This window comes from Mirounga angustirostris, unplaced genomic scaffold (assembly GCF_029215605.1).
Source record: "Mirounga angustirostris isolate CCGP_5_RB_7025 unplaced genomic scaffold, mMirAng1.0.hap1 SCAF_17, whole genome shotgun sequence".
Lineage (NCBI taxonomy): Eukaryota > Metazoa > Chordata > Mammalia > Carnivora > Phocidae > Mirounga > Mirounga angustirostris.
Genome location: NW_026991725.1, coordinates 21,820,827 through 21,890,233, shown reverse-complemented (window position 1 = coordinate 21,890,233; position 69,407 = coordinate 21,820,827). Strand labels below are relative to the sequence as shown.

The 69,407-nt window shown below is 53.5% G+C and overlaps 2 protein-coding genes across 2 annotated transcripts in view; one reads left to right on the top strand and one right to left on the bottom strand.

Moving 5' to 3' along the window:
• Positions 1-2,894, bottom strand: part of DLX3 (distal-less homeobox 3) — a 5,206-nt gene extending 2,312 nt beyond the window's left edge. The window contains exons 1-2 of the mRNA XM_045888093.3: positions 2,367-2,894; positions 1,131-1,321 (exon numbers count right to left, since the gene is read on the bottom strand). Coding sequence (XP_045744049.1) covers positions 1,131-1,321; positions 2,367-2,691 — 516 coding nt within the window. The 5' untranslated portion in view covers positions 2,692-2,894. The remainder of the gene's footprint in view (positions 1-1,130; positions 1,322-2,366) is intronic.
• Positions 2,895-38,518: 35,624 nt separating this feature from the next.
• Positions 38,519-67,682, top strand: ITGA3 (integrin subunit alpha 3). Its single transcript, XM_045889108.3, has 26 exons — positions 38,519-39,199; positions 46,656-46,783; positions 47,099-47,178; positions 48,907-49,156; positions 50,625-50,711; positions 51,097-51,304; positions 51,744-51,940; positions 53,592-53,680; positions 53,808-53,944; positions 54,108-54,194; positions 55,355-55,422; positions 55,494-55,630; positions 56,262-56,411; positions 56,510-56,607; positions 56,975-57,122; positions 57,385-57,453; positions 58,291-58,370; positions 58,481-58,558; positions 59,074-59,176; positions 59,320-59,502; positions 59,697-59,816; positions 60,605-60,718; positions 61,674-61,772; positions 64,931-65,056; positions 65,452-65,595; positions 66,357-67,682. The coding sequence occupies exons 1-25, from the start codon at positions 38,994-38,996 to the stop codon at positions 65,560-65,562; spliced, it is 3,153 nt and encodes a 1,050-aa protein (XP_045745064.1). The 5' UTR covers positions 38,519-38,993; the 3' UTR covers positions 65,563-65,595; positions 66,357-67,682.
• The last annotated feature ends 1,725 nt before the right edge of the window (positions 67,683-69,407 follow it).

Below are 69,407 nucleotides of genomic sequence, written 5' to 3'. Positions count from 1 at the left end.
CAGAGGCGCATAGATCCACAGAGACAAACACACACCCACATAAGCATCTCCATGTGCAGGAATGTGCCCATTCACAGCATCACACTCAGACACCAGATTATGAAGATACACACACGCACCGAGGCACCCAGGTAAATGCCCCATGAACGTGAGCACCCGTGAGCGCTCTGGAGCTGGCTCCTGGGGGTGACCTGCGGACTCAGGAGCAGGTGAGCCATGATTCCCCAAATTTCCCTTGGGTATCTCCCCCTCCCCCTGCTGCTCCCCACCCCATGACTGGTACAAACAATGAATCAGCTCCTCACTGGGTGACCCAGATTCCCAGCGGACTGGGCCCCACGCAGCAACCCAGGCCCGCCTGTCAACACCTGGAGGGAGCCAGGCATCCACCAGCCACTCCTCGCCTGAGCAGGGACAGGCTGCTGGGGGCTCTAGGAACTGGCTGGGGGGAGGGGTGGAGCTCACCTTTGAGTTCCTCTCCCCCTTTGTGGGGGAATCTCCCTTCCTGGCCTGGGGCAGAGGAAGGGGTGAAGCATTCGGGCGCTGAGCATGAATGTGGAGTTTTGGTAGAAGTGTACATTTTTGTACACGAGCTCACCAGTGTGCACGGCCACGTACACGTGTCCCTCCATCTATAAACACAATGACCCTTGAAAGGTCACCCTCCTTATGCGACCATTCCCACATGTACACAAACCCATTAGCATGTGTGCAAATATACACGCACGCACACGTGTATGTACACACACGCCTGGCCTAGTGGCGGGGGAGAGCGATGTGGACTCCTGTTAAGTGAGGGACAAGCGCTGCGGAGAAGCACAGGAGCTAGGGAGTCTGGAGTAAGGGGAGGATACCTCTCCTTGTGGCAGACACACACAGTTGCACAGGTTCACAAATATGCACGCCTGTACACGTTTTAATGCAGAAACTTCCGACAGCAGTTGAGACTTGGCATGGGGGAGGGGTGGCCTTCCCTCTACAGGCAAAGGGTTTCTAGGGCCTGCAGGGGATTTCGAAGGTGAGCCAGGTTCGGCGGCGCCTGGGGAGCCCCCGGGTCCCGCGCGCCGCGCCCCCCCGCCCCCGCCCGCTCTCGCCCCGAGCCCCAGCGGCCGTCGCCGCCCCGCACTGACCTGTGTCTGCGTGAGGCCCAGCTGCGCGGCCAGCTCAGCGCGCTCGGGCAGCGCCAGATACTGGGCCTTCTGGAAGCGGCGCTGCAGGGCGGCCAGCTGGTAGCTGGAGTAGATGGTGCGCGGCTTTCGGACCTTCTTGGGCTTCCCGTTCACCATGCGCACCTCGGCTTCCGGCTCCTCCTTCACGGATACTGCGGGCAACGCACCGGGCCGGGGGGGGGGGCGGGGGGGGCGGCTCAGCCTGGGCCTGCGCCCCCTGCGCCCTCTGGGGCCCCGCGGGCCGCCCCAGCCTCCCGGCCGCCCGGCTGCGCGCTCCGCCGCCCGCGACCGAGCCGGACGGGGACCCGGACCCGGCGGCCGCCCACGACGCGCCCCCCCTCCGCCCCCCGCCCCAGCCCGCAGCTCGGCGCCCGGCCCCCAGAGCGCCGTCCCCGGCGCCCGCCACCCGGGCGAGGACCGCCGAGGCTTCTCTCCGACGCCTTCCCGGCTCGCCTCCCAGCCTCGCGGCTCCCCGCCACCCGCCTGCAGGCCGCCCCCCTCTCGCCCCACCTTGCCCTCGGTCACCTCTCTCGCTCTTTCCCTCCGTTCTCCCCTCCTTCCTTTTTCTTTTTTTTTAACTTTTTAAATTTTGGAATCGTTTTAGATTCTCAGAAAAGTTGCAAGCATAGTACAGACTCCCCCTTCCTTCCTTCCTTTCTCCTTCCTTCTCTTTTTTTCTTGGCCTTTCCTCTGTTCCTTTCTCTCACTCTGTCTCCCCACATTTCTCTTTTGCTCCTTCTCCACCTTTCTCTTTTTTTCACTTTTCCACTTCTCAGTCTCTGCTTTCCCGGTGTGTGTGTGTGTCTGTCTGTGTATCTGTGTGTCTGTCTTTTTCCATGTCCCCCTTACCATTCCCCCCTCTCCCCGACCCATATCCAAAGGGTTCCTGGAGCTCCCAGTCCCCGCTGCCTAACTGCAAGCCCCTGCCACCTGATGTGCCCGCGAAAGCACCTCGATTCGGAGGTCCCCTGACACCCCTCTTCTCCTTCCTCCCCTAGCTGGCCCCATCTTCACCGAGACCTGGGGCGCACAGCGAAGGGACTGAAAGGTCATCTGTCCCCTCTCCGGCTCAGCTAGCCCACCCTGTCTAACTTTAGACAGCACCTTTTTTTTTTTTTTTTTGCCCTCGACGCTTCCCTAGATTTGGGCTTCAGTTCCCCGCCTTTCTCTCCCTAGGGGAACCCTCGAAGCTCTCACCTGGATCCTGGGCGGGCAGCGGCTGCTCCCGGTACGCCCCGTACTGCCGGTAGGAGGTTCCGTAGGTATATTCCGACTTGGGCGAGTAAGCGCCCGTGCCCGCAAGCCCGTTGAGATTGAACTGGTGATGGTAGGTATAGGGGTTCACGGTCTGGCCGTAGGGCTGGCCCGAGTAGTAGTCGTGCTGGGGAGCGCTGTAGTAGCCCAGATCGGTGACAGAAGACTCGGGCAGGGTGGGCGAGTCCTTGGAGCCCGCATGGCAGCCCAGCGAGCTGGAGATGTCGGTGAGGATGCTGCTGAGCTTGCGGTCGAAGGAGCCACTCATCCTGGCGGGCGCCGCGCGTCCCGGGGCTGGCCTGGGCCGCCGAGCCGGAGCGGGCAGGAGCGCGGAGGAGGCGCAGGAGACGAGGCGGGGGCGTGCGTCCGGAGGCCGAGGGGAGGGCCCGCAGGGTCTCGGGGGAGGGGAGGCCGAGGGGCGCCTAGACCATCGCCGGCCTTCCGGCGGTCGCTGCGCGCCTCTCGTCGCGTCCCAAGCCACAGTCAAATGCCGCCAGCTCCGCCCGGCCAGCCGGTTATAGACTCAATAGTGGAGTCGCGGAGGGAGGCTCCAGCGCTCTGATTGGCTGCAAGTCTTGCCTTCGAGGCAAAACATGCTCTTGCGCTCTTTCGTTCTCTCTCTCTCTTTCTCTTCTCTCTCCCCCCAATCTTTGTTGTTACCCAAAACACACACACACACACGCACACACACACCCCGCTTGTTACTCCTCCTGTGGCTCCCACCACCAGTTCAGATAACCCCCAGTGTCTCGGAAGGAAGGAATGGGGGGAGGGTTCTCTGCCCGGCCACCAGGATTTGTCAGTCAGTCTGTCTCCCTGGCTGAGGCTGGGAGGTGGGCTCAGGTGCGATGGGGAAGCAGGGGAGTTTGCCCATTGGGTGTTTGTGAAGGGAGGTGGTCCAAGGTGGTGTGTGTGGGCATACACTATGCAAATGACAGGCAGACAAATGTGCCCAGAGTGGGAAGGACCCAGGGCTTGTGAAAATATTTTAATTTCTTTTACAATCAGAGGAAAAGGGAAAGACATTTGATTGAAGAAAATGTTTGGTTATATGATATTGATATTATTTACTGCAATGCAGTCATAAAATGTAATCTTGAATGTCTTTACAGAGAAAGGGGCCCATCAGGACAAAGTGCCTTGGGACTGTGAAAGCAGAAGGGGGCCAAGAGGGTCCTGTTGGAGAGGTGGGGTGGGGGGGTGGGGGGCAGGTGTGTGTGGATTTAGGGGCTTATGCAGATGGTGGAGGAGCATAACCTGTCCCGTGATGCAGTTTCAGAGATTGCCCAGGCTTGCTGGAGGGAGCAGGGTACCTGGGGTCCCCATGAGGCTGGGTGGGACACAGCCTGGCTCTCTGTGTGCCTCAGTAAGTTTGGGGGCAGACTCTGTGCACTGGGGACAACACTGGGGGAATGCGGGCATTTTTAGAGATCAGGTATATGGGACGGGTGTACTTGGGGTGTGTGGTGTAAGGGTTTCACGTGGTCCACAGTATACAGAGATGGACAAAAGTGCAGGAGTTGTGTGTGTGTGTGTGTGTGTGCACGCGGGGGCACGGGCATGGGCGCATAAGCAGTGTGAGTGGAGGGCCATGGGAGGGGGTGTCTGTGTGTGAATGGGTAGTTGCATGCAGATGTGTATAAAACTCTTAGCACCTTCCCAGTCTCCAGGAGCTGGGAACCATGATGCTCCACTGAGTGCTGTCCCTCTGAGAAGGCCCTGAAGAAGCCCCCCTTCCTGCGGACTGGCGGCTTCTAAGTCCTATGAGGCCTGCAAAGTCATCCAAGTTGTTCTGAACGCCTACAGCATTTCTCCAGTCCACCCCAGTTCTGCTCTCCGCCTTCCTTTTGGGGGAGGGGGAGCTCCTCTAAATCTCAGTCCCTGGCCGCGTAAGACCTTCACACAGGGCAGCCCTGTCAATTCTCCCGTCTCCTTCGGCTGCCCGGCAGGGCTAAGGCGACCCAGGACACGCAGTGCCAGCGCGCCACCTTGTGGCCATTTCTGGGCTCTGCCGCCTCCCCAAGTCTCGCCAAGCCCGGGGGAGGGGTTTCCCGCGTAAGACTCCTCCGCCAGGCAGAGAAGTGTGCAGGGGGTTCTGTGACTCTTTCCCAAGTTAGACTCCGCAGGCAGGCTGCCAGGGGCTCCCAGGGCTTTGGGAGCTGCAATTGGCGGAGGCAGAGGGTCCTGGTCCCCGGGCCGAGGTGGCCGCCAGGTCTGAGCGGCTCCGGGGAGGCCGCAGCGTGGGAAAGGTGGGGGCGGGGGCCGGGCGAGGGGAGCGCTATCTGTCTGTCTATCTCCGCGTCCCCCCAGCGCCTATCGCCCGCCGCTCTGAGCCCGTGGCGGGGCGAGTTGCCACCTGCTCGGGATGCCCTCTGTTCTGTTGCCAAGAGGGCGCCTAGAAAGCCCTAGGCGTTGGGGGCAGCGAGGGCACTGGCCCGGCCGGCTCCCCTCCCAGGATGGGAGCGGGGGAGGCCGGCAGGGCCTGCTTAGGAGCCCCCAGCTCCCCACAGAGAAGGAACAGCATATGGCAAGCCCCCTTCTCCGGGGTTCATTCATTCATTCACCACCGAGGCAAGGAGGGCCAGGTGATTCAGAAATGGCAGGGAGTCCATCTACCTTCCTCATGAGGTCCTCGCAGAAGCCTCCCTCCTTTCTCTCCTTGCCCCCGCCCCAACCTGCAGCTCCTGAGTTCAGTGACTGAGCACTGGACTGGGAGTCCGGAATCTTGGAATCCTGAAAAGGTGGTGTTGGTGGGGCACTCCATTAGCATAGTTTCTGTGCTCCATTCTGCTCTGCACGTCTGAAAGAAATGGACAAAACTGCACACTGAAGACTTAAGTGAGCAATTCAACAATTGTTGGGTAATGTGAGGTTCGCATCTGGTCCTCCATTGCACTCGGTGTTCCAAGACTCCGGGGACTGTATCTTGCACTTCACTACTACCTTCCAGGTACCTTAGAGCAGGTCCCGACACACACAACCTCAGTCTTCAACAGATGCTTGTTGAATGAATAACTGAGACTCTCTAGTCCTGGAGAGGGACTGAATCATCTTGGCTGATGTGCTTGCAGAATGAGAGAAAGGGGAGCCATGGAGCCAGCACCGCATCAAGCGACCTCCTCCCAGGGTGGAAGCAGCAGTAGCTTCCCGGATGGGACCGTGTGTGGCCTCAAAGGGACCCATCAGGCCAGCAGGACTGGAGCCACCCGCTGTGGCATGGGCACTCGTGGCGAGGTTGCCGGAAGATGGGGGGCCAGTGCCACCTCCTGCACCTCATCTGGGCCAGCAAGATGAGCAGGTGCCAGCCCGGCCAGAGTCCCGCCCCTGGTGGAAGGATGCTGCAGAGCAGTCTGTTAGGGGCCTCTGGGAGGCTGGCAGGACAGGGGAGCAGGGCTGGTCAATGCCCAGGTCCAAGTCCATCGTCCACCCTCTCCCTGCGCATGAGAAAAGGTAGACTGTTGAAGCAGGCTCTGAGCATGGCCACGGCAACTGGGCTCACCGAGCTCACAGAGAGCCAGGTGCAAGGGGAGGGACTCAGGAAGAAGGTTGGAGGCAGAGGGTGAGCGGACCAGCCCTCGCTCTCTCTTTTGCCTGGGGAGCTGACGCCATCTAGTGGTCGGTGTTAGGAGGCCAGAGTCCCGCTGCACTGGGGAGAGACCGTGGAAGGCAGCTCCAGGCAAAGCCCCCACCATCATACCCAGAAGGAGTATTCTCTTCACTGATTTTAGGAGCCCCATCAGCACTAAATATCCACTTTTCATCGTCACATTGCCTTACTCTGCAGCTGCCACCTCCCCCTCCCGCCCATCCTCGTCCAGCCAGTGGCTCCTTCTCTTAGGTTTGTCATTTGCAAATTAAAAAGTGGACTATTATGGGGCGCCTGGGTGGCTCAGTTGGTTGAGGGTCCGACTCCTGATTTCAGCTCAGGTCATGATCCTGGGGTCTTGAGATCGAACCCCACGTCCAGCTCCAAACTCACGGGGAGTCGGCTTCCTCTCTCCTTTTCCCTCTGCCCTTCCCCCTGCACCTGCACTCTCTCTCTCTCAAATAGATACATAAATAAATCTTTTTCAAAAAGTGGATGGTTAGATGGCCTCTGAGGTCCCTTCAAACTCTGATTCTAAATTCTCGGACTCTTGTCACTCAAGGGGAAACTCGCCTTTACCTTCTCACCAACTCCCCTGGACATATACCCCAGACCTCCAGCCCTTGGCAAACTGGATGTCTCCTGGAGTCCTTCATCCATCCAATAAATCCCTCCTGAGCCTCCACCATACTTGGTGCTGGGGATGGAGTGATGACCAAGACATACACAATGCCCTTTCCATGGAGCCCAAGGTCCAGCAGGGGGCGTGGACACAAAAGCAGCCAGCTTCTCTGTCATGTGACATGTACTGGGACAGGTGCGGCATACTCTGCTGTGACATGGTGACATGGAGACAGGAGGCTATCTGGACTGAGACCTGGAGGATGTGTGAGATTCAGCCAGAAAGAGCAAGGATAAGGGGAAGGAGGGAGTTCTGGAAAAAGTCTTTGCAAAGGCTCATGGGACTGCCTGGGACACAGCATTGGGGGATGGATGGCTAAAGGTAAAGGTGGAGTGGAGCCGGAGACCCAGAGCACAGAGCCCTTTGAACCCCAGAGCAGAAGAATGGGCTTTACCTAGTGGCTACAGGGAACCACTGGAAGATTTTAATCAGGGGAGAGACATGATTGGATGTTGGTTCTAGAAGGGTCCTTCTGGCTGCTGTGTGGGGATGAATCAGAGGGGACAAGATTAGAAGCTGGGGGAACAGCCAGGAGGCTACCGAAGGAGTCCAAGCAAGAGGGCAGTTGGGTCCAGGGTAAGGAGAAGGTGGTGAGGTGGGGAGAAGCAGATGGGTTTGAGAGACAGCGAGGAGGCGGAGCAGTAGTGTTTGGGAATGGACAGGAGCTGCGTGACCAGGAGAGGGGACAGTGGGGAATAGCCCCCATGCTTCTGACTTGGGCAACTAAAGTTGAGACCATTCTCAGAGAGAGAGGGGGGCTGTTTGATGAGCAAGAGGATGCCCCTGTTTTGTTTTGCTTTTTAAAGCTTTTATGCAGAAAAGTGCACCCGTCATAAATAACGAATTTGTGCAAACCAAACACAGCTGCGTAACTGGCAGCCAGGGCAGGAAGCAACAGTACCAGCACCAGAAGCCCCTCAGGCTCCCTTCCAGTTATGACCCCCAAAGGTAAAGTCCCAGCTCCTGGTACTACAGGTCAGGTTTGCAAGATTTTTGACTTTTGAAATAAATGGAAGTATACAGCATATACTCTTTTATGTCTGACTTCTTTTGTTGACCATTATGTTTGTGTGAGTTTGATATTATTGTATATATTTGTAGATCATTCATCTTCATTGTTGTATGCAGGTTCCCATCATGTGAATATACCACCATTTATTTATCTGTTCTACTCTTGGTGGACATTCCTGTTTGGGGTTATCATGAGCAGCGCTCTGAGCATTCTTTTGACACACATATGTACATACTGCAGTTGGGTACCTAAGAGTGGACTTGTGGGCCACAGGATGTATGTTCAGCTTTAGAAGATACTGCTGGGGGGCGCCTGGGTGGCTCAGTTAAGGGTCTGCCTTCAGCTCAGGTCATGATCCTAGGGTCCTGGGATCAAGTCACGCATTGGGATCCTTGTTGAGCAGGGAGTCTGCCTCTCCCTCTCTTCCCGGCTTGCTATCTCTGTCTCTCTCTCAAATAAATAAATAACATCTTTTTTTAAAAATTTTTAAAAAAAGAAGAAGATACTGCCGGGGCCCCTGGGTGGCTCAGTCAGTTGGGTGTCCAACTCTTTATTTCAGCTCAGGTCGTGATCTCAGGTTTCAGGGTCGAGCCCCACGTTAGGCTCTGTGCTCAGCGCAGAGTCTGCTTGAGATTCCTTCTCTCCCTCTCTCCTGTCCTTCCCCTGGCTTGCGCTCGTGCCCTCTCTCTTTCTCTGAAATAAATAAATAAAATCTTAAGAACAAAAAAAGAAGATACTACTAAATCCTTCTCCCAAGTGGTTAGGCGCTTAGCTCAGTTCTGACCACGTTGAGTCTGACAGTGTTGCCGGAGCTGTCCAGCAGACAGTTGGCTCCATGGGTCTGAAAAATCAATAAAGAGTCTGGGGTGGGAGATGCAAACTGGGGGTTTGGGGCATCTTGTGGGAAGTGAAGCCACAGGCATGGATGAGATGGTTCTGGAGGGGAGAGAAGAGAGCCAAGGAGGGTTTTAGGGCAACACCTGTGTGAGAGTGGCCAGATCGGTGTGAGGTGGTACAGAGGGAAGTGGCCCTGAGTGTGTGGGTGGTGGTGGTGGTGGTGAGAGTTTTAAGGAGGAGGGAGTGGTCAGCATGGTCAAATCTGGCTGCGGACGTGCGCTTCAGGCAGGATGAGGACTGAGACGTGCCCTTTGGATGACATTTCAAGGGGGCAGTCAGTGATGCCAGGAAGAGCGGGTCCGTGGAGGGGAAGCGGGAAGGCTGTTTACAGTTAGCTGAGGGGCAAGTAGGAGGGCAAGTAGGAAATGGAGAGAACAAGTGCAGGCAACTCTGTTGTGAAGCTTGGCCATGAAAGGCAGGAGGGAGTGGAAAGCGCAGTAGCTGGAGGGTATTTGGCATATTGGGAGGGGTGTGTGTGTGTGTGTGTGTGTGTGTGTGTGTGTGTGTTTTAAATGGAAGCAAGCTTGTTTAGATGTCATTTACAGCAGCCAGTAGAGAGGGGTTAATCAAGAGATCCATCCCTGAGTAGGTGGGAGGGGAAGGATCTGGAGCCCCACCCAAGGGGTTAGACTCACAGCAGATTCTCCCTCCCATTGAGTCAAGAGGGAGCAATGATAAAGTGATGATAAAGGCTGGCTTTCAGGAGCACTCACTGTGTGACAGGCACTGTTCAAGCATTCTACACCTGAGTTGATTTACTGCCCCACCACTCTATGAGGTGGGCACTCTCATTTCTACATTTTGACAGAGCGGGAAACTGAGGCACAGAGAGGCTAAGTAAGTGATGCATTCAAGATTTGAACCCAGGCAGTCTGATTTTTAACCCCTATAGGATGCACTACGTTTGCAGGTTTTGAGTCAGAAGTAAATGAAAAAAAATGTTTTTAAGTAATCTCTACACCCAATGTGGGACTCAAACAATCCCAAGATCAAGAGTCAGATGCTCTACTGAGCCAGCCAAGCACCCCTCAGAAGATAATTTGATTGCATTGGGTACAGGACACATGGGTGTTTGCTATGTCATTCTCCATACCTTTCTGGATATTTGAAACATTTCAGAGTAAAAAGAATGGTTCGAGGTATTTGGGGGTTCCTGCATGGGTATGTATGCAAGGTAGGTGTGAAGTTAACAGCTGAGGAGAGGGGAGGTGGTGGGACCAGAGGCTTAAAGAAAGTGCAGAAAGGTGAGCAAGTCTGAAGTGTAGCATTTGCCATGGGACCAGGAAAAGGACTGATTAGGGACATAGAAGAACTTTGGGTTGTCACAGCCCTCTCTGTGGTGGGAGACCCTGAGGTTGTAGTGACCCAGGGTGCATGGTGGGAGTCATCCTAGGTGGCGGGCTGCTCTCCAATGGGGCTTCGTGGCTGGCTGTGAAAAGACAGTTGGGTTGACCAGGATGGAGGTTTGTTGGACAGGCAAGGGAGAAGCAGACATGTGGTTGCCCAATGGGCGCCTGGGTGGCTCATTTGGTTAAGCGACTGCCTTCGGCTCAGGTCATGATCCTGGAGTCCCGGGATCGAGTCCCGCATCGGGCTCCCTTCTCGGCAGGGAGTCTGCTTCTCCCTCTGACCCTTCTGACCCTCCTCCCTCTCATGCTCTCTGTCTCTCATTCTCTCTCTCTCAAATAAATAAATAAAAAATCTTAAAATACATTTAAAAAAGAAAAGAAAAGAAAAGAAAAGTGGTTGCCCAAGTGGTTTCTAAGGGAGTCCAAGTTGAGAAAAGAAGGAAGTGAAGAATGGGGTGATTTGTGGAGAAGTGGAAGAAAGGTCCAAGCTGGAAGTCCCCATGTGATCAGAGGGAGGCAGCAAGGGCATGACGGAGGGAGTACTCTTGGGTTCAAAGAGCAGGAGGTTGGAATTTATTCAAACTGCAGAAAACAAAAGAAGTAGAGAAAATCTTGAATGAACAAGGGGGAAATACCACCTTATTTATAGAAGAACAAATATATGAATTATAGGGGCACCTGTTGGTAGAGCATGCAACTCTTGATCTCAAGGTCATGAGTTCAGGCCCTATGTCGGGTGTAGAGCTTACTTAAAAAAATAAATGACATTTAAAAAAAGTTAAAAAAATATATATATACGAATTATATTGGATGTCTCAGAAACCACGCAAGCAGAAAGAGAGTGGAGTGACATCTTTAGTGTTGAAAGAAAAAAAACCTCATAGCATTCTGTATCTAGTGAAAATATCCTTCGAAAGTGAACATAAATAAATATTTTCTCAGTCAAACAACAACTGAGGGAATTTCTTGCCAGCAGACCTGCTTTGGAAGAAATGTTAAAAGAAGTTCTTCAGGGAGAAGGAAAATGGTAAAAGTAAAAACAGCAGTTCTATGTAAAGAAAGGAAGAGCGTAAGAAAAGGAATAAATGAAGATAAAATAAAGTATTTTATTTTTCTTATTCTTAGTTTATCTAAGAGAAACATGTATAATAATAGCAATAATGTATTGGGTAATTACAGCTTATGGATAAGTGAAATGAATTACAGCAAAGGTATAAGGGACACGAGGGAGAAATACAGAATATTCTGTTATAAGGTACCTGACTTGCCACGAAGCAGGATAGTATCATTTGAAAATGGACTTGGATCAGGTTAAGTGTATATCACAAACTCTAGGGCAACAACTAAAAAGATTTTTTAAAGAAGTATAATTGGTATTTTAGAGAGGAGAGAAAATGGAATAATACAGAATGCTCAACTAAAGCCAGAGAATGTAGAAAAAGAGGGGACAGATTTCAAGTGCAATAAATAGAAAATAGCCACCAATATGGCAGATATTAATCCAACTATATCAATAATCATTTAAATGTGAATGATATAAATACATCTATTAAAAGACAGAGACTGACAGAGTGAATAAAAAACAAAACCAAACCCAACCACGTGTTGTTTATGAGAAACCCACTTAAAAATAAAGATACAGTTGATTAAACATACAAGAATCAAGAAAGATATACCATGCTAACAATGATCAAAAGAAAGCTGGAGTAGCTATATTAGTTTCAGACTAAGCAAACTTCAGAACAAGGAAAATAATCAGGGGTAAAGAGGGGCATTATATTATGATAAAGGGGTTAATCCTCCAAGAAGACCTAACAATCTTTGATGTATATCACCTAACAGAAGTGTCAAAATATGCGAGGCAAAAAAATAATTGAATGACAAGAAGAAAAAGACAAGGGCACCTGGGTGGCTCAGTTGTTAATCATCTGCCTTCTGCTCAGATCATGATCCCAGGGTCCTGGGATTGAGCCCTGCATCGGGCTCCCCACTCAGCGGGAATCCAGCTTCTCCCTCTCCCTGCGTATGTTCTCTCTCTCGCTATGTCTCTCTCTGTCAAATAAATAAAATCTTTAAAAAAAAGAAGAAGAAGAAAAAGACAAATTGCTATTATAGGTAGAGACTTCAACACACCTTCATTAGTGATTGAGTTTGAATTATGAACGGGGTTGAATAACAGCAAAGAGGCCAGTGTGGTTGGAGAGAGAGTGAGAGAGAGTGCCAGAAGATGAAGGCAGAGAGGTGATGTGACAGGGATGGAGGGATTTGGTAGGGTCTCACAAATGTGGTAAGGACTTTGATTTTTACTCTAAGTGAGATGAGGTGCTATTGCAGAATTGTGAGCAGAGGGGTGACATAGTCTGACTTTTTTTTTTTTTAATTGGAATGTATCTCAGTGTGGATTCAAATTTATCCTACTTGGAATTCTTTGAGATTCTTGGATGTGTGGATTCATGTATTTCATCAAATTTGGGCCATTTTTGGCCATTGTTTGTTCAAATATTCTTTCTGTCCCCCTTCTCCATCTGGGACTTCCTTAATGAATATGTTAGTATATTGATGGTGTCCCACAGTTCTCTTAGACTCTGTACTGTTTTCTTATTCTTTTTTCTTTCTGTCCATCAGGCTGGATGATTTCAATTGACTTTCTTTCCATCACCAACTCTTCTCCTTGTTCAAATCTACTGTTGAATCCCTCTAGGGAATTTTTCATTTCAGGTATTGTACTTTTAAGCTCGAGAATTTCTATTTGGTTTCATTTTATAATTTCTATCTCTTCACTGATATTCTCTATTTTTTCAGACACCATTCTCTTTGTTTCCTTTTGTTATTTGTCCATGCTTTTCTTTAGCTCTTTGGGCATATTTTAAAAACAGTCAAGGTCTTTGTCTAGTAAGGCCCATGTCTTTGTTTGTTTTTGTTTTCAGTAAGCCCAATACCTGTGCTTCCTTCCTGTTAGCTTTTTTCCCCTGCGAATGGACCATATTTCATTTCTGTATAGGCCTTGTAATTTTGTTGTTGGAACTAGGTACTCTGATTTTATAATGTGGTACCTCTGGAAATCAGATTTCTCTTTCTTTCCAGGATTTGTTGTTGTTTTTTGCTGTGGGATGCAGTCATCCATTTGTTTAGGGACTTTTCCAAACTCTTTTTGCAAGGACTATATTCCTTGTCATGTATGATCAATGAAGTGTCGACTCTGATATTTTAGCAAATGCCATTCAGTGTATAAACTTCTTACCAAAAAATAGGAAAGATCTCACCTGCGATATGTCCTGCACATCCTGTGCACAATGCTGTTAAAAGGGGAAATGATGTACTTACTTGCAATACTGAGGCTTTCATAACATTTTTATTTTTTATTATTTTTTAAAGATTTATTTATTTATTTATTTGACACACACACACACACACACAGCACAATCAGGCAGAGTAGCAGGCAGAGGGAGAGAGAGAAGCAGACTCCCCACTGAGCAGAGAGCCAGACATGGGGCTTGGTCCCAGGACCCTGGGATCATGACCTGAGCCAAAGGCAGACACTTAACCAACTGAGCCACCCAGGTGCCCCCATACCAAACATTTTTAGTCATGTTTCAGTTTCTTCAAAATGTGCAGAAGCACTTAGTGAGATTACTGACCTTATACACGTAGAAGGAGATCGTCCTTAGACACGTGCTTACAAGATGATTATCAGTACTGCTGTCCATGGCAGAGATGTTAGAACGTCGGCCTGTAAAGTCATTTTTAAAGGGTGAGAGAAGAGGAATGCCCTTCTGTAATTTGGAGGCATATGAAAGGCAAAAATGAAGAAAGGAGGGGCACCTAGGTGGCTCAGTTGTTTAAGCGTTTGACTTTGGCTCAGGTCATGATCTCAGGGTCCTGGGGTCAGATCTGGAGCTGGCTCCACACTCAGAGAGGAGTCTGCTTCTCTCTCTCCCTCTGCCCCTCCCCCATCTCTCTCTCTCTCTCTCTCTCAAATAAATAAAATCTTTAAAAAAAATGAAAGGGATCACAGTAAAATGAAAATGTATATGCTATTTCTCCAAAATTGATGATCTTTGGAGAGGCCATAAGGAGCCTACAGAAGGATGAACAGACTGCATTTGAGTTGTTCAATATCACGTGTACGTTGTGACAAAAACTCATACAGGAAAAAAAAGACTCATATTTAGGAAATAAGACTGCTTCAGCAAAACAAAAACAAACACAAACAACAACAAAAGCCCTAAGACTTTCTTAATTTTTTTAATAAGAACTATAACTTATTTGAAATCTGCATTAGTCTGGGTTCTCCAGAGAAAAGAACCAACATGATATCTGTCTGTCTTTCTCTCTCTCTCTCTCTCTCTCTATCATCCATCATCTAACTGTTATAAGGAATTGGCTCAAGTAGTTATGGCAGATGGAGTCTCAAGATCTGCAGTTAGCAAGCTGAAGATCAACGAGAGCTTGAGGGTTCAGCCTGAGTTCTAAGGCCTGAGACCCAGGAGCATGGGATGATATAGGTTCCAGTGTGAAGGCAGGTAAAGATTGGTGTCCCAACATGAAGATAGCCAGAAGAGAGAGCCTCTTCTCTCTTCCTCAGCCTTTTATTCTATGCAGGACTTCAACAGATTGGATGCAGGGACCCTCCCTCCACTGCCCCCCTCCGCAAACCACCACACCAGAATAATGTTTAACCAAACACCTGGGCACCCCATGACCCGATTCAGCTGACATAAAATTAACCATCATACAATCCAACTTGGATTTCACAGTTCAGATCACCTCTGTGGGTTTTTTTAAAAGATTTATTTATTTATTTGAGAGAGAGCACACAAGAGAGAGAGGGAGAGAGAGTGGGGAAGGACAGAGGGAAAGAATCTCAAGCAGACTCCCCACCGATTGGGAGCCCCACGGGGGGCTCAATCTCATAATCCTGAGATCATGACCTGAGCCCAAATCAAGTCAGACGCTTAACTGACTGACCCACCCAAGTGCCCCCACATCACCTCTGTGTTGTTTTTTTTTTAAAGATTTTATTTATTTGATAGAGATACAGCGAGAGAGGGAACACAAGCAGGGGGGGTGGCAGAGGGAGAAGCAGGTTTCCCGCTGAGCAAAGAGCCCAAGGTGGGGCTCGATCCCAGGACCCTGGGATCATGACCTGAACAGAAGGCAGACACTTAATGGCTGAGCCACCCAGGCACCCCTCACCTCTGTGTTTTAAAACCATTTTCCCTAAGAAAGAAGTCAACCTTCTAAAGACATCTGAGTATTTAAAAATGATGGACGTTTTAGACATGGCTAGTCTGTATGATAAATTCATAGACACAAAGGACCAGTTGTTAAACAGCTGGTCTACAAAAACAAGCCTGTAGATACAAAGTAGATGGAAATTTTTGAGGAGCCATATGGATTTCCACAAGTCTAGAAACCTGCTGTTACAAGTAAGTAAAATCCTAAGTATTCCATGCTCACGTCTTTTTGTTGAGGGCGGACTTAATTGGAAATTATCACACTGGACGGACATAAGGAATCAATATAATGTGGGCTTGATATGTGCAGGGCTGTAGGTCCAAGTGAATTTTACATTTGACTATGTGAAGTTTCAGCACTACATAAAAGAAAAGGAGGCCGTCCTAAATAAAGGTTGCAGGAAGTTCAGAGAAGTATTATTGGAATAGAAAACTGAGAGTCACATTATCCTACGATGTCATGGGTCAGACAGAAACATGCCATTGTTTTATTATTATTATTAAGTATGAGCAAGATCTGCTTAATTTGTCCTATTACATTTATGTTCTCATTTTTAAAGTCTTACACTTATGTATCTTAAGAATATGCAATCAGTGGTGCCTGGCGGGCTCAGTTGGAAGAGCATGCAACTCTTGATCTCAGGGTTGTGAGTTCGAGGCCCACATTGGGTGTAGAGATTACTTAAATAAATGAATAAACCTAAATTTTTTAAAAAAGAATGCATAATCATATAGCCCACAGAATTTAAATGCCCGGCAAAGAGTTCTAAAGAGTTCAAATAATTTTTCTATATCAGGTAAAAAGAGATGTCCTAAAAATATTGTTGTATTTTTCTCACACATATTATTTAATTGGTCCAATTCTCATTTGGCATTAATTGCCTCTTTTAACTAGTCCTATTATTTCATTTAAATAACAGCATTTATGGACCAGGAAAGAAAATAATAAGAGAATAACATAATTTCAAATAAATAACTATTTTCATACTTTTATGTTAAAGTCATAAAACATGCTTAGATCATATATTATCAAGTTGTTGTTGTTGTTTTTTCCGGTATGGCTGCATCCCTCTAAAAAGATTGGTCCTCTAAAAAGCTAGTCACTATGGCTGAGGGACTTCACTGCCTTCTGGAAGCCTGGAGCTTCACAGAGCTCAAATGAGATCTACTCCTCTCTCCATCTGCTCTCTGTGTGACTCCAGTCCTAGCCAGGAAAGCACTTCCTCAGACACAGTCCTGGAATTGGGTCTCAGTGGATGCCCTGAGTTCACACGCCTGTCTCTGAACCACTTACCATGTAGTGACAGAGCCTGGGTTATCAGCTCTCCCCAGAGCCGGAGGGAACCTGGAGGGAGCCCGCTCCCTCAAAGACAACTTGAGGGTGGAGAAGAGGCAAAGGGAAAGGGGGAACCCAGAACTCTTCCCAGAAGAGGGGATAGATGCTGTGCAGGCAAATGCATACTTAGCCATCCATTACTCTGTCAGTGGCCAGCCAAAGTGCTTTCTGCTAAATCGCTTTGGACCAGCTCCCTGGAGCCAAACAAACATGCATCCATTTTATCACTTATCATATTATATTGAGATGATCTGTCACTGTGTCTTTCTTACTGATTAGACAGCGAGTTTCTCAAGGACAGGGGCCATGTCTGATTCCTGCTCTGTCCCCTGCACCTTGCACTCAGCCAGGCACATCATGGATGCTCTGGGATCCCATTCTTGCCTCTGTTCTCAGCCCTCAGTTCACTTGTTCCTTGCACAATCTCTTCCGCTTATATGGCTTTCGACGACAGCTCCCGCCCAGGTCTTCCCCTTGGGTCCAGAGCTGGGTTTCCTACTGCCTTCTGGACGCTCTAACTTGGACATCCCACGGGCAGCTCAAACTACGTTGGAAGTGGAACCTCCCGTCTTTATCCCCTAAACATTAACATTCTCCTCCTCCACTGCTGCCTTTCTCAGGGACCATTGGTCACTCAACTTATTTTGCTCTCACCTGCCACCATCAGTTTACCCCCACGTGTTGTTTTTGTTTTTGTTTTAGGTTTTTTATATATATATATATATATTTATTTATTTATTTATTTATTTATTTATTTATTTATTTGACACAGAGAGACACAGCGAGAGAGGGAACACAAGCAGAGGGAGTGGGAGAGGGAGAAGCAGGCTCCTGGCTGAGCAGGGAGCCCGATGCGGGACTCGATCCCAGGACCCTGGGATCATGACCCGAGCCGAAGGCAGACGCTTAACGACTGAGCCACCCAGGTGCTCTTTGTTTTAGTTTTAAGAGAATTTATTTATTTATTGACAGAGAGAGAGAGAACACAAGCAGGGGGAGGGCAGGCAGAGGGAGAAGCAGGCTCCCCACTGAGCAGGGAGCCCGATGCGGGACTCGATCCCAGGACCCCGGGATCATGACCTGAGCCGAAGGCAGATGCTTAACCAACTGAGCCACCCAGGACTCTCTCCCCCCACCCCCACCCAACACATGTGTTTTTGATCCTGTCTCCCAGATACCTCTGGATGTCCCCGCTTGCCTCATCCCACTGCCCAGCCTCAGCACCCCTCCCCCGATGGTACAGTAGGCATCCTGCTCCAGGCCTCCCTCAACCTGTCCCTCGGTGCTTCCTGTCACCTGTCACCTTCACCTTCCAGCCACACCAGCAGCACCTGCAGGCTCTGGCCCAGCTGCTCTGCTCATTCTCTGCAGCTCCAGCCCTGCCAAGGGCCTTCCTTGGTGTCTGCCTTCTTCTTCAGGTGGCTGACTCCTTCTTGTCCTGGGATATGGATCAGCTTATCTCCAAGAAGAAGCCCTCCACAAGGGCTCAACCCCCAGCCGAGAGTCCTGTGCTTCGCTCTTCCCTGCCTTCTATCCCCGCTGTTCATTCAGTCCTTTCAGTGGTGCATTTGATTGCGTGGCCCCTGTTGGACTTGACAGCAATTTGACTTCCTGTGGTAAAGCCTCTGCTTAGGCAGGTGGTCTCTCTACTTGCCAGTTTCTCCCTGTGGAATGTGAGCGCCAAGGGGGCAGGTGCCGTGTCCCTTATCTCTGCGACTCTAGCCAGAGTTTATCCCGGGGCTAGCGTGTAGCAGGTGCTTATCAGTTGTTCGATGAGAGAATCAGCAGAACAGCTACCACAGAGGTGGGCAAACTTTGGGAAGGGCCAGGTAGAGGGCATTTTAGCCTTTGGAGGCAGCGTGTTCTCCATTACAACAAGAAAGCGGCCACAGACAATATGCAAACAACACTGACCTTGCAGTCTGAGTGAGGCGAGGGGAGCCCTCTGATTCTTTCCCTGCCTTGAGGACAGGAGAGAAAGGAGGAAACCATGAAGGTCAGACCATAAGTAGGATTTTCTCAGGAGCAAAGGTTAGGGAGGAATCCCTTTCCTTGGAGGTTTTATTCTTTTTTTTTTTTTTTAAGATTTTATTTATTTATTTGACAGAGAGAGAGATAGCGAAAGCAGGAACACAAGCAGGGGGAGTGGGAGAGGGAGAAGCAGGCTTCCCGCCGAGCAGGGAGCCCGATGCGCGGCTCGATCCCAGGACTCTGGGATCATGACCTGAGCCGAAGGCAGACGCTTAACGACTGAGCCACCCAGGCGCCCCATTTTTTTTAAGGATTTTATTTATTCATTTGAGAGAGAGAGAGGTGAGGGGGGAGCAGAGGGAGAGGGAGAAGTAGGCTCCTCGCTGAGCAGGGACGCCGATGTGGGGCTTGATTCCAGGACCCCCAGATCATGACCTGAGCCAACTGAGCCACCCAGGTGGCCGGGGATTTTTTTAAAATAAGAGAAAACTGCCCAAGTATGCTGAAAAACAAGGTGGTGTGGACTGGAGGCAGGAGGAGGTGCAAGGAAATTGCTATAATCCAGGGCTCTGCCCTGGGGCCAGGGCGCCGTGCCCTGACCATGGGTTGCAGTTAGCATAATCGCCACCAGGTGGCAGGCCTGCCCATTTCTAAATGCTGAGGACTCTGGCTGCTGGGAACTCAAATTGGTTGATAGGTTTATTTATCCATCATTTATTCATTCAAGATCTGTATTCCCCAAGCACTTTGGACTCCTCATACGTGCCAGCAGGCATTGCGCTAAGGGTGGGGAAGAAGCAAGCGGCCAAGACTAAGTCTGTTTTCTGGGCACCTGCATAGCTCCTCCCTATCTAGCAGCAAGTCAAATGCCCAGACGAAGGTCCATAGTGGTGGCTGGTGGCTGGTGTCCGTGGGGCAGGCCTGCTGCCTGGGTCTGTTCCCACCGAAGCCTCGTGGAGTGGTGCCCCTTGTCCTCCGTTCTCATCCAGCGAGAGCCAATGGGCAGCAGGCCCTGAGCAAGGTTTGGATTGTTTCCCATCCCAATCTCAGGTTGCCCACAGCGGGTCTCAGGTGCAGCCACACATTGGTCCCTGGGGCTGAGGTTTCCTCCATTTCTGTTCTTCTTCCAACCAGGCCCAACCTCAAACCACCAGTTCCTCCTCTCCCCCCGTCCCTCCCTTCCCTTTGCTCTGTTCCCAGCAGCTTCTCTGGAGTGTCCATGCAGAGAGCAGGAAGTGGGCACCCAGGTCTTGGGGTCGCTGTACCCCTTCTGCCAGAGGGAGGCCCCACGGATCCACAGAAAGGCAGGGTGGGCAGGGGTAAGCTTGGAGGCTAAGAGCACACCTGAGAGTAACTGCCCTGAATTGAATTAGAGGCCCCCTGCCCCAGATTCAGTGAGGATTGCAGGAACCTCAGGCTGCTCCTTACGCACTGGGACTCCAGACCCAGCAGAGATGGGGTGGCACCTACCAGGGTCACTTTTTGGACAGGGCCCCCAGATGGCTTCCTCGGCCGTCAGCCATGGAGCCCCATCCTCTGGAAGAGTGCCAGCCACTGTTCCGCTTTATTTCCTTCTCCCCTCTCCTCTTGCCCCAGCTTCCCTGGCAACTGGGTACCCCCTCCCTCAGCCCAGGCCCCGTGCCTTCTGACTCACTGTGCAGCTCAGCTGGAAAGCATCTGGCCATGCCCATGGCCCTGGCATCTGGCCTGTTGGCCCTGGATGAGAGGCACCCCTTCCTCAGACCTTCCACCAAGTGCCTCCATGAAGATTATGTCTATTGAAAACTTCCCCACCCCATCCGCAAGAAGAAAACCCCCTCTGATAAGTGGGGGTGTCAAAGCACCCCCACATCCAGTACCCTGTGCCAGGTGGAGCGGGAGTCCCAATCTTATCAGCTCATCGCATTCCAAACATTCCTCGTGGGCGGGGGCGGGGGGGGGGGGGTTGGCTGGCCAGAAGAGGAGAATGCCGCTTGACTTCAACATCCCAGGTCTCGGGATACTCCACTTTTTTTCCCCTCCACCTCCCAGCCCCCACCCAGTGCTCAGGTGCGTCCCAGCCCCTTGCATCTTGGTCTCTATGTCTAGCTCCTCATCCTCTTCTGGTCTGTTCTGTTCTTCCTTTCCCTCCATTTTCTCTTCCCTCTCTCAGCCCTGTCATCCAGGAATTTATAGTAGAAAGTGGGGGGACCAGGCTGGGGCTCTCTGCAGGGCCTTTGTCCCTGTTGCAGGCACTCAAGAACTCAGGGTTTGGTCTGGCCCCAGCTTGACATCACTTCCCAGGACTTGCCCTCTCTGGTCATGGGCTCATCCTACCCCTTGAGTGCGGGGGTTCTGGGGTTTGAGTCTTTGATCTCTAAGGTCTGCTCAGAGTGATGGTCCAGGTCTGCCCTGGAGAGAGTTCCTCAAAGCCTCCCTCCAAACTGCACAGGACAGAAGTGAGGGTCAGTTCCTCCATTGTCTCCCACCTCTACCCAGCCCAGGCCCCCTCCCTCTCTTGCTGCCTGCCCACCTACTTTACATAGCATCTGTGGGTATGGTCCAATACTTGGACAAAGTTGTTCTATTCCTAAAACACATGCACATCCCTCTACCTTCTGGCCACCTCCCAACTCCTGACCAGAATGGTGGTTGAAGGGGGGGCTGGAATCTAACAACCTTGAGTTCTAATTTCTGGGTCTGCCACCAACTTACTGCCTGATCTGAAGCTAGTCACTACCTTACTCTGAGCTGTAGTTACCTGAGAAATAACGGGAATGGACTGGTCATCTCATGTTCCAGAGCCAAAGGGGAACACCCAGAGACCTAGACTAGACTGGAGTTTTTTGTTTTTTGTTTTTTAAAGATTTTATTTGACAGAGAGAGACACAGTGAGAGAGGGAACACAAGCAGGGGGAGGGGGAGAGGGAGAAGCAGGCCTCCCACGGAGCAGGGAGCCCGATGCGGGGCTCGATCCCAGGACCCTGGGATCATGACCTGAGCCGAAGGCAGACGCTTAATGACTGAGCCACCCAGGCGCCCCATGTTTTTTTTTTTTTTTAAGATTTTATTTATTTATTTGACAGAGAGAGAGAGTGAGAGCAGGAACACAAGCAGGGGGAGTGGGAGTGGGAGAAGCAGGCTTCCTGCTGAGCAGGGAACCCAATGTGGGGCTCGATCCCAGGACCCTGGGATCATGACCTGAGCCAAAGGCAGACGCTTAATGACTGAGCCACCCAGGTGCCCCTAAAATATCAAATTCTTATTGAGAAGTAAATCTAACCAGAGAAGTAAAATATCACTCAATACACAGAACACCATAAAACATCATTGAGAAATACTGTAAAATATCTATATTAACACAGGGGTATACTGTGTTCATGGATTGGAAAACTCAATATTGTAGAGGTATTAATTCTTCACAAATAAATCTATAGATTTAATGCAATCTCAATCAAAATCCTAGCAGAAATGTTTGTGTGTTTGTATCAACAAGTTGATCCTAAAATTTATATGGAAATACAAAAGACCAAGAATAGCCAAGACACGCTTTTTTTTTAGAGAGGGGAGGGAGAGAGAGAATCTTAAGCAGCCTCCACGCCCAGTGTGGAGCCCGACACAAGGCTTGATCTCACAACTCTGAGATCATGACCTGAGCTGAAATCAAGAGTTGGGTGCTTAACCAACTGAGCCATCCAGGTGCCCCAAGACACTCTTGAAGAAGAGAAAAGTTGGAGGATTACTAGCACCAGATATTAAGACAGTGTGGTATTAGTGTAAGGATAGACCAGTAGAACAAAATAGAGAGCCCTGAAACAGATCCACACAAAAATGGCAACTTGATTTTTGACACAGATATTGTTGCTTCACTATATGGAGAAAAGCATGGTCTTCTCAATAAATGGTGCTGGGTTGATTGGATATTCATATGGAAAAAAAGGTATCTTGAGCCTTACTTCACATCACAACAGAAATAAATTTTAGATAGAATACAGATCTAAATATAAAAAGGTAAAACAACTAGAAGAAAACATTAAAATATCTTCATAAGTTTGGGGCAGGCAAAGTTTTCTTGTAGGACACAAAAATCACTAACCATAATGGAAAAAACTTGATAAATTATTCTCCATTAAAATGAAGAAATTCTGTTTATCAAAAGTACCATTAAGAAAGTGAAAAGGGGGGCGCCTGGGTGGCTCAGATGGTTAAGCATCTGCCTTCGGCTCGGGTCATGATCCCAGGGTCCTGGGATCGAGCCCCACATCGGGGTCCTGGCTCAGCGAGGAGCCTGCTTCTCCCTCTCCCTCTGCCTCTCTCCCTGCTCATGCTTTCTCTCTCTCTCTCTGTATCTCTTTGTCTCAAATGAATAAATAAAATCTTTAAAAATAAAATAAAATACTTTAAAAAAAAAAAAAGAAAGTGAAAAGGAAAGCTACAGAGTTGGAGAAGATATTTGCAACACATAGGGACTGTATCCAGAATATATAAAGAACTCTTACAGATCAATAAAAGTAAGATGGACAACCCAATGGAAAATGGGTGAAAGACTTGAACAGGCACTTTTCAAATGGCCTGTGAACATAAGGGAAGGTGCTAGACATCTTGTCACTAGGAAAATGCAAAATCCACGATGAGCTAAAATGAAAAGACCAGTGAAATATATGGCAGGGATATGAAGTATATAACACTTTCATACCTGGCCGAGGGAGTGTAAGTTGGCAGAACCACTTTGGAAAATTTTATGACAGCATCAATTAAAGCTGAACACATTCAGCCCCTAGGGTCTAGCATTTCCACCTCTGGGCATGTGTCCAACATGAAAAGCATACACTATGTTCCAAAAGACACACACAAGGATGTTCACCACAGCACTATTGCGAGCAGCCTCGAACTAAAACACCCAGATGTCCACCAGCAGTAGACTAGATCCATAATGGGTGGTCTATTCATATGGTGGCATACTATACAATGTGAAGGAACAAACTAGAACTGGAAGAAACAATGCAGATGAATCTCGGGCAGCATGCGTGGGAGGAGACAGAGACAGACGCAGCAGAAGACAAAGAGCCAACAAGATCACAGGGTGATGGGCAACCAGGGTGAGATGGAGCATGGCCGCAGGAGGAGAGGCAGCTGGGTGCTTGGACGGGTGTCTGGTAGTCAGTGGTGGGTGGGAACGTACCCCCAACCCCTCAGGAATGACGCCCTCCCTCACTGCCCGGTGAGCAGTAATTAGGGAGGGATTAAAGAGGGAGGGCCTGACTGATGCAGAACCAACAGCCCACGGGAGAGGGGCAGAGAAGACACAGAACATCTGGCGATCGGTGGAAATCAGAGGGAGAGGGAACACACAGGCCCCTCAGGGTGAGGGCTGAAACTTAAAACCCCAGCATGGATTTTCACATGGGAGGGGCAGACTGAGTCTGGAAGTCTAGAGAGCTCTCGAACCTGGGTGACTGACCCTGGAGTTTCATGTGAAGTGAGCAGGGGAGATTGGATGTGGCATAGGGCCATCCGCTCCTCGAACTTCCCCTTAGCGCCTTCCTGCACTGGTGCAGAGCTGCAGAAGGTCAGCCCCTCTCAGTCGGACATGACACAGACATGTGCAGAATGTCAGGGGCCAAAGGCCAAGATGGCGGATGGGTAGGCACAGGGTAGGTGCTTACCAGCACTTTCTGAGTCAGCCTGAGAGGGGTCAGCTCCACCTGGAAGACATCCTGAGGGAGGGAGCCCTGGAGCTTGGGAGAGGCCAGAGCACCTTCCAGATGTTGGGGGGAAAGGGTAGAGAGACAAGGGGACCTGAGTGTTGGGAAAGAGTGCTCACACCTGCTGTGACAGCCACATTTCCCACCAAACACCCAAGTCTAGGGCGGGCCTACTCTTGCTGCCCTGGCTAGGAACCCCCAAGAAGTGTGAAAGTACAGGCCTACTCCCCTGACCAGTCCCGGCCAGGGAAGCCTGGGTCTGGGGAAGGAGAGGCCATGGTGAGGCAGAGGGCCTGTCGTTTACCGGTGCCCTGGACCCCATGGGACCTGAGTCTCTCAGGACTGCAGGCTGACAGTCCCTCCCAGCACTGACCATGAACGGATGGGGGCTCCTCCGGGGGCAGGTGGGCAACTCCTCCCATTGTTTTCAGGGGTGTTTGTGGGGAAAGGGTGGCCTTGCAGGAAAGGGGAGCAGGTGTTTACCTGGTCAGGAGAGACTTGGCTGAAGTTCAGATTTAGCTACTTAAAGCACACCATGAGGGAGAGAGATGCTGTTTGTTCCTCTGCGGCTGCCCCAAACCTCCCAGGCATGGGTGGGGACATGCAGACACAGAGAAGGCCAAGGGTCTGGCCCTCAACACTTCCGAAGAATCCACAACTGCTTTTCTTGGCCTAGCCCTGCTCCTCCCCCCAAGCCCTTTAGGTGGGCGGCACCTGGGTTCCTGTCCCAGCCTGTCTGTGCAGAGATGGAGATGAGAGATGAGGACTGGGCGGACAGAGACACGGAGGGAGCTGGGACAAGAGGGCAGAAGTAGGGTGACAGAGCCGAAGGAGGGGGCGAGGGAGAAGGCTCCAGAAGGGCCCTGGGAGTGGAGCAGCGCTTCCCTTCATCCTGGCCCAGAGGTGGGGAGCTGCACAGGTCCAGCCCCTGTCCACTGCCCACAACCTGGGTCTTCACTTTCCTGGCGCCAACCCCGCCCTTGCAGGTGGTTCTAGGTATGTGTCCAGGGTCCGTTGTGGGTGATGGGACCGTACTCTGGGAGGTGGCTGCCTGTCAGCCCAGGGCTATGCCCCCCACTCCTGTCAAGCTCCATGATTATCTTTTCCCGTCAGCTCTGCCTCGAGGGACAGCCTCCCACCCGGGATGGAAGGCAGGCAGCCACTTATCTGACCCAGCCTGGCCCTGGGGGAGCCCCCGCTCTTGGGGGCCTGGATAATGTGAACCAGGGAGACCAGAGAGATTGCTCCCACCCCCATCCTGGGAGCCTGGGAGGCCCCCTTCCTGCCCCCAGTTTCCCAGTCTCTCCTCTGAGAGCAGGCCTGAGGCTTCTGGGCGGCAGCCAGATTCCTGCCAGGAGGGTGGGCTGTGGGAGGGATCTGTGGCCAGTAGCTACTGTTCTTCTATGTGTCCCATCCCCCACGTGGGGTGAGCCAGGCTCCTGCCTCCTCCGGCTTCCCCTCCCTGTGTCCAGAGTCTGCTTGCCCGCGTGAGACAAGAGTAATGGACGCAGCCAGGGCCTGACCCATGAGCCTTGGCTCTGGGCCCAGCACTAGGAACACTGTCCATAAATATTTGGGGAGTGAATGGTGCCCGCCCCTCCGCACACAGCTGACTCTTTCCTGCAGCCACAGAAGGCTTGCGGGAACAGGAGGCCGCGGTGGGCATCCCCCTGCCCCCGAGCTGGGATCAGCATCAAGGATCGGCTGGGCCCTCAACCAGGTCCGGCCACAGACAGGAACACGCTCTTCCTCTCTACCCACAGTGGCACCTCATCAGCTGTCCCCCTGCCTCTAGGCTGGACAGGGTCTGCTCCAGCCGGGAGACCCAAGCCTTCTCTCTCGGGTACAGAATCCTTTGCTGATGGGCGTTCTTTCTGAAATCTAGCTGCTGCCCTTCTGGGAGCCCTCGAGTTGGTATTGGGATGGAAATGAACCGTCTGGTCTTTGGAAAATAAACTATGGTCCTCACCCTGCTCTACTGTGCCCCTTTCTGGAGAGCTATCTGCCTGCTGTCACCCTGGCTAGAAGGGTTGATCCCTGGGCTGATGCCCTGAAACTCCTTGGGGGTCCCCTTCCCTGCCCCACCAGGAGCCTGGAGGGAAACACACAGGGGGATCTTTCCACTTTCCTAGGGTGTCAGATTCAGACAACGAAGGAGGATGTCTTTTGGAGGACATCTCTGGACAGCTCCCACACCAGGCAGCTGAGAGTTTACCTGCTGCAGGGGGATGGCTGAAGTAGCCTCAGGGTGCTCGCTGCCCACACTCCTGGGGATACAGGGGTGGCTGTGGATGCAGGGCTGCACTGGGCTGGGCTGTGGGACAGGAACGCTGGGATCAGGGCTGGGAAGAAGGCAGCTGCGTGCGCTTTTCCAACGTCGCTCCCTTGTCTAGAGCTCAGTATCTAACCTCATGTCATGAGACTGCCTTGGCTCATTGTCTCATTGTGTAAAATCAGGCAAGTTATTGCAAAGTTTTAGAGCTCAGCTTCCTCATCTGTAAAATGGGGGTAATAAGTGTACCTGCTTCATAGGATTGCTTTAAGGAGCAGATGAGGGGCACTTAGCATGGGATAGAGTATACACTAAGTACACAATAAATGTTAACCATTATGACTGAGGTTTTCAAGACTTAAAAGCCAAGTTCCCCAAGTTCTCTCAGCCCTGAGCTCTGGGTGTGCTTCTCATGGCCTGGGGGAGGGGGCTATGCAGGAATTAAGGTACTCTGGGACCGGACAGGCTCCTGCTCCAACCTGGCTCTGATCAGGTCAACCTGCTTCTACCCACTATTGCCCCCCACCGCCCTGGCTCTCTAGGTCTCCAGATCTGGTGCCTTCCCCCAACCCCCTCCAGCCTTGCCAGGCTAGTGCCCATCCCACTTCCAGGAAAAGGGACATAAACACAGTCAGGATGAATGAGAGCTCCCAGCATCCTCTCCGGAAGCACCACGATGGTGGGGAGCTCCTGTCTGGGTCAGGGAGGGTCTGGGAATTCCTAGGGCTTGGGTGGGGGAACCCATGGAGGAGGGAAGCACCCTTTCCAGGAGCCAAAGAGAGATGAGGTGGGATGGTCCCCCCCAACACACACACAAACAACAAAGGTCATGTTCAGACCCCTGCCACATGTCTGCACATTCAGCGGGTGTGAAGTGGTGTCACACTGTGGTTTTGATTTGCCTTTCCCTGATGACTAATAATGTTGAACATCTTCCTAAGTGCTTATTGGCCATTTGTGTATCTTCTTTGGAGAAAAGTGTATTCAGATGCTTTTAAACCACCTTTCTGTCACCAAGTCGCTAGGCTGTGCTTCCTCCTTCCATTCTTCCCTGTTCTCCCTTGGAGCCCAGCTTTAGCCAGACCCTCCCCCACTACGTGAACATTCAGTGGCTCCCCATTGCTTGTGGTCAAACTTGCCAAACTGTGTTCTGTGAAATGTGTTTTGGAAAAAGCAAAGAGAAGTTCCTCTGAAAATGGTTCCATGGTAAACTATGGTCATCATCTTGGGAAATGCAGCAAACTCAAACACACTCCAAGTTTGCCAACGTGTGTCAGCTCGAAGCATTCCCCAAGCAAAAACTCCCCTCCCGGACCCAGGATTTCCGAAATGAACATGATGATAGTTTCACACCCTGCCTTGTATTTTTTTTTTACAACGCTATTGAGATACAATTCACGTGTCATACAACTCGCTCAAAGCATACAATTCAGTGGTTTTGAGTATATTCGCAGTCATGCAACCCTCACTGCAATCAATTTTGGAACATCTTCATCATCCCAAAAAGAAACCCCATACATGCCCTTTAGCCATCATCCCCAACTTGCTCCCCCATTCCTCCCCCTGGGCCCTAGGCAACTACTAATGTGTTTTGTGTCTCCCTTTTTGCCCATTCTGGACATTTCATATAAATGGAATCATACTATATACAGCCTTTCACAACTGGCTTCTTTCACTCAGCAAAATGTCTCCAAGTTTCGGGCGCCTGGGTGGCTCAGTTGGTTAAGCGACTGCCTTCGGCTCAGGTCATGATCCTGGAGTCCCGGGATTGAGTCCCACATCGGGCTCCCTGCTCGGCAGGGAGTCTGCTTCTCCCTCTCCCACTCTCCGTTTGTGTTCCCTCTCTCGTTGTGTCTTTCTCTGTCAAATAAATAAAGAAAAATCTTTAAAAAAAAATGTCTCCAAGTTTCAACCATACTGTAATGTGTATCAGCACTTCATTCCTCTTTATGGTCAAATAACAGTCCGGTGTGTGGACGTGATACATTTTGCTTGTCCATTCATCAGTTGATGGACATTCGGGTGAGTTTTACTTCGGGGCTATTATGAGCAATGCTGCTATGAACATCCGGGTACAAGTTTTCGTGGAGACGTATGTGTTCGTTTCTCTTGGATGTACACCAGGGAGGGGAATTGCTGGACCAAGAGATCCCTCAATATTTAACTCTTTGAAGAAATGCCAGACTGTGTTTTGAAGCAATTACATCATTTAACATCCCCACCAACTGTGCACAACAGATCCGAGTTCTTGGCGGACCGACATTTAATCTGATTTTTTGGTTCTAGCCATCCTCGTGAGCGTGAAGTGGTATCTCATTGTGGCTTTCACTTGCATTTCCCTAATGACTAGCATCTTCTTCTAGGCTGGTTGGCTGTCTCTCTGCCTTGTTTGGAGAAATATCTATTCAGATCCTTTGCCCGTTTTTCAGCTGAATTACTCGTCTCTTTATTATTGAGTTGTAAGAGTTCCTTATATATTCTAGATACCAATCTCTTATCAGATACATGATTTAGAACTATTTTATTCCATCCTGTGGGTTATCTTTTTGCTTTCGTGAAGGTGTCCTCTGAAGCACTTTGAAGTTTTAAAGTGTGAAGCGCAGTGTCTTAGTCCATTCGGAGACGCTGGGGCAAAATACCACAGACTGGGAAGATTCTAAACAACAGACATTTGCGGCTCACAATTCTGGAGGCTGGAAGTAGAAGATCAGGGCATGAGCACGGTGCGGTGAGGCCTTCTTGCAGGTGCAGATTTCTCCCTGTATCCTCACATGAGGCTAGGGATCCTCTTCAATATTGGCACTAATCCCAATCTTGAAGCTCTGCTCTCTCCACCTTATCACCTCCCAAAGGCCCCACCTCCTAATACCTCCACGTTGGGGATTAGTATCTTAACATATGAATGTCAAGGCGGGGGAGGAGGGAGGGGGAGGGGGAGGAGGATGGACGCAAACATTCATACCGTGGCATTTGGTTTCCTTCTATTTTCTTTTGTTGCTTGTGCTTTTGGTGTCGCATCTGAGAATCCACTGCCAAATCCAAGATCATAAAGATTTACCCCTGTGTTTTCTCCCAAGAGTTTTATAGGTGTAGCTCTTGCATTTAGATCTTTGATCCATTTTGAGTTAATTTTTGTCTGTGATCTGAAGTAGGGGTCCAGCATCGTTCTTTTGCCTGTGGACATCTAGTCCTCTCCGTCATTCCCCCTTGTATATATATATTTTTAAAGATTTTATTTATTTATTTGAGAGAGAGTGAGAGCTAGAGAGAGAGAGAGCACACACAAAGGGAGAGGGAGAAGCTAACTCCCCGCCGAGCATGGAGCCCCACATGAGGCTCAATCCCAGGACCCTGAGATCATGACCTGAGCTGAAGGTAGATGTTAACCGACTGAGCCACCCAGGCTCCCCGTTCCCCGCCCCCCCATGTATTTATACATATAAATACTGGATGTATTTATAAAACATCCAATAGCAGCTCATGGAACTCTGGGGGAGCACTAGTTGGGAAATGCCAATCTACAAGATCAGATCCAAGTTTCTTAGCCTAACCAGAGCCCTTCACACTCTGCGCCCAACTTACTTCTTTCCACCTTGTCTGGACTGGCCTCCTGTGGCTCCTTAGACTCCTACTGGGTTTTCCTGCCTCTGTATCTAAGGACACACTGTTCTGATGCTTCCCCCGCCAAACCCCAGCCCTGCACACACACACACACCACCCATCTTTGCCTGCTGAAATTCACTCATCTCTAAGAAATAATAATAGCTAACATTTATTGGGCACTTGCTACGTACCATTTTCCTAAGCAATTTATTTGCATTATCTCATTTAATTTTTACAATAATCCCGTGAAATATATACTCCTATTATCTCCCTCTTATAGATGAGGAAGTTGAAGTTCAACATGAGTAAGGAACTTGCCCGAGGTTACTCAGTCAGCAGGTGATGGAGGGAGAATTTGAATCCAGGCCATCTTGCTCTTAACAAATCACCACCCTCCCACAACTTTTGCTTATTATTGCCACCCTGCCCACCACTTCATTAGTACCAAGATATATTTACTGAGCTCTACTATGTATTTCGCTGAAATAACAAATTAGTGAGTGAGTAGAAGAATTAATAGAACTGCATTGTCAGAGCTGGAAGGGACCCAAGCTGTGACGGGCATTCCAGGATAACAACTTGATCTGATGGATAGGGAGGTTCTGAGACTCATCCAGGGTCACAAGGTGGGGGGCAGAAACTGTGTCAGGACCAAGTCTCTTCACCTCCAGCCTGGCAGTTCTGACACCGCACTCGCCACCCGCCGTCCCTCCTTTCAACACACATCTATCTAGTGCCTTCTCTGCGCCCCGCCCCAGTCTGAGCTCCATCCAAGGCAAACAGGACAAGACCCCTAGAATCCTGCTCTGCCTCTCCTCCTGGGACAGTGGGGGCTTAGGTCTGGTAGGGCTCCTCCTGGGCTTCAAGACCCTCCTGGCCATCCCTGGGCTCCAGCCCAGCTTTCTCTGTTCTCTTGCAGAGAGCACCGGGAATGGGAGGCGGCAGTTGGCCAGGGGCACAGGGCGGGCCGGGAGGAAGGACCCCGGGTCCGGTTGACTTCCTGGCACCCTTGTTTGCCGCGTGCCCCTGGCTTCTGGTGGCTGTTTCCGCCCCGCCCACCACCTCCCTGGATGCGTGGGCAGCTGGCCCGAGCCTGGAATCCTCCCACCATTCTCTGTTTGGGCTGCCTCTCCGCTGGGCCCTCCCCTCAGAGCCCCCCAGATCCGGATTAGAATCCTGCTCCCCTCACCAGTGCTGTGACTTTGGGCCTGTCACTTTGCCAGTCTGGGCCTTTGTTTTCTTCTGGAAAGGGGGACAATAGGACTGACCCCGCAGGCTTGTCATGAAGAATAAAGGTCATAATCTACATAAAGGGCTTGGCCCAGTGAGACTCCCAATAGAAACGACTATCCCTTTTCTCAGGCCAGTTCTCCCCATTTTCCTCCTCCAGGAAGTCTTCCAGGATGCCCACTCTCCACTGTCTCCCCACCCCTGTGTTGGAGTCCCACTCTGAGCCCCGGGGAAGGCCAACCAGGCTCCTCTGTGATGGGGGTGTTGGGATGGGGTTCCCCAGGTACTGATAACCCCCGCTAGCTCTCAGGGTTCCACTTCCTGGACATAGAAATGTCCGTGCCCCACATGAATGGAGTCAAAGGGAACCCACAGGGAGCACGATGAGTTGTTTGATGGACCAGAGAAGAGTCAATGATGCATATTATTGACTTCCACCCCAAGCAGAGCATGTAGTAGTAGTTATTGGCAGGGCGGTGCGAGAGAGAGGGTCTGAGCTTGCTTTTCCTGGGAGTCAGGACTGTTGGGAGATAGACAACCACTGTCACCCCCACCACCATCTCAATAAAAAATAACATTTATTAACCTATGTACTATGTGGCAGGCACTGTGCAATTCTCATTTACTCTCCACACTGACTCTACGGTTAGCATGCTATTCACTCCAGTGTGCAGATAGAGAGACTGAGTCACAGAGAGCTTAAGCAACTTTGCCCAAGCTAATAAGTGACATATGGCCCAACGTGACAAGCGCTCTATCAGAGGGAAAAACAGGGTTATCCTGGAGCAGAAAGCATCTGTGGAGGCCCAGAGAGCCGGAAAGACGGTGGACCTCAATTCTCAATTGGCTTTGACGGAAGGGGAGCTGTCAATGGGCAGGAAGATGTTGGGGTGTTGCTTGAAGGTGGAAGGAACACCCTAGGCACACCCTTTTCTTGAGAAAGGGGTGAGCAGGATTTGGAGATGAAGATCTCCCCCGCCCCCTCAGACTGGAGCCATGGGGAAACGATGGGAGCATGGAGTGTGAGGACCAAAGAAAGGTAAGCAGGCGGTCATGGAGGACCTCAAGCCTCAGGCTGAGCTGAGCAGCTGAGTTTTTTAGGCTTGGTTCTGTAAGTTGTCCAAGGTTGTTTTTTGGTTTTTGGGTTTTTTTTTACGATTTTGTTTATTTATTTGAGAGATAGAGAGAGCGCATGAGCATGAGCTGGGTGGGGAGCAGAAGGAGAAGCAGACTAACCGCTGAGCAGGGAGCCCAACTTGGGGCTTGATCCCAGGACTTGAGCCAAAAGCAGACGCTTAACTGACCGGGCCATCCAGGCGCCCCCAAGGTTGGTTTTGAATAGGGTCAGGGTAGGAGGGCCTCTGCAGCCAGATAATGATTGTCTAAGGGAAGAGAGGGGAAGGGCACAGTGTGGCCCCATGCCAGGTGCTCCCCAGGTATGATCTCAGTCAATCTCCCAGCTGTCCCAGGGTTGGGCATGATCATCACCTCTTTGCAAAGAAATTGAGGCTCAGAGGTGACCAAAAGTGAGTTAGAGGCTGATGTGCGTTAGGGTAGCGGATCCCACGGCCTGGCGAGTGTAGGGATACAGTGCACTGAAGCCTAAGGCTGTCTATGGGAGCAGAGAGTAGGGCAGGCATGGAATGAATGAAGTGGGGGCCTCTGGGGTTGTAACTGAAGTCACCAAGAGAGTGAGAACAATAAGAGAGCTAGATGGAAGAAAGGAGAGAGCTGGGGGACCTGGAGTCCCAGGTGCAGGTGGTGCGTGGCCTGTGGCCATTGGGGCCCCGGGGACCATCTCAGGGGAGCTTGCTGTGGCCCCAGCCTGACTGCAAGGAGCCAGGCTGCCATGGCCCGGTTGACATCCAGGCTGAGGCTAATGCTTCTGGGGAAAGGCCCCTAAGAACTTCCCTCCGCTGATAGGTTCGGATGCACCACTTTGGGGTCCATCCTGGGCTCTGGCCTCCTTGTCTCTCTCCACCCCTGTCCTGGAGCCTCTGGCAGATGGCCGGGCGGACTTGCACCTCCACCTAGGAGGCCCTAGAGGTCCCGCAGATGCACGAGCCATCCCTGCCACTGACCTCTCCCTGCGTCCATCCCCTGCACGCACCAGCCACCAGCTCACCCAAATCTCTCTCAAGTCCATGTCTATCTCTGCAATAGGGCAGGGCCTCATGCTTTCTCAGGTCCCTCCCTGCATCAGCCCCAGATGGGTCTTTCGAATCCACAAAGGCTCTCAGCTCATGGTCAGGGGGAACCATCCGTTCCCTTCAGTTCCAAGGCCAGCAAGGTGAAGCTTTTGCTGAGCGTGTCCCTTCCAGCCTCTGTGCTTGTGATCACTGCCCGGCTGCCCGGCCCACGGCACGTCATTAGGCCTGGGCCCTTCTGGGCATTGGCTTGTCCTCCCCCATGCCGTACCGCTGGGTTCCATCTGGCTCCGCAGTCGAGCCTCCCAGCTACCGTTGGGAGGGCTGCCCAGAGCAGTTCTGCCACTGAGGGAGTGGCCTTGTCATCCCTCAAGCGACTCTCCTCTTCAGAGGAGCCCAGGACAAGGTGGCGAAGGGCACCTCCAGAGGGAAAAGGCCAGGACTCTGGGCACTGTTTTGCAGGAAAGTGAAATCCCTCCCTCATTACCCCATCACGCTAACAGTTAACCAGGGAGGGCAGCGCCAGGGGCCTGTTTGGAACCCCTGCCCACCCCTCCAACCCCCATGCAGTCATGCTTTGTCCCAGCTCTGGCTTTTTCCCTCCCTCCCCCTACCTTCATGCTGCCTGAATCATTTATCCCCCGGGGCCCTGGTTTCTGTGGGCGATGCTGTAACATCCTGTCCCGTCCCTGCCAGGGAGCCCACGTGCTACCCCGCCAGGTACAGCTCCCCGCCTTTTAATAGGAACCTTCGGGGGACAAGGCCTTAGGCCACAGAAAGGTTGCCTAATGGTGAGAATTTCTGTGATCCTGGCAGGAAAGGAGAGGGCCCTTAATGAAGAGCGGAATTTCTACTACCTCCCAGATCAAACTCCAGGGTGCCCTACCTCACACATCAGACTGGGGCGGGGGTGGTGCTGAGAGCAGGGCTTGTGCCCTCCCCTTGCCGCACCCCTCCTTCCCACCCCTGCTGCCCTGTAGTCTGCTCCTTAGCTCACTGCAGGCAGATTGCAAATCAGGGGTAGCTGGCTTCTCTGTCCCACTGTAGCGGTCCATGCAGGGGTGAGGTCCACAGTCAGGCCCCAGGCGGGTGGGGTGCTGGGAGGAGGAGCAAGGCCAGGGAGGAGGCTCCAACCTGTTACTCAGGGACCAGCTGGGTCCGGAGTGGGTGGGGAGGAGGAAGTGAGTCAGTGGGCACAGCGATTCATGCCTCAGAACTCCGACTTTCCTTTTCAACCCACTGAGCCAAGACATTTGTCCCAACAGGATCTAGGCTTGGGGAGGGGACAGGGGCAAGAGGATATTTATGAGACAGAGTTGGCCTCCCACTCACCTCTCCTGGGTTCTCTGTTTTAGGGCCATGAAGTGTATGTGGCCAATTGAATTCGGCTGGACATGCAGTGGCTGGAGACCTCCTGTGTCTGAGGGACTGTCATGGCCGCTGGAAACTCGGGTGTTGTCAACAGTGAGCACAAGTACCACATCGTGAGCAACTTCTTGACCCCAGTTCTGCTATTTTCCCACAAACCTGTGGGTCTGGTATCTATAATCACACTGCAAGCCCAGACTAGAAGTCATTGGATGGGCTGGAAGATTCGAGAGTGACTGCAGGTCACCCCCACCGCCTCCCCCCATTGCCCCACAAGCACTAGCCCTAAAATGCAATGTGGTGCAGGTTTAGGCTGTTTACATTTGAGAGCTCTCCGAATGTGGGGTCAGGATGAAAGCTCGGCCTCCCCCAAAGATGCCCTGCTTCATCTTTGACACCCCTGAGGGTTCTCAGCTCTGGGCCAGTACATAGTAGGGTGTCAGTGAATGTTGGAAGCTGACAGATTCTGAGCCAGGGACGGGGCGCCTGCCTGAACGTATCTAGGTCACAGGAGAAAGGAAATCTGATAAACCCATTCATGCTTCATTGCTCCTCCTTCCCTCCTCAGTAATTTGCATTTTCAACTCAGATCAGAGATAGAGACCTGAGTCTTAATTCAATAGCAAAGATTTGGTTCACTTAGTTCAACAAATCTTAGGAGCCTTGGGATACACAGGATGCCAGCTGGGAAATAAGGAGACATCTCCTCCAGCCCTTTCAATGCACAGATGGGGAAATCGAGGCTTGGAGGAGTAAAGTAACTTGCTCAAGGTGAGAGGGCTGAAGAGAGCCCGCACTCAACCCACAAGGTGCCTCAATTCTGCTCCATCTCTCTCTCCTCCAGCTGCCCATGCACAACTTGTCTGCGCTCTGACCTTCCTGTGAGGAGTGAGTTAGCAAGTGGTGTGGTCTGGGGCTCTGAGAGAGGGAGATGGAGAGGAGTCCCCCAGAGGAAGGCTAATGCAAACCTAGCAAGTGCTGAATAAACCAAGGCACCTTTATAGAATCTTGACGTTGTCATTGTGGTGACTGAGAAAACTTCACCCCAAACCAGGCCCCAGTAACTCTTCTGCTTTCTTCTCTCCTGAGGCTCCGTCCTGCTAGTCCTTCCCTTCTCCCTCGTCCATATACTCCTCCTCCAAGAAGCCTCCCTGCCTCCACAGCAGAACCCACAGTTGACTTGTTTTCACTGTCCCTTGCAGAAGCAGACAGACCCCACCCAAGATTTTGCTTGATGTCAAGACTGATGACGCCACACACAGGCCAAGAGGTATTAAAAAGTTTATTATTTACATAATTGAGGTCTCTGGGGAGAGCAGGGCTGGCCTGTTGAGCAAGGTCTGAAATGGCCTGAGAAAGCAAGGAGATGAGATGGCCTTATTGTGGTTAGGGACTGAGATCAAGGTGAGCATTTGTGCGGGAAAGAGGTTTGAATCCCCCCTGGTCACCAAAGAAGGGAACATGGCCCCCAGGCTTTGTTATCAGCTTGTCCAGCTGTGGGGCAAAGGGGGAGAGGTGGGGCTTACAAGCTGTCAGCTGTCAAACATCAAAAAAAGGACTCTGATTCCTTTTCACATGTGTTATTCATGTGCCCTTGTTTCTCTCTGTCTGCTTTTCCAGGTGGGGCCCTTCTCCACGGAGAAGAGTTGATATGACAAAGTCAACTGAGGGATGAGATCAGGCTGTGGATGATCTATCACTGGAACCAGGGGACTTCAGACCATCATCATGAACTTGAAGTTTCTCTTTCTGCATCTCTCCAGCTCAGAGGCCCTTCCAGTGTCCACATCTCCCTCCATCCCCACGCCGTCTCCCCCAGATCTCTCTGACACTCCCCCACATTCCTTCGCTCGAGCCCTCCCCCGCTCTCAGGCACCCTGCTCCCACTCCCACATTCCCTCAGGATACTCCCCTGGAGTGGAAAAACCATCCCTCATCCCTTTCCTGCTCCCAGCCCTGGGATCGGACATACTGGTCATTCCTGTTTGGGATGGCCAAAGAGATAATGCCTGGCATAGAGCCCATCTGTCATCACAGGATTCTCAAAGCTGTTTCAGGTGGGACTCCTTGCCCACACAGAGCATCCACCCTGGCCCCTGCCCTCCTGGCCCCAGCTGTCTGCTTTTCTCCAGGAATAAGGTGGAGGACCCGGCAGCCAGGCCAAAGGAGAACAGGGTAACTGGTCAACTTCCATACAGGTCAGCTTTCTGTTCCTTGCCCTCAGATGTCTCCTAACACTGCAGGCCATGGGCCGCAAGGCAGACCACGGGGAGAGGCTGGGTGGCTCTGGGAGTCCCAGCTTGGGAAGAAATGCTATCCTAAGGGCAGACAGGGATGAGCACTACAGAGAATGCTGTTATTGCAGTTGGTTTTGTTCAGATGCATCTGGCTGTCTGACCAACATCTGCCTGGGACTCGTCTCTTACAGACGCAGCTGTGGTGAGTAGCTTCCAGTCCTAGCTCTGCCCCTCTGCAAGCTGTCTGACCTTGGACATCCAGGTTTCCTCCTAAGTCAAATGAGGATGATAATCCTAACCTCACAGGGAGGATAGGAGGATGAAATAAGAGTCTGCACGTGAAATGATTCATTAACTATAACGTTCAAGACCCCTTCACAACATAGTTGTTTTTTATTATTATAAACTTTCAGAGACAGGGACTCTAAATCAAACTGCAAGACAGTGAGGGCTGAAGGCTGAATTTCTGGGTCAAAAGAAGAAAGTTCCTTCAGCCTGGAGAAAAGAATGTTCAGGGGAAGTGGGTCTTTGCGCTGCACTATGAGAAATCCGAGTTCGATTCAAGAAAGTACATAGTGACCTCCTGAAGTTCCCTTTCAGTTAGGTTCTTCTGAGGATGGCGGGACCTTTGGGCCCCGCCCACCTACCTCCACCGGCGCCACCCACTACACACCTATGGAGGCTGGCGTCCCCGCCCAGTCTCCAAACACTCAGGCTGAGCCTGGGTAGGAGGAGGAGAAGACCTTTGGGAATCCGTGGGGCTGGGCCCTGAAGGCAGGAGTGTATGAGATACGGGTGCAGTGTGGGCCCAGCTCCCTGGCCACACAGTGCATTCCAAGGAGAAGGGACTCATTTCCACTCCGAAGGGTTTATAAGGGATACCAGAAGGCGGAGCCCTTTGGGGGAAGCGCTGTCTTGTTGCTTATCACGATTAGCAATGCTTGGTTAGTACCACTGAATAAATAAATATCTGCCTGGCTTTGCGGAGGGACCAGATCCAGCCCGGATCAGGGTGGGTGGGGGCGGGTGGGCAAGAGAAACACATCTCGACAAGGACCGCGAAGGGCCTGGGTGCGAGGAAGAACGCCCAGAGACCGCCAACCGCCTCTCAGGGATTCCCAGCGCTGCCGAGGCGAAGCCGGCTTTCCACCCAGAGGCGCGCGGACGCCGCTTCCCAGATGCGCCAACGCCGGGGCTCTCCAGCGGGCCCGCAGGGGTGGCCGCGCCTGCAACGGCCTTTCCAGCCGCGGTAGCAGCCGGAGCAAAGCAGCCGGACTAATCCCACCCCCGGCCCCGCCGGTCCAATCCATCTTGCTCGGGAGGTGACGCTTCCTGGGAGAAGCAAGGGGCGGAGAGGGGAAATCCAAGCTTTGGGGGGCTCCCGGCAGGTGTCTGGGGGGGAGGGCGGAGCCTGCTTAGGGAGGATGAGGAGGGAGGGGCCGTGCTGCCCCTTTAAGAGGCGGTGGCGGAGCCAGGACCTTTTCTCTTTCCCCGGAAGGAAAGCGGAGCCCCGGCTGGGCGCGCAAGGTGGGGAGGTGCGGACTTGGGCGTGGGGAGGCGGGGCGCGCGCGGAGGGGACCGCTCCCTCCCGTCTTCCTTGCGGTCGCCCGGCCTGCGTTCCCAGATCCGCCGCCGAGACGGGATCGAAGGCTACAGTGCGGCCGAGGGGGCGCGGCCGGGACGCGCTGGGGGCAGGGTGCCCGGCGCGGGGGGCGGTGATCCGCCGGCCGGGCTGGCGGGAGAGTAGACCCGCGAACCTTGGAGAGGAATCTCAGAGCGCAGACCCTGAGCGGACGTGAGACTGACCGGGGCTGGGGGCCAGAAACTTCTCAGCGCTGCCGGGCTCAGCGACGCAGCCCGCCCGAGTGTTCTCCGGTGGCGCGGGGAGCAGGTGAACCGGTCCTCACTCCCGGCTCCACGCCCTCACGCGCTCTCGCCGCGGCCGCCGCCCCCGCAGCCATGGGCCCGGGCCCCCGCCGCGCCGCCTGCGTCCCGCGCCCGATGCTCTGCGCGTTCGCCTTGATGGTGGCCGCCGGCGGCCGCGTCGCCTCCGCCTTCAACCTGGACACCCGATTCCTGGTGGTGAAGGAGGCCAGGAACCCGGGCAGCCTCTTCGGCTACTCGGTCGCCCTCCACCGGCAGACGGAGCGGCAGCGGCGCTACCTGTAAGTGAGGCTGGCGGGGGGTGGGGGGGCGGGGGGTGGAGAGAGTGTGTGTGCAGGTTGCGGGTCCATCCAGAGCCGAGTCGCAGCCTGGCTTCCAGGCCCGCGGGCCGCGGGCTGTAGTGAACGGGGATTCAGGGGGCGGGGGGTACGTGGGCAGCCCTTCCCTGCCCAGGTGTGGCGGGAAGTGGAGGCAGTGGGTGTGGGATGGGGTCAGCAATCACTGGCAAGTGCTGACCCGGCCAGAACCTGTCTAAACTCAGCCCCTCAGCCCTTTAAACCTCTCTTGAAAGTAGAAGTGGGATCCCCGTTTCCTGAGCCTCCTCCCACTCTGTTGACGGAGTAACTAATGTACGAATACTTCTCTCCAGGGCTGGGACCTGGGAAAAACTGCAAGGTGAACACCCAGTGGATCCCTCTTCCCGATTTCCTGGGAAGAACCTGTGGGCATATGTGTTTAAGCCCGCCCGGGCCTTTGCACCTCGCGTTTAGTCAGCGGGCCCTGCCGGCCACGCCCTCTGCAGAGCCAGACTGGAGGGCCTTTGCCGCTGCTTGGTGCTTGGTGCTTGGCGGTTGCAGGGTGAGGTGATGCATGAATCTGGCCATTTGGAACTGTCCAGGAGCTCCCTCTGATCCCTTGAGGATGGGGAAGTAGAGCGAGCTGTCCCAACTCCTGCTTGGTCTCCTGCCCCCCACCCCACCCCCAGCAGGGACGCCCTGCCACCAGACATCTTCCCTGCATTCCACAGATTCATGTTGAATCTTCAACCCTGAGTGTGTTTGTTTTGGTTTGAAGAGGGGAATGGTGTTTTTCTCTTCTGTTCCCCTTCCCCGACAGCTGTAAGGAGAAGGAGGGGAAGAGCTACCCACAGGGGAGAGGAGCGAAGGAGATTGCATCCAGCTGTCCATATTTCCTCCCGCCCCTCCCTCCCCGCTGCCACTGACATACTCCTGCCTAGAGGGGCAAGTGTAGGTTTCAGAAGTTTCTCTGCCCCGGGCTCAGGTGCTCAGGTTGGCAGCTGGGGTGGGGGACGCTATCCCAGGAGGGAAGGAGTTAGGACAGGTCAGGCAAGTCCCACCTACCTCTTTGGGCCAGGGGACCTACCAGACATCTACCCCTACCTGGTGTCTAACTCCGCTGAGCAAGAGGATGTGGTCTGATACAGGGTGTATTGAAACCTTTCCCAGCTCTGGCTGGGGCCTGCAGAAACTTGAGGAATCTTGGAATGTCCAAAGTCCAAACTCTGCCCCAGCCTTGGCCTCTGCCCTGCTGGCCCAGCCCCTGCGCAATCTACCTACCTACTTGGCCTCGGTCTACGTTCTGCAGAGGCTAAGGCCACCACACCCTTCCCAGCACAGCGCCCACAACTGCCGCCTGCCCTCGGCCAGCCCTTCATCCTTCGGAGACCCTAAAAGTGACCATCAGCACAAGTTTCTATACTGGTGCTCTTTCTGCCCCAGCCCAGAAAAAGCTTTTTAGAATTTCTTTTTTTTTTTTTCAAGATTTTATTTACTTATTTGAGAGAGAGAGAACAAGTGCACACGAGCAGGGGGAGGGGAAGAGGGAGAAGCAGACTCCCTGCTGAGCAGAGAGCCCGACGTGGGGCTCGATCCCAAGACCCCGGGATCATGACCTGAGCCAAAGGCAGATGCTTAACTGACTGAGCCACCCGGGTGCCCCAGATTTTTTAGACTTTCCATACTGAATCTGCATGACATGAGGGAACGCAGTGTAAAAAGATCAGGAAAGCGAGAGTAAATAATGAAAAGCTGGAGTAGATAATGGACTCTGTAAACCCCAACCCCCACCCCCCTACCCGCTATGTGACCTTGAGCAAGATATTTCCCTTCTCTGGGCCACTTTTCTCCAAAGAGGGGTTGGACCTGGATCTATATCCTCCTTCCTGCCTCTGTTGGCCTCTCAGAGGGCAACCTGGCACTGGGGAGGGAGAAGAGGCGCCAGAATCCCCCTGCCAGTTTCCAGTCTTGGATCTGTCACTGATATCTGAGTCTTAATGTCTCCACGGGGCAGGGCGTGGGGATAACATGCCTTCTTCATGAGCTGCCAGTGGGGCTCCAGTGTGTGTAAGCCGCTCTGCATGTGCCTGAGTCTCGGGGGAGCAGGTTTGGGCTCTTGTGCCAAAGCCAGGCCCGTATTACCCATGGGCCTCACCCAGGATGGCTGAGCAGAGGGGCTCTACTTTTCTTCCTGGGCGGCTAGAGATGGCATTACCCCTGCTAAGAGCCCAGAAGGTTCTAAAACTCATGAACCGTGGGGAGGCAGGTAGTTCTAGATAGAGTTCTGGGCCATTCTCTCCTGTATCCTGTCTTTCCCCGGGGGGGATTCTCTATCTTGGCTCATCTCCTCTCACTGAATTCTGCCCCTTGGCCCTTTGGGAGGGCCAGCTGGGCCAGCTGGGCTAAGCTGCAGCCAGCTGTGTAGCCAGATGTGAACAGCTGCCTGAGTGCACAGCTTAGGGGATCCAACAAGTCAGGTCTTATTTTCTGTTAGCCTACAAGCCCTTTTGGAAAAGGGGAGAGGTTTCCTGATCCTGAACAAACTCTTAGCCTGGGGTTCCTAGAAGGTCTGCAGGAGATGCGGGGGGCTCCTGCAAATACGTGAAAATCATGCGTCTGGGAGCACGGGGAGGGGAAGAGCATGGCGTTCGTCCTATTCTCAAAGAAGGCCTTATTCTAGAAATGGTTAAAATCCCAGGTGTGGGCCCTCTTCGTTCCCCATCGTCTTTATCTCTAGACCAGAGTTAGGGAACTCCCAGAACATCAGAGTTCACCCCAACCCAGGCCCCGGCTTCCCAGTCGCCAGAAGTGAGGGGTGAGGAGCAGGGCCAAGGACCAAGGTGCTTTGGGCTTCTGGGTGAGATGCATGACAAGCCCTGGGGAAGCAGAGGGATTATTCCTCTGGGAGCTGGTCCCTGCCCCCCAGCCCTCCGCACCTGCCCTGTCACTCCCTCCTGGGAATCCAGTTGTCCTGGTCTGGCCTGACCTTGTGGGCTATGGAAGATACCTCTGGGGCTCTCTCTCTCCCCTTTGCCCTTGTGTGGAATTGAGGGTGTCTGCGGAGCCTGGGGTGGGGGTGGATGTGGCTCCTGGCCGATGAGGTCATATCTGAGGTAGGTAGGAACGGGGCTTACCTGCCATTCTCTCCTAAAACATGTTTCCCTGGGCAGGGCAGGCACCTGGCAGCCTCTTTCTCATGCCGGGGGAAATGGGCAGAACAGCTGTGGCTGCAGGCAGAAGGCCTGCACGAGGAGCGCCCTCTTCCTCTGGCTCTCTCCAGTGACCAGCCCAGGCCAAGGAGCTTTAAATTGGGCAGGAGGCAGGGGAAGCCTGATCTTGTAGAAAAAGAAGTGGAAGGGGGTTGGCCAGAGCTGAACAAAGGAGGAAGAAGATGTCTGTTGCAGCACGAGGGATGGAGGGTAGATGACACAGAGAACACCCCAAGGGATCAAATATGGAAAAGATACTAAGGAGCCAGCAAGAGGGAGAAGAAATGAGAAAAACAGCCTTGTTTGGGGCCAAGGCCTCTTTCTCCAGTCCTCTCTCATTCTCTTGCTTCCTCCAGCCTGTTGCTCTGGTTCTAGGGCTGAGTCACCAGAGGGGAGAGGGGGCTGGGTGGGCAGCGTCAGGGTGACGTAGGGGGAGGACGGAGAAGCCTGCGAGTCCGCTACCACGGGAGCGGGAGCCTCTGGGGAGATGGCTAATTTGGGCAGCAGGATGGGCACAGAGCTGCGATCCAGCATCTGAGAGCTGCTCCTCCCGCACCCCTGGTCTCAGAGCTGAAGCGGCGCCCGGCGCCACCGGCCTCCCAGCCTGAGGTGGCAGGGGACCCTGAGGAGTGAGGCATGGGGGCCTGTGGTCTGAGTGCTGACACTCAGGCGCCTCCCTGAATCTTACAGGCAGTATGTCTGAGCATCACCCCACCCCAGTGCCCCCCAGGGAGCCTTCTTCTCTTTGGGGTGAGCCAACCTGGTGCCTTGAAGGCTCCTGGGCCCCATTCCCCAGCCTCCTCTGATTCTGCTGTTTTCGGCTTGGCTGTTACATTAGCTTTGATCACCTCCCCCCCCCCCCCAGGAAGAGTGATGGAACGGGGGTGAGGAGGTGCTTTTATGGAACTTGGAGTTCAAGGGTTCCCCAGAGGCCGGGAGGGGCTGTCTGGCTGGAGCCAAAGGTGAGGCCAAGGAGCTGTTGGAAAGCCCTTGAGCGGTCATTTCATCCATTCCCCTAGCTCCTGCAGGGGCCCAGGCCGGCTCCAGGAGAGGGACACTCAGATCTCCTTTCTTCTATGCTCCAAGAACTGGGCAAAGCATCCTGCTAGCCTCCCTTCCGACTGCTGCCTGGAGGTTGGACTCACTGGTGCTCTAGGAGGGGTCAGCTTTTGGACTCACGGACCTGGACCAGCCCCAACAGCAGGCAGCAGAGATGCTCATTTGCATGCTATTTTACATTTCATTTCTGTGCCAGGAAGGCCTCTCCCACACCTGGCTGTGGCTTGAGGGAGCTGGACCTGACCCTCTGCACATGCCTTCCCCCATCCAACTCCCAGTCCTCTGGCTGGAGACCCATTGGATCCCGGGATGGGAGCCAGAGGGCCTTAAAGGGCCTCTGAGCAGGCCAAGTAGGAGCTAAAAATACCCCAGGGGGGGTTGGAGGGGGGCTCCCTGTGGAATCTCTGGGGAGGGAGAGGCCTGGGATGTGGGGCTAGAATTGGGGCACCCGCCCTGCCCCACCGCCCATCAGTGGGCACAAGGCTAGGGCAGGGTGAGGGCTGAGCGGGTATAGATGGTAAAGGGATTGATTGCAATCCCAAATGCCAGCCATGCCCGGCTTTGCCTGCTCGGTACCCCAGGAGGCTGAGAGGAGGAGTCCCTTAACCCACTCCCTCTGAGATAAGCAAAGCTGGGAGGTCATGGCCACCCTGCTCCCCAGCCACCTCATGCCCCCACAACTTGGTCAGGGCTGCAGCTGGGGGACAGCAACACTTCTACTGCATGTCACACCCTGGAACGCAGCCTGGGCTGCCCAGGGACACCTTGCCCCCTGAGGCCTGGAGCTACCCCTTCAAGTTCACCGTAGCCAACCCTGAGCCTCTGCCTCCAGCCAAATCTGGGCAACCGCGCCAGCATGACTCTGCCGCTGCCCCACCCCCACCCCAGGGATTCCACCGCCATGGAAGGACTCCCAGGTCCCATCCTCGGCTCCCTCTAAACAACCAGTCTGCTCTTTGCCCTCTGTTGCAGACTCCCTAACCAGGTGGGGCAAAAATTCCCTGGTGCTTGGAGGAACACCTGGGGATGAGCGAAGGCCAGTCCCTGATGCCGCCAGAAGTCAGACCGAGTGCTCACGTTGGCCATGACTTCATAGTCAGAAGGCCTTTTTGAAGAACTAACCCATTTGTTCCCCCCAACAACCCCCGAGGTTGGTGGGACAGCTGCTGTCCCCATTTCACAGATGAGGCACTCACAGCTCAGAGAGGGAAAAGAAATTGCCCTCACGGGGCAGAACAAACCCAAGAACCAGGCTCTTCTCTTCCTTTCCCACGGGCTTTTGCTTCGCTCCCTCACCTGGCAGTCGCGTGGGGGGCAGAGGTCCATGGGTGGTCAGGCAGCGGGCTCACCAGGCACCCTCTCCAGGCCAGACAGAGGGTGACTAACCGGGCCCGGCTGCCACCTTGGCGCCCTGCCCGCCTTGCTGCCGGCAGCTCCTAACTGCTCTACTTGGAGAAGCTGCACCCCTGCCCCCAGGGACGCTTCCCAGCTCGAGGTCGGAGCGAGATGTGAGGCGCAGGCAGAAGTCCCGCCCCCTTCCCAGCACCCCCAGGCGGTGCATTCCTGACAGCCAGTGGGCGGAGGCACCCCAGGTCCCGGCATGCCCAGGCCCTGCCCTGCCCTCTCTCCGGGGCCCTCACTCACCGGTCCCGGGCAGGAGCTGCAGGTGGGGCATTGCTGTGTACCTCCAGACTCTGGCGGGCGGGCAGCCCAGGGCCCGGGTTCTGAGCTGGGAACCTCAGGGTGATTGTGTTGCTGGGGCCAGATGGAGGGGTACCTAGGAGGTACCTGCCACCCAGAAGGCCGAGTCCATCAGGATCCGGGAAGCCGTGCGGGCAGAACGTCCACAGGCCTCAGGGAGAGATGATGCCTGGGGAGCAAAGGGTGGTCGAGCTGTCTTCTCAAACCGAGGTGCACAGTATTTGGGGCACTTGTTAATTAGGCAGGTTCCAGGGGTCCACCCCCAGATTCAATTTAGATGGTCTGTGGCAGGCTGAGGAGTTTGCCGGTTTTTAACAAATAGGCCAGGGATTTCTGATGCTGGTGGGCCCAGGACCGTCTCCAGAGATACTGCGCCCAGGCTGACCTGCCTTCCTCCCCTCTAGCCACCTGTCTGGGATGGGGTGGGTGGCCAGGGCCCTAAGCACCCTTGTAGGGACTTGCAGTCAGTGTCCCCAAAGATGGGTTCTGGGCAGGCTGGGGGCGATCCCCACTCTCGGGCGCACCTGCCAAGAACTCAGCCCTGTGGCCCCATTGTCCAAAGTGTCAGGTGCCCAGCCCCCCCATACCTTGTATGCCTGTCTCAAAGTGGTGGTGGTGTCCTGGCGGGGGGGAAGAATAGCATCACCCAGGTCACTTAGGGCCCTGCTGACCCCAGCTCACCTGGCTCCGCTTTCGGGGACACTCCCTGCGTCCAGTGTCACCTCCTGCTCCTATTCTTCAGTGCTAGCCACTAGACCCGAGTCCTTATATAATTTAGAGAGGAAGGACCCAGGCCTCCAGCATCATCTCCCCCAGGCCCCCCGGAAGTTGAAGGCCGTGCCAGGATTCCCCCCGGTCATTCTCTCTTTCAGTCTACCTTCACTTCAGAGGCCAAAGCATCCCTTCCCAAACCCAGATCTGATCACGTTACTCCCTTGCTTAAAACTCCCTTCCCACCCTGCCCTCCTGTGTGTCTCTCCCCCCCACACCCCCCCTACTCATGTTCCCAGCTCCCACCATACTTAGGGCCGAGGGGATCCTGAGTCACCCTGCTTGCTCACGCTTCCTGGCCCTCCTGCAGATCATACCTTTTCCTACAGTGCCCTTCCTCCCTTTCTCCTGGTGAGCCCTGGTCATCATCCTCAGACTCAGCTCGGGTTCCCCCTTCTGTGAGGACCCCCTTCTCCCGGACTACTCCCCATGCCGCATCTGGGCAGGTTTGTGCCCTGCTTTCCTCTCCAGAGGCGCTTACTGCAGATGTCTGTTTTCTTGCCCGCCCCTCCTGTATTGGCCACTCCTGGAGGACGGGGGCCAGGATCCATTCATCTCCTGACCCCAGAGCCTGGCACACAGCCTGGCACCGGGGACATAGCAGGTGCTCAGCAAACATGTTGAACAGAAAGTTGTTCGAAGCAGGCTTTGGGGAGTCTGAGCCTGGGCCCACCAACCTCATTGCATCCCACCCCCACCAGGCTCCTGGCTGGTGCCCCCCAGGACCTCGCCATGCCTGATGGCTACACCAACCGGACTGGTGCTGTGTACCTGTGCCCACTCACTGCCCACAAGGATGACTGTGAGCGGATGGACATCTCAGAGAAAAGTGAGGGCAAGGCACTGGGGATCAGCTCTGGGTCAGGAGTCTGGTGGAGGGGGTAGCACAGAGGGTGACCTGGAGCAGCGATCAGGCTTACCTGGGCAATTTCCAGTCCCTTCTTGTCCAGCTGGGAGGAGGGGGCGCTAGAGGAAAGTGGGACCACATGGGATCGGTAGAGCTGAGATTCATGGCAGGCTGGAGAAGGGCATAGGGAGGGTGGCCTGCAGGGGTGGAGGGCCAGGAAGACCAACCCTACCCTCTGGATGTTCCAAGCACAGGGAGGACGGGTGCCCCGGCTCATGACCCCTTCCATGCCCACAGGTGACCCTGACCGTCACATTATTGAGGACATGTGGCTCGGGGTGACGGTGGCCAGCCAGGGCCCTGCGGGAAGAGTCCTGGTAAGTGGGCACTCACTGTCAGCTCCCCCCCCACCCCAGCCCTCTCCTTCATTTCCCAGGAGCTGCGGAGGGAAGCAGAGGGCAGGAGAGGGGTCTTTGGTGAGTGAGCTGGGACCTTGCAGATGTCTATTTTGGTGGCTGGAAGTCTCCACGGGCCTGAGTGTCCCCTCGATCCTGCACTTATGATGTGCTTCCAGGGCCTGGCACGGCCTGGGTCCTGTCTGAACCACCCACTTCCTTCCCCCACCCCTGCCCCCTCCTCCCGGGGTGCTCACCCTGCGTGGGAATGAGCTGAGGGAACTGTGAGGAGGAAAGGGCAGAGAGAGCCCGGGGCAGTGCGGCCTGGGCCTGCTCCTTCCTGACAGGCTGGCTGGCGGATGAGGCACAGCCCTGCTGACCCCGGCTCACCCCCTGGGGTTTGGGGGCCACTTCCTGCTGTCACTTGTCACTTCCTGGCTGCCTTCTTCAGTGTCGGCCCCTGGGGTCTCAATTTCTGAATCCCAGATAGGCAATTCTTTTTTTTTTTTTTTTTAATCGATGTGAAATTTACAGACAGTGAAATGTACAGATTTTAAGTTTTAATGAGGTCTGACCAAGGAAACATCGATGTAACCGATACCCATTAAAGAAATATTTACATCACTCCAGAAAGTGTGCCCCCGTCCAATCAATGGCCACCCCCTAGTCCTCTCTCTTGCAATTTCTGTCACCTTTGAATACCATTTTAAGCTCTGGGTTTGCATCAGTTCCCTGTAACGCCATTTTAGAACCGTGTAATGGAAGGCGTGTGGTCTAGCATTCCATTTAGGGCAGTTCTAGACCCTGGGTACCCGCTCAACAGATGTTCAGTGAGCACCTACTGTGTGCCCCAGCTCTACTAGCACCAGCAGCTTAGCAGTGAGTCCGGCCCGCTGCTGGTGGAGCTCACGGCTGGGAGGAGACACAGAAAGCAAGCAGACAAGACCCAGGCCCAGTTCTGGATTTTGCCTGGCCGCCGGCTGTTTTACAAACACCCTGATCTGATGGACTTGTCCCACAACTGTTTGTCGAGCCCCTCCAGTGTGCAGGGGGAGCTAGGAGAGAGGCAGGAGCTGCCTAGCGCTTGGGAGCTCAGGCTCAGGAGCCTGGCAGCCTTGGTTTGAGGATTTTCTGCATCTCTCTAGATGTGAGATCTTAGAGACTTCGTTCTCTGTGCCTCTGTGCCCCTTGTCTAAGATGGGGGGTGGGGTGGAAATTGTCCCTGCTCCACAGTGGTGTTGGGACGCATACTGGATTTAGTATCGTGAGGAGCTTAGACTTCTGTCCGGCATATAGTAAGCACTCAGTAGGTGTTAGCTGCTATTATTACTGGCGTCATTGCGATTATTATTTTAATAATGGCCTGTCCACCAAGAGGGCAGAGCAGAGAAGTAAGTTCCTTCATCTGCTCCTTTTAGACCTGAGAGCCCGGACCCCACATTCCCTCATGCTTTCCCCTTTTCCTTTTGCCAAGATCCGTAAGCCACTCTCAGACCCAGGACCTCCTGGCCTTCCCAAAAAGTGTTCCCAAACTTCACAGCAGATTTCCGAATCCTGGGAAGCAGACATAGGTCCAGGCATCACTGTGGGAAGACAGAAAAGCTGGGAGACGTCTTCCAGCTCCTCTCCAGCAAAGCCAGAGGTGCCCAGGGCCAAGGAGACAGCCGGCCTTCGGTCCCTGCCGCGGTCTCAGGCTGTGTGTGTCCCCAGGTCTGCGCCCACCGCTACACCCAGGTGCTGTGGTCGGGGTCGGAGGATCAGCGGCGCATGGTGGGCAAGTGCTACGTGCGGGGCAATGACCTCGAGCTGGACCCCACCGACGACTGGCAGACCTACCACAATGAGATGTGCAACAGCAACACTGACTACCTGGCGACAGGCATGTGCCAGCTGGGCACCAGCGGCGGCTTCACCCACAACACCGTGTACTTCGGCGCTCCCGGGGCGAACAACTGGCGAGGTAGGGGCCGGGCGGGGGGGACGGCGGGAGGAGCGGAGAGCGCCCACTCCCAGGGGGCAGAAGAGGCCTCTTTGCCCCTGTCGCGCCCCAAGCGCTCATTATGTTAATTGAACTTAAACTACTCTTATGAGGCGAGCTTCCCCCCACCCACTTTACAGAACACTGAGCCTCAGAGAAGTGAAGTCAGTTGCCCAAGTTGCCAACAGTAAGTGACGAAACCTGAACTGGAAAGCAGGTCCATCTGACTCCACTTCAAGCACTGAAAACCTTATTAAGAAAATAAAACGTGTTGGGCGCCTGGGTGGCTCAGACGGTTGGGCGTCTGCCTTCGGCTCAGGTCATGATCCCAGGGTCCTGGGATCGAGTCCCGCATCGGGCTCCCTGCTCCACGGGGAGCCTGCTTCTCCCTCTGCTTCTCTCTCTCTCTCTGTCTCTCATGAATAAATAAATAAAATCTTTAAAAAAGAAAAGAAAAGAAAACATGCTCCTGCTACAACTACTAACTGGGACAGTGGGATTTGGTGAAACAAAGAGTGAAAGTGCCCCTCCCCTCCCCGCCCTCCCCCCCCCAGCGTCCTGTTTCCCCGTGCAGACTACCGAGTGTCTTGCCCAGCCTCTGACTTATCTTAGACTATATAAATATCTTTATAACACAGACACACACACACACAGGATCACACTAAACATGCTGTTCTGCTTCTTTCTCTTTCCACTTATCAATAAGCTAGGGGCATTTTTTTTTCTCATCGATACATAGAGGGCAATCTTTGCGGGGCTCGTGGAGTATTTCTTTGTATCAGGAGCCGAGCTGGTAACGGCTATGGCCGCACTGCTGGGGTGTCTGAGGCTCACAGCCCCCTCCATCTCTGCCTCTCTCCGCCACACAGGTTGTAGCCCCAGTGAGCCTCCTCTCCTTACTGCATCCTTGTTAATTGCAGAATCGACAGGCAGAGGGAGCCCCGAATCTCCTCCTCTTGACCAACAGGTAGCCCAGGGCATAGTCGTAGCTCCAGACTCACCGGAGGCTGAGGCCTCTCCTCCGTCCTCTGGTCCTCCCCCACCCCCTGGTCCTTTAGAACCTCGGCAGGGCGGCAGGGACTCTCCCACAGCAGCCCCAGGGAACAGGGAACAGGTAGGCAGCTCGAGTTTGGGGGCAGGACCAGGAGATAATGGCGTGGAGTCTGGCCTCGATGTCTAGAGTGAGGGAAATGTCATTTCGTATCCAAGAGCCTGGATGACCAGATTCCAGCCCTGGCTCAACAACTACTTGCTTTTCTCATCTGCAAAATGGGCATCATCATTTACTTCACAGAATTATTAAAATAAAGCGGACGTGATTTTCCAATGGCAAAGTGCTCACAAATAAAAGGGGTTATTATATGCTTATTGGGTGAGGTTAGCAGGGTGACGTGGACGTGGCGGTTGAAGGGAGTGGTGACTTAAACTCCTCCCCTCCCCCTCCCGAAAGGAAACAGCTACATGATTCAGCGGAAGGACTGGGATTTATCCGAATATAGTTATAAGGACCCAGACGACCAAGGGAACCTCTATATTGGTGAGTCCAGCTGTGGTGGCTCATGGGGTGGTGGAGGAAGGAGGGGGCTCAGTTCCTAGCACTCTGGCCCCTCACCTTCGGTGCCTGGTAGAAGAGCGAGGCCACGGTGCAGGTGTGACTAGTGCCATTTAGCTCGACTAGCACATACTTATTGAGCACCACCTGTATGCCAGGGCTGTTCTGAGCACCCAAAATGCAAAGTCCCTACCTTCATGGAAGTCATAGTCCTGTGTGCAGGCAGGACTGGAGGCTGGGCGTCCAGGATCCACTTTCTTGCCCAACTTGGAATAGAGGGATAAACGATATTTGGGAAGTCTGGGGGGCAGAGTGGAAGGGGACAAAGTTTACTGGGCCTTGCTTGACCACCTCCCCGCCCCCATCCCAGGATACACAGTGCAGGTGGGCATCGCCATCCTGCACCCCACGGACATCACCATCGTGACAGGTGCCCCACGGCACCGACATATGGGCGCTGTCTTCTTGCTGAGCCAGGAGGCAGGCGGAGACCTGCGCAGGAGGCAGGTGCTGGAGGGCATGCAGGTGGGCGCCTACTTTGGCAGCGCCATTGCCCTGGCAGACCTGAACAATGATGGGTGAGGATCCAGGGACGTTTTCTGGGGCCAGGGAGAACGGCAAGGGGGGCAGTCTTGCCCAAGCCAGGGCAGAGAAATGGAAGGTCCCGATTGCTCATTTGTTTGCATGCTCTTTACAGGGATTTGCATGTTGATTTGCATGTTGATTTGCAATTAGCCTTGATGAGATTCTGGGTATTTACATGTCAATTGCATGACACCTGCATCTCCTTTTGTCCTTGTATGGTTCTCGTGGATGTGGGTTGTTTGGGTGTGATCTGCGCTCCCTGGCTTCCCCGTGACGTATGTCCTCTGTCAGACGGGTCCCATTGGCATTTCCATGTCCTTCCCACAAACCATGGCCAGAGATGCCATTTGTATAGCCATGCGCCCTGGCGCAGTTGTGCCCACTAAACGAGAGTTAGGTTGTCCCATTTCTCCCTCCTTCTCTCCTGTGCAGGTGGCAGGACCTCCTGGTGGGCGCCCCATACTACTTTGAGCGGAAAGAAGAGGTAGGGGGTGCCCTCTATGTCTTCATGAACCAGGCAGGCACCTCCTTCCCTGCCCACCCCTCCCTCCTGCTCCATGGCCCCAGTCGCTCCGCCTTTGGCTTCTCCGTGGCCAGCATTGGTGACATCAACCAGGACGGATTCCAGGGTATGAGCCAGCAGTCCTGCCCCAGCACACCCACTGAGTGCCAGCTCCATACCAGGCTTGACAGGGCCCGAAGAGAGGACGGGATGGGGCCCAGGCCCAGGGAGTTCACAGCAGTAACAGGGAGAGGCCGTGCAGAGGAAGCTACCAGCGGCAAGCTTGGTGGGCCTCCCGCAGGGGTGGATGTACCACTGGGCATCAGATGCTGGGCTGAGTGTGCACAGTGGAAGGGCATAGAAGGGGTATCACGTGATTTCTCGATCTACCCAAATTTAGTGGATGTGGGCTGTTCACATCAGATATGAATGAAGCTAGAGCAGCAGTGTGGAGATGGGGTGGGTGCTTTGAAAGCCAGGCAGAGGAACTGGGGCTTTACCTTTGGGTAATGGCAGAGGGGTGGGTGTCCATGTCCAGAGAAGGTCTGGGGGCAGGGATGTGATATGATAACTTGGTACCTTAAAAGATGGTTCTGGAGGGTAATATGGGATGGATGGGGGAGAGCAAGCCTGGGGATGTTAAGACCAAGAATGTATTCTATCAAGTGTGGGATGCGAAGGGCTGGGACAAAGTGGGAGCCCCAGGTGTAGAGGATATCCACTGCTGTGCAGGACTTGGGGATCAATCAGACCTGGGGTATCAAGCAAAGAGACAGAGTAAGGAAGAGCCTGGTTGCCATGAGAGCACCCGGCTTATCTGGAAACCACTTTTTCTGACAACCTCAGTTTCCCAGAACATACCTAAGAACCAAAAGGAAGGCAGAGGAGTCTCTAAAGAGCCAAAGTAGGTGCTAGAAAGTTCAGGTAGCAAAGCCCAAACATTTACTGATAGAAGAGTCGTCCGGTTTCTACTCAGAACCTACTTACTTTTCCTTTACATACTTTTCTAACAAGCTTGGCTTTCCGGTTACCTAGGCCTTATCAGATCAAAAGCAGTGAACTAGAAAGAGTTGAGTAAAGGTTAAGAAGATAATAAAACATTTGGGGTTTATTTGTGGAAATAATGGTTAGAATTTTAAAAGTCTAAGGAACTTTAATAAGGAAAGTGATAGTGTGATTAAAATTCCAGCCCCTGGTGTTAGACAGGCATGGACTCAATATCCTCTTTCTACTCATGAGCTGTGTGGCTTTGGGTTTTCTGAGTCTGCTTCCTCATCTATAAAATGGGATGGCAGTACCTACCCCAGCAGTCTCGTCAGGATTAAATGAGAGCAGTGCTTGATAACTAGCTGGCAGAGTCACCAACGGGGAACACTTCCTTTTGTGACCCTGCTGGTAAATGTCATTAGAAGAACCGGGTGTCTGAAGGGGAGGTTGGTGGAGGAGATGCAAGATGCCATAGTTAAGGAAAACAAACACTAGGCCAGTGCTCAGAAATCTGGAGTGTAGGCCTGCCTGTGACATTAACTTGCTATGTGACTCTAGGTAAGTCCCTTGTCTCTCCTAGACCTACTTTCCCACAATATAAAAGGAGGCACCTGGGCTCACAGTGGTCCCAGTTTTAATCCTGAGCCATAGAGCTCCGTTCCCTGATGTTCTGAGTGCTGCCTGGCAGTGTGAGTTCTGTTTCCTGCTGGACCCTGTGGCCTGGAGTGCCAGGTCGGGGAGACATGGGGTCCGCAGGACTCAGGGTGACCTTTCCTGCCTCTCTTCCCCAGACATTGCCGTGGGAGCCCCATTCGAGGGCTTGGGCAAAGTGTACATCTATCACAGCAGCTCCAGGGGGCTCCTGGGACAGCCGCAGCAGGTATGGGTGGACAGGAACAAAGGGGGCTTTCCCTCCTTCCCCTCACCCACCCTCTCCCTATTCCCCCTGGGCCCCGGTCCCCAGAGCTCACCCTGAGCCTGTCCCTACTGCTTCCCCCTACCCCCAGGTAATCCAGGGGGAGGAGCTGGGACTGCCTGGCTTGGCCACCTTTGGCTACTCACTGAGTGGGCGGATGGATGTGGATGAGAACTCCTACCCAGACCTGCTGGTGGGGAGCCTGTCAGACCGCATCGTGCTGCTTCGGTAAGCCAGGGCGATGGTGGATAGGGGCCTTTCTCCCCTCCAGCCCTGTCTGCATGGCTCCCCAGCTCCATCCACCTTCGGCACCAGGTCCACGCAAGCCTGAGCCCCAGGTCTAGCCTGGCAGGGGCTGGGCAGGAAGGACTGATGTCTGTTTTCTATGCAGGGCACGGCCTGTCATCAATATCCTCCACAAGACCTTGGTGGCCAGGCCATCTGTGCTGGACCCTGCACTCTGCACACCCACCTCCTGGTGAGACTCTCAGCCACTGCTCTGTCCATATACTCCTTATGTATGGGCATGCCAGGAAGGACCCTGGCTCCCAAACCCCTCCCCTTGCAACTCCTGATTTCCCACCCTTAGAGGGTTGATTCCTGGGGTAAGCGTTGCCCCTCCTACCCAACCTCATTAAAAAGCCAACTTCCTTGCAGGAGGTAATGGGCAAATTGGAGGGGTAGGAGAGCATGGTGGTTAGGAGCGGGAGCTCTGGACGGCCTTGTTCAAATTCCAGCTATGCCCACTGCAGTGGTAAGGGTGGGCTCTGGGGAGGGAGGTCCCGGAGGAGGAGGGAAGAAGGAGACACTTAGGTGGATGGGAGAGAGAGCCACCTTGAACAAATTGTTATCTCTTTTGAGTCTCAGTTTCATTGTCTATAAAACAAAGTTAATAATAGTAACAACGAATTTATGGGATTGTTGTGATAATTAAATGAGATGATGTACACAAAGCCCTTCACATGGCGCCTTGTCCGCCTCAAGTGCTCAGAATATGTTAGTTGCTAACGTGGTCGCAGTAATGATGGTGATGGCCCCAAGGCCTTTGCATGAATGAGGCCTGGATCAGAAGGCAAAGGGACCCAGAGCAGAAAGCAGGGGTGAGTGGGAGAAGGAGATCTGGACAGTGTACCCTGTATAAGACTGGGCAGGGCACCAACCAACTGATAGCTTCAGGCAACTCCTTCTGCTCTCAGGGCCTCAGTTTCCCCATTGGTGACCTCTAACCCAGTTTTCTTTAATTTTTTTTTTTTAAGATTTAATTTATTTATTTTAGAGGGAGGGGAAGCAGAGAGGGAGAGGGAGAGAGAGTCTCAAGCAGACTCCCCGATGAGTGCGGAGCTCAATGAGGGGCTCGATCTCATGACTCTGAGCTCAAGACCAGAGACGAAACCAAGAGTCGGATGCTTAACAAACTGCGCCACCCAGGCACCCCTCTAACCCTGTTTTCTATGGCTTTCATGGGAGTGGGCAGGGAAGAGGCCAAAGACACCCTAACCAGCTCTGTGGATTCCCCAGGTTTGCCCCGGCCTTTCCTCCTAAGGGCCTGGTTTCCCCTGGCCCAGTACAAGGGTGAAGGCCAGGGCATGGATAACTGGGTCCCACTGTGACCTCCTCCTGTCTCCCGCCTCCCAACAGCGTGCAGGTGGAGCTGTGCTTTGCTTACAACCAGAGTGCCGGGAACCCCAACTACAGGCGAAACATCAGTGAGTACGGTGGTGTGGGGAAGGAGGGGTATGCTTGCCTGGCCACTTGATAACACCCCATCCACCTCCAGCCCTGGCCTACACGCTGGAGGCCGACCGGGACCGCAGACCGCCTCGGCTTCGCTTTGCACGCAGCCAGTCAGCCGTCTTCCACGGCTTCTTCTCCATGCCCGACATGCGCTGCCAGAAGCTGGAACTGCTCCTGATGGTGAGGGAGGGGCCGGGGCGGGACGCCGGCTCCAAGATCTCTGGAGGAGGTTAGCCAGAGTCCCCCCAGGTCAGGGGCGAGGGACTGGAGTCCCCCCAGAGACAGAGGTGGGGGAGGTGGGAGACCTGGGAGGCCATAGGTCTGCAGCGGGTACAGTGCACAAAATGTGGTAGAAAGAGACAGAGAGCCTCGGAATGGGGATGGGCGCCAAAGGGCTTATCACCTCTGAGTAAAGTGAGGTGTGTGAGACTCTTGGCTTAGTTGGTGTCTGGGGGGGAAGGGGGCCCGTGAGTGCGGGACCAGCTCAGCCCCTCTCTAGGATATCACGGTTGGAAGAGCTCATCCTGGGGACCCCAGGGATGAAGGGAGGCTCAACAAACCCCCGACCCCCGATACACACCCCCCACCCCCATCTCTGGGGAGAAGGAGTCCCATCATCTTGCTTGTAGGTCAGAGTTGTAGGAAGGGAGTCAATCTGATGATAGGACCAGAGGGGGTTCAGCCTTACTGGGGTTTTTCAAGGTGGGTGGGGGCTCAGCTCCTCCTTGAGGGTTCAGGCTGGTGTGAAGAGTCAACTTGGGGAGGGGGGAAGGGAGCGCAGCGCTGGGCTCAGCTCCCCCTCCTTCCCCAGGATAACGTCCGCGACAAACTCCGTCCCATCATCATCTCGATGAACTACTCTTTACCTTTGAGGATGCCCGAGCGCCCCCGGCTGGGGCTGCGGTCCCTAGACCCGTATCCGGTGCTGAACCAGGCGCAGGCTCTGGAGAACCACACCGAAGTGGGTGGGGCCCGGGCCGGAAGGGCGGGGGCCGGGGAGGCCTGTGGGGCGAGAGGGCGCTGTGGAGGATGGGCCCTCACGCCTCCGGCCACCCCCAGGTCCACTTCCAGAAGGAGTGCGGCCAGGACAACAAATGCGACAGCAACTTGCAGATGCAGGTGGCCTTCGTGTCGGAGCTGGGGCAGCCGCTGAGCAGGTGCGCTCTGGGCCGCGCTGATTGGCCAAGGGTGGGGCGGGGAGGGGCTTCATTGGCTAACGGGAGGTGAGGGGCGGGCCCTGCGGGTCTGGGCGATTCCCGGGGACCCCGGAAGATCTGAGGGGAGGGGCCTCAGAGAGAGGCGAGTTGAGCGCAGGGACGTTAACTGGCCGGGTGGATGCTTAGGCTGGCCTTCGCGGACAAAGAAAAGGGCTTTCTTCTCCAGGGGAGGCCAGAGGGCCGGGCTTGGCTGTCCCGAGAGGGGACTTTCTTCCCTCAGTAGACCTGAGGGGCGGGGCCTAGTTGATCCGGGGCGGGCCTGGGGCGGGGTTCTGGGCTCAGCGCCGGGGTCCTTCCCTCCGCTCAGGCTGCAGTACAGCAGAGATGGCCGGAAACTGCTCCTGAGCATCAACGTGACCAACACCCCGAGCAGGGAGCGCGCTGGGGAAGACGCCCACGAGGCGCTGCTCACCCTGGCGGTGCCTCCCGCCCTGCTGCTGTCCTCAGTGCGCCCCGTGAGTGCCCCCTGCAGGGCTCAGAGCCCAAACAGGGTCCGCGAGCATTTACATCCTTATATACATGTCATTTACATGTGTCCTCATTTGTCCTGTGTCCACCCCGCTTCCTCTCGGCTGGGCTTCTTCAGGTGTTTGCAGCGTCTCTAATGCTAGGAGCACCTGGTGCTCAAGCCTCTAGGCATCAGACCCAGTGCCACAGGGAGGGGGCTGGAGATGCCCTACTCTGACCACCCAGACCTGATTTGTCTCCTTTCCTCAGGCTGGGATGTGCCAGGCCAATGAGACCATTGTCTGTGAGCTGGGGAACCCCTTCAAACGGAACCAGAGGGTGAGTGCTGGCCACACCTTCCCAGGCTTGTGGGTCCCAGCCTGCTACTCTGATGAGCTCCTTAACCTTTCTTCTGCCTGCCTGCTTCCCAGGTTTCCTTGAAGCAAAGAGCCAGGATAGGGACAGGGAAATACAGGAGGGCATGGGGAGAGGCCCAGAGACTAAGAAAAATGGGGCCACTAGCGATGCACAAAACTCAAGCAGGTGGAGGTGAGGAACTGGATTTTGCTGAACACCTACTATGTGCCAGGCCCTGAGTCCAACACTTCACACTTTTTTTTATGCTGCAATTCTCACAACCTTTTGAGGAGGTAGATGCTGTTTTACAGAAAGAAAATATAGGCTTGGAGAGTTACAGTAACTTGGGCACCTGGGTAGCTCAGTTGGTTAAGTGCCTGACTCTTGATTTTGGCTCAGGTCATGATCTCAGGGTCATGAGATCAAGCTCCCCTTGGGACTCTGCACTCAGCATGGAGTCTGCTTGAGATTCTCTGCCTCTCCCTCCCCCTCTGCCCCTCTCCCTGTGCGCGCCCTCTCTTTCTCTCAAATAAATAAATAAATCCTTTTTTAAAAAAGAAGGTTACAGTGACTTGTTCAAGGTCATATAGTTGAAAGTAACAGAGATGTCATGGACAGAGAAGAAGGGGAAGGGGAAACAGGATGAGGCTAACAAGGTGAAAGAGTGGACCCAGGTGGCCAGGCAGAGACTCCTTGCCCAGAAGGGGGGGAGCAGAGAACCAACTCCGACGCATAGCGTTCAGCCCCTCTCTCCCGTATGGCATCACCCCTGCCCGGCCCCAAACGCCTCTCTCTCTGCCTCCCTGGTCCTCATGGCAGATGGAGCTGCTTATCGCCTTCGAAGTCACCGGGGTGACCCTGCACACAAGGGAACTCCATGCACAGCTGCAACTCTCCACGTGAGTGACCTCAAGAAGCCAGTCTGCGGCAGGGGTGAGGCGCCCTGGGACGTCCTCCAGCCCGGGCCTCAGCTGACACCTCTCGCCTACCCCCTGCATTCCCTCCCCAGGTCAAGTCACCAGGACAACCTGTGGCCCATCACCCTGACTCTGCTGGTGGACTACACACTCCAGGCCTCCCTCAGCATGTGGGTACCACCCCTCCCCCAGCCTGCTGTGCCTGTGCGTGGACCTGCCTGTCCCCAGCGTGGCTCCTGAGCTCCTCGGACGCACCTGTCTAGGCCTGCGCTTCCCCTGGATCACCCCTTCCCTTGACAGCAATCACTATCATTGTTGCTGTTATTACTCCCCTTGTAAGGCAGGTGGCAGTGGAGGAATCAGCCACCCTGGGGCCAAGGTGTTGGTGTGGCCCTGGCATTTCATGAGGGCTCATTGTGCTAGAATTTTTATATACAGCAGCTCATTGACTTCCCACAACAGCCCCATGATATAGCAACCATTTTACAGATGGGAAAACCGAGGCTCAGGGAGGATACATAACTTGCTTGAGCAATAACTAGCACACAGCGAGTGCATGCAAAGCAGGGATCTATCTCAGGTCTGCCTGATGTCAGAGGAGCTGGAGTTCGCCTACCTCAGTGCCCGTCCCTTCTGCTAGGGCCCCTCCCACCCCCTCAGACTCCAGCATCTTTCTTACCCTTAGAGTGAATTACCGGCTACAAAGCTTCTTCGGAGGGACAGTGATGGGCGAGTCTGGCATGAAAACTGTGGAGGATGTGGGAAGCCCCCTCAAGTATGAGTTCCAGGTAAGGGGGCCACAGGGACCCTGGGCGGGGACTCCTGGGAAGGCGGGGACGGGCCTGGGGTCTGCGGGTGTGCGGGTTGGGGATGGGTGAGATGGAGGTGGTTTGCCAGGAGGCAGTGGCCGTGACACCCGTTGTGCCCACAGGTGGGCCCCATGGGGGAAGGGCTGGCAGCCCTGGGGACCCTGGCCCTAGGGCTGGAGTGGCCCTACGAAGTCATCAATGGCAAGTGGCTGTTGTACCCCACAGACATCACCATCCACGGCAATGGGTCCTGGCCCTGCCGGCCACCTGGAGACCTCATCAACCCTCTGAATCTCACTCTCTCTGTAAGGACACCACTGGGGGCCTTTCATTTACATCTCATTTGCATCATATTTGCATGCCGCGGGGCAGAAAGGCCAGTGTCTTGCCCTGCCCCTTCTTGTGCACCTTTAGGAGCCTGCCGCCCCCTGCCCTTTCTGCCTCTCCCCCGACTCTGCTCCCGCTCCTTCCTCCCAGCCAACATCTTCTTCCCTCTCAGGTCCCTGGCGACGGGCCACCTCCACAGCGCAGGCGGAGACAGCTGGACCCAGGGGGAGGCCCGGCCCCCCCGCCAGTCACTCTGGCTGCTACCAAGAAAGCCAAGTCCGAGACAAAGCTGGTGAGTGGCCAGGACAAGGTTGGAAGGGATCGTCCCCCCCATCATAGGGCGTGTGGGCACCAGGGGGCACCGAAGCAAGGGGGATTGGGCGCCGGTCACCCGGAGACCCTGGTGTGATGAGGTGATGTTACCCCTGTGCCGTGAGGCACCCGTGGTCAGAGGGAGGAAGACTCCTCTCCTCCCTCAGTGGGCATCCCACTGCTCTTGCCCTTGGTGGGCAGCCAGTTCAGTGGGCCAAAGGAAGAGACACTGGCTTTATTCCCCAGAGCCCCATCCTGTTGGGGGTGATAACAGCCGCTCAAAGTCTTAGACACTGGAGCTGGGGAATGGGAGAGGCAGGATGGAGGGGAGGCAGGGAGAGATGGGTGGTGCAGGGCGCCCTCTGTTGAAAGGGAGAGAGGAACAGGCCTGGGAAGCAAGTTGAGGCCTAGCTGGGTGGAGAGGGAGGAGGTGGTGTCCCAGGTGGCCGGAGCTGGCTTGAACAAAGGCTCAGTGAGGGACGTGGGTGGAAAGGAGGTGTCAGGTGCTGGGCCCCATTTATATACAGAGGGACCAGATTTCATGTTATCTACGTCCCTGGCATCTATATGTGCTTGGCCTAAAGAACAGGACCTCGATGTGTAAGTGTGGGAGTGGGGTGGTCTGCATGAGGGAAGGGGTGAGGTAGGGCCCCTTGGGGTCACCCGTGGGTGGGATTAAGCCAGGGGAAGAGCCAAAGGGAAGGGGTGAAGCAGGAAGAATGTGGAGCCGCAGACTGTCTCACGTCCTGTTTTCCCGGCCCACCCCAGAAGTGTGGCAGTGACCAGGCCCGTTGTGTGTGGCTGGAGTGCCCCATTCCTGATACCCCTGTCATCACCAATGTGACAGTGCGGGCACGAGTATGGAATAGCACCTTCATTGAGGTCAGTGCCTGGGTCTGCAGGGCTCTACTGCCCCCCGCCAGGGTGGGGAGAGCAACAGGGAGAGGGTGAGGCCGGGGTCACAGCCAGGGTTGCGTGTGGCTGTGTGTGCGTGCGTGGGTCAGTGACAGCGTCGGACTTTACCCAGGAGCCATTGTAATCCTGTCACTATGCCTGTCAGCGTTAGATCGCGTGTCTGCGTGTGGGCATGATGTCATGTCCGTCTCCAGCCAGAACGACCTTCTCCTGGGTGTCCATTGTTCCATCCTGCGCCTGTTTCTTTCCCACGCCCACGTCTTTGCGGTGCCACTCCCCGCCCCCCCGGAAGGCCAGCTCCCCTTCTGTTATCTCTGCCTGTAAATTCCTCTTCAGCCTTCAGGCTCTCCCCAGCCGCTTCACCACCAGTGAGGTCTTTTCTGAGGTTCCCAGCTGCAGACGACCTCTCCACACACCCACAGAACTTTCTCAGAAGCCGCACATGCCACCGATCACGCTCTGCTCTGGGTTGCACTTACATGCCAGCCACCTAGACCCAGTTTTTCTGCAAATGAGGAGATTATCAATCTTTTCAGCTTTTGTGGGGCGTGCAGTTTCTGCTGCAAGTCTTCAGTTCTGCCATTGGGCATGAGCTGCCATGAACAACGTAGAAACAAACGGGCGTGGCTGTGTGCCAAAAACATTTTATTTACAAAAACATGTGATGGGCCAGATTTAGCCCAGAGACCTGACCCTAGACTGTGACCTTCCTTGTCTCTGCTGTCCCCCGCATCCGGCATAGGACCTGTCGCATGAATGATGTGCATTTGTGTGTGCAGATGCCTGGCTCTCGGATCCCTTGGGGTGCTGCTTAAAGATGCTGTGTGGTGGGAGGGTGCCCTGGGGAGGATGCTCAGGGTCAAGAGGGAGGCTCAGATGGGGCTTCAGCTACTTCTTTGGACCACCCCTTGCCCCCATCCAGGATTACAGAGACTTTGACAGAGTCAGTGTATCCGGCTGGGCTACCCTGTTCCTCCGAACAAGCATCCCTACCATCAACATGGAGAACAAGACCGTGTGGGTGAGTGAGCACATTGAGGAGCCACAGTGCCTGGCCAGGGCATGGGAGCGCAGGGCAGGTTTTCAGAGCACTCGCTCACACCTTAGCTACGGGGTTCTCAATCTTGGGAGCACATGGGACTCCTCTGGAGGATTTCTGGTGTCTGGACTATACCCCTAAGCAATGAAATGAGTCCGTGGAGGTGGAACCCCAGGTAGGGGAGGTTTACAAGTCCCCCGGTGACTCTAAGGTACAACCAGGGCTGAGAACCTCTGCTAGAGCTTATTTGACCTGCACAACTTCTCTGTGAAGATGTTCCATCTCCATGGAAACTTGAAAACAAAGTTCTCAAACTTGATTCTGAGTTACATTGGAGAGGGAAAAAAAATGACAAAATTGTCAATTTTTTTCATGAAAAGGCTATAGTGGAGATATGGAGGGGGCATAATACAGGAGACGAAGGGAGGATTGCTTAAATGCATTGTTGTATATCTCCCAAAATAAATTAAGGTAGTGGAGGAAGGGCCAGAAAGACCAATGGAACAGAATAGAAATTTATGTTGTTATACAGATAGCATTTTTAACCAATAGAGAAAGTTAGATTATGAAGTGGTGTTGGGAGAACGCATCTGGAAAGTAAAGACAGACCCTTACCTCACATGATAACCAAAACTACAGAGGAGTTAGATTAAATATTTAAATAGAGGAAATAAAACTTAATATACCAGAAGAAAATTCAGAAAATAATTTAATAATAATCTTTAATTATGGGGAGAGGGAGTTATTTTACTAAACCCAAAAGTTGCAAAGGAAACATTTGACCAATTAGATTGTATGACATTTTAAACCTGTATACAGCAAAAGAGATGATAAAAAGAAACTAGAAGGGCAAACAATAGATGGCTTTTTTAAAAAAATTTTTTTATTTTTAAAGGTTTTTATTTATTTGACAGAGATAGCACAAGTAGGCAGAGTGGCAGTCAGAGGGAGAGAGAGAAGCAGGCTTCCTGCTGAGCGGGGAGCCCGACGTGGGGCTCGATGCCAGGACCCTGGGATCATGACCTGAGCTGAAGGCAGCTGCTCAACCAACTGAGCCACCCAGGCGCCCCAATAGATTGCTTTTAAAAAAAGTTTCTAGCGTATATGATGAAGAATTGATATATATTTTTAGTATGTCAAGGTAAAGGGCAGCGTAAAGATAAACGGGCGGTATACACAGGGTGAACTAGAAATGGTCACCTTGGTAGTGAGGAGATAAAAATAACAGCCACAGGATTTTTTCCCCTATCAGATTGGAAAAGATTAAAGACACTAAGGCTGTCTGGTGCCGATGAGGTAGAAGGAAATGCTATTGGTTCGAGTATAAGTGAATGGATTCTTTTTGGAAATGAATTTGTCAATATCTGTTAGAGTTTAAAATGCACACTTCCTTTGATCCAGCCCATGATAATATATCTTAAGGAGCTAATAGGACAAATACGCAAATATAAATATATGGGGATATTTGAAAGCGTGGTTTATAATGGCATGAAATTGAAAACACTCTACATGTCTTTCGGTAGGAGATCGGTTCAATAAATTGTGGTACATTTTCTAGAGTGACTATGCAGTCATCAGAGATTAGGTTGATCTTTCTTAATTGACATCAAGAGATGATGATTATAGCTGAAAGAGGAGTCAGGTCAGGCCGCAGGAGGGATGGCTGAGCATGGGGTCTAAGGGGGTGGACACACAGCACACAGAGACCCCATTCATGTGGAAGAAGAAAGGATGTGTGTTTAACATGGGCATTAAAAACTATGGAAAGAGAGTCACCAAAATGTTGAAGAGTTATTTCCAGGGAGTAACGTTACTGGGAACCTTTAGTTTTCTTGATATCATCTGTATTTAAACAAAAATAATAATCAAAATAATTTTTAAAGAAATAATCATGGGGATGCCTGGGTGGCTCAGTTGGTTAAGCAGCTGCCTTCGGCTCAGGTCATGATCCCAGGGTCCTGGGATCGAGTCCCACATCGGGCTCCTTGCTCAGCAGGGAGCCTGCTTCTCCCTCTCTCTCCCTCTGCTTGTGCTCTCTCTGTCAAATAAATAAAATCTTTAAAAAAAAAAAAAAAAAGAAAGAATCATGTATAGTCAGAGAAAAATTTTCTCTCAGTATATATAAAATACATTATATGTAATATAATTTTGTTATAATACATATTACATATTATATAACACTTATATGCTATGTATGTTATAGATCATAATATTACAATATTATATAATATACAATATTGCATAATATATGTTAAAATAATATATATTATATGTAACATAACGTAAGATAATAAATTGTATAATATAGTATACATTATAATATATATTTTACAATGTATATATTATAATGTATAATTATGTATGTTATAATATATGTAATATAATTTTATGTTATAATAATTATATATCTATCTATATTTATCTATCTATCTATCTATCTATCTATCTATCTATCTCCACTGTAGGGGAGGAAAAATAATGGTAGTATATGCTCTGCATTCTTTGTTTTTTTGTAAATATTTAGGAATGCTGGTTAGGTACCAGGTACTGCTCAAAGCAGTTTACTGATAGTAAACACATTTAATCCTCATCAGTGACCTATGAAGTGTAGGTATCATTCTCATAATCCCCAGTTTACAGATGAACAACAGAGAGGTTAAGTAATTTGCCCAAGGTCACACAGCTAGTGAACAGCGCAGCTGGCGCTTGAGCCCAGTAGTCTGGCTCCAGGCCCATGCTCTTGACCACTTTGCTATACCACGAGGTAGGCATTGTGATCTCCTTTATCAGAGACCATGAAATGGAGATTCAGAGAGGTGAACTTACTTGTCCAAGGCCACACAGCTCCTCAAGGATGGAGCTGGTACTCAAGCCCGGGTGTGTGGGCTACAAACCCAGACTCCAGGCTGCGTCCCAGATCTGAAGCTGGTCCTTGGGAACCAGGTCTGCTCCCGGGGAAAACCAGAGGATGGAGGGATCTGTGGCCCGCAGTGGGCAGGCAGGGGCTTTTTCTGGTTCCTGAGTGCCCCCTGCTGGTAGTAGATCAAACAGCACAGTCCTGGGCCCCGCTCGGAAGGGATGGCTGAGCATGGGGTCTAAGGGGGTGGACACAGGGCTGAGCCCCTTCTCACTGCCGCCAGTTCTCAGTGGACATTGACTCTGATCTGGTGGAGGAGCTACCAGCGGAGATCGAGCTGTGGCTGGTGCTCGTGGCTGTGGGTGCGGGACTGCTGCTCCTGGGGCTGATCATCCTCCTGCTGTGGAAGGTTAGGACCCCCAGACCACCACTGGGACCCCTGCTCTGGGACCTCCTGCCAGCAGACCCTCACCAGCTCTCCCTTCATCCCATTCCTGCTTCCACCCCACCCCCCACCCTTCTCCCACGTTGTCCCCACCTTCTCCCCAGCTTCCCGTCTCATCCCGTCTCCCCACCCCCCATCCTCACCTCACCCACCAGGACATCCCTGCCTGGTTAATGGTGGGGGGGATCTGCAAGCTGGAAAGGGGAAGCCAGGAGCTCTGGCTTCTGGCCACACCACCAAGCAGGGGCTGGGACCCAGGCATCCAGGCTCCCCAGCCCTAAGCCCTAGCCCATGAGTGCTGCCGGCCAGGCCCCCCCAGCGCCCCCTGATGGCCCATCCCCACCTCCTCCCCTCCGCAGTGCGGCTTCTTCAAGCGAGCCCGCACTCGCGCCCTGTATGAAGCTAAGAGGCAGAAGGCGGAGATGAAGAGCCAGCCGTCAGAGACAGAGAGGCTGACCGACGACTACTGAGGGGGGGCAGCCCCCTGCCCCCGGCCCACCCGGGTAACGCGGCCTCCGGGCCCTCTTCCCTGAGCCCTGCAGCTGGCCGGGGCCTCTGACTCTGTCCTATCTGCTCTTCTTCCTCACGGGCCCTCGCTGCTCTTCACTCTGCCCCTGGCATCACCCCAAAGAGCAGCCCATGGTCTCCCTCCATGCCCTAGGAGAGCTCAAGATGTCTTCTCACCACCTCCCCTGAAGATTTGGGGCCCCAAGAGGGAGCCATAAAATGCTCCCCATGCCCCCTTTGCTTTCTGGGGATCGGAAAAGGACCCAGGCCAAGGCTAGGCCCCATCTCTAGGCCACACAGCAAATACCTAGAGTGATTTCTGCGCCTCCATTTCCACCTCCAGAGAAGGAGGGGACAAGGAGAGTCCTTCTGGAACTAGTACCTTTCCTCCTCAGAGCCCCTCTGGGGTGACATGCTGGCCCCCCACCCCCACAGTGCGATCAGGGCAGACCACGACGCTTCCTTAGCCATCCTGTCAGCAACCTCGGTGACTGCCCCTCTGTCTCCAGCTGCCTCCCCCTCTCCTCTCTGCCTTCCTCAGTTCCTCCTTCCTCTGGGGCTGAGGGTGGGCAACCTTGCCCTCTCTGTCACAGTGCAGGGAGATGGCATGTGTTTGGGTCAGGGGTCCTGGCTTTGAGAGCCTCTGGGTGGGTGGTGGTGGGGGAAGGAGCTAGGCACATCTTCCCGCAACCTCGAGGGCTGGATGCTGATGCCCTTCCTCTTCTCCTCCCCACTCCCCCCTCTGCCCCACCGCCAGTGTGACTTCTTTAAGCCGACCCGCTATTACCGGATCATGCCCAAGTACCACGCGGTGCGGATCCGGGAGGAGGAGCGCTACCCACCTCCAGGGAGCACCGTGCCTACCAAGAAGCACTGGGTGACCAGCTGGCAGACTTGGGACCGATACTACTGACATCCTCCCTGATCCCACCCCTGCTCCCCCAGTGCCCCTCCTATTTATCATACGTTACGCCCCTGACAAGCCACAGGGGCCACTGCCTTTGGCTGGCGCCAGCAGGTTCGGGCACACCTAGCCCCGCTAGCACAGGCATGTGCGTCTGGCCGCGGGCTTCTCCCCGCAGAAGCGCGGGGCCGTGGGCCTGGACACATGGGGGGCCCACCGCCTGTGGACTGTGCCGGGCACCGCCCCTGCCTATGCCAGAGCCAAGCCAAAGGGCCTGCTCCAGAGCCAGGAGGAAAAGGCCCCCACTGCGGTAATACCCCCACCCCCACCCTTCACACTGGACCCATCTTGAGCCATAGTCACTGGATTGACCCTGCTGTTGGGACTACAACTACTACTACAGGGAACAGCGCCCCAGGCCCCCCCCCAGCCGTGGCTCCTGGCACCCGCCTCAGGTTGCCCACGGTGGTGGCATTTGCAGGACCTGGCATGCTCAGACCCAAGAGCAGAGTGGACTAGAAGGAAGGTCCCCAGGATTCCTTTGCTTCACAGATCTCTGTGAAGCCTTTCTCCTCAGGGGAGATTCCCTTCTGACAAGGAACGCAGTCTGAAGGAACAAAGACGGACAAGCCACTGGACAGCCTGGCAGACTGCCTGCGATGGGACTGCCCCGGGAGCACGGAGGAATGCTCAGCAGAGGAGGGGACCAGTCCTGGGCCAAGGAGCTGTTGGAAGGAGAGAGGAGATCCCACTTCTCACTGACCACTACTATCCAGGGCTCTGAAGGCCTGGAGAGACCCCACACCCCCCAAGATCATGGAGGGAGCGACACTTGAATGTAGAACGGGGAGGGAGCCCTGTCCCTGCCCCATCAGCTGGAACCTCCTCTGCCCTCACTGACCATGGGTAAGGGGGCCTAGAAGTGGGGTTCTTGGCAGTCCTTGGCTTTCAGAGCCAACTTAGCTCTGCCTCCTCACCCCACGGGCTAAGTCCTGAGGCCCATTCTGGAAGTCGAGGCTGGTTCCAGGAAACCTCTCCTGACCCCTGCCTTTTGGCAGTCCCCTTTTCCAGTCCCTACCCACTTCCACGGTACTGTAGCAGGGGAGCTCCCTCCCCCTCCTTGTGCCTTCTTTCTATATAGGCTTCTCACAGCAACCAATAAACAGCTCCCAGTTTGTATGCTCTGCATCGGCCTCCATTCACCACCCCACCCCCCACCCCCATCCCAACTCCAGTTCAGTCTGTTGGATAGTGATGTCATCTAGCTGATCCCTAGGTGGACAAAGCCAGGGGCAGGGGTCATAGAGGTTGGGAGGGTGAAAATGTATGCAGGACATACCAGTCCCTGCTCTCAGGGATGTCCTGATCTAAGGTCATCCAGAACGTAAAGTCTGGGAAGAGACCTGAGTAGACTGGATAGAATCCAAAATGGCTTCTTGGTGGACAGTGTGCTGGCCCTGGGGAGGGAGGAGGGAGGTAGAGGTGGCGGTGTGCGGGGTCCAGAAGAGGCAGAAAGCTACTTGGCTGTAGAAGTAGGTAGTCCTGGATAGTAGTGGAGGGAGGCTGGGTGCAAGGGTGGAGAGCCAAGAGCCCTCATCCAGTGGCTGGATTCAGATAAGAGCCTGCTTTTCTGCCTCAATTCCACCCCCACGCCCACCCCTAGACACCACGATGAGTAGATCAGGGGGTGAACCAGTGACCCGAGACTGGAAAGATTGAAAGGTCCTGGTATCCCCCAATGTCTGGGCACGAGCACCTGGAGTCCTAGTCTTGTGGCCATTCCTCCAAGGGCGCTTCAGTCCTGAGCCCCCATAGCCCACAGCATTGGATCAAGCCCTCTGCTTCCCAAGGTCGCCGTTCCACACAGGCCTGGGAGGATGGAGCAGGGCTGCATTCCCCATGACTTCTTTGTCCTAAATTGTGGCATAGATCCTTCTGTTAGTTGTCCTCAAAGCTATGACCTTTGGAAGACTTCACTGAAGGCTGAAAATTACTACTCAGAGAAGCCTAGTGGCAGATCCTTGATTCAGCTGCTCTGAGAGCCCAGAGACCCAGGCTGTTTTCCCAGGAGCCCCTCCTGATGTCTGCCTCGGTGTCCCCCAACCTGCCTCCCTGGCAGCGTCTGCCCTCTGCTATCCCCACCAGAGCCCACACCTCCCCGCCCCTCACTTTCTGTGCTGGGCCTGCCCTTTCCAGGGTGGATTATTAACAGTGGAAGGTCCAGTTCCTCCAGGAAAACCCCAGCCCCTACCCGGAGCTCTCAGAACCAGTAATCAGAACCCCCAGGTCCTTTTCCAAAACCTGGGTTATTCACTCAGTCAGGAATAATACCACATGTGGATTGGCAAAGCCCAGCTCAGGTTGAGCAGAGCTCAGGCCGGCTCAGTCCTGTCCTTTGCAGACACCTCCTGCTTAAGAAAAAGGTAGGATCAGGGCGCCTGGGTGGCTCAGTCGTTAAGCGTCTGCCTTCGGCTCAGGTCATGATCCCGGGGTCCTGGGATCGAGCCCCGCATCGGGCTCCCTGCTCGGCGGGAAGCCTGCTTCTCCTTCTCCCACTCCCCCTGCTTGTGTTCCTGGTCTCGCTATCTCTCTCTCTTTCTGTCGAATGGATAAAATCTTAAAAAAAAAAAAAAAGAAAAGGGTAGGATCTAGGGATCTACACATCCCTCTGGCCAGCTCCACAGGCTCAGCCCCCAGTCTTGGTGTGTGTGTGTGTGTGAGTGACAGACTGTTTATGCTTGGATGAGAACACAGTCTCTCTCTCTCTCACATACACACACATATGCACACACCCTGCAGTGTAAGTCATCATTGTCAGGACTGGTGCTATACTTTTATGAAAGAAACATAATGGCAGGGGCGTCTTGGTGGCTCAATCAGTTAAGCGGCTGCCTTTGGCTCAGG

Bases quoted from the DNA above. Each gene is read 5' to 3' on its own strand.
- ITGA3 (XM_045889108.3), top strand. From the start codon at position 38,994: ATGGGCCCGGGCCCCCGCCGCGCCGCCTGCGTCCCGCGCCCGATGCTC. The intron at 50,712-51,096 runs GTGAGTCCAGCT...CCCCCATCCCAG, and splicing joins CCAAGGGAACCTCTATATTG to GATACACAGTGCAGGTGGGC. The intron at 53,945-54,107 runs GTAAGCCAGGGC...TTTTCTATGCAG, and splicing joins GACCGCATCGTGCTGCTTCG to GGCACGGCCTGTCATCAATA.